Source organism: Melospiza georgiana, chromosome 2 (assembly GCF_028018845.1).
Source record: "Melospiza georgiana isolate bMelGeo1 chromosome 2, bMelGeo1.pri, whole genome shotgun sequence".
NCBI classification, from domain to species: domain Eukaryota; kingdom Metazoa; phylum Chordata; class Aves; order Passeriformes; family Passerellidae; genus Melospiza; species Melospiza georgiana.
The window spans coordinates 78634328-78703986 of record NC_080431.1 but is presented as its reverse complement, the minus strand read 5'-3'; the positions used below and the strand labels follow the sequence as shown (position 1 = coordinate 78703986).

The 69659-nt window shown below is 46.2% G+C and overlaps 4 protein-coding genes across 5 annotated transcripts; 1 reads left to right on the top strand and 3 right to left on the bottom strand.

Moving 5' to 3' along the window:
* Positions 1-2791: 2791 nt before the first annotated feature.
* LOC131080258 (C-type lectin domain family 4 member A-like) lies at positions 2792-10105 on the bottom strand. The gene is made up of 6 exons (XM_058018430.1): positions 10039-10105; positions 7128-7244; positions 4484-4576; positions 4008-4159; positions 3656-3777; positions 2792-2939 (listed from the first exon to the last, which is right to left on the bottom strand). Exons 1-6 carry the CDS (start codon positions 10103-10105, stop codon positions 2792-2794), a joined length of 699 nt encoding a protein of 232 aa, XP_057874413.1.
* Positions 10106-20349: 10244 nt separating this feature from the next.
* Positions 20350-27137, bottom strand: NECAP1 (NECAP endocytosis associated 1). The gene is made up of 8 exons (XM_058018428.1): positions 26946-27137; positions 25452-25552; positions 25214-25318; positions 24757-24838; positions 24254-24362; positions 23979-24165; positions 22711-22804; positions 20350-22596 (listed from the first exon to the last, which is right to left on the bottom strand). The coding sequence occupies exons 1-8, from the start codon at positions 27041-27043 to the stop codon at positions 22548-22550; spliced, it is 825 nt and encodes a 274-aa protein (XP_057874411.1). The 5' UTR covers positions 27044-27137; the 3' UTR covers positions 20350-22547.
* A 7362-nt stretch (positions 27138-34499) lies between these two features.
* On the top strand, positions 34500-35943 carry C3AR1 (complement C3a receptor 1). The gene has a single exon (XM_058018259.1). The coding sequence runs from the start codon at positions 34535-34537 to the stop codon at positions 35648-35650; it is 1116 nt and encodes a 371-aa protein (XP_057874242.1). The 5' UTR covers positions 34500-34534; the 3' UTR covers positions 35651-35943.
* A 1096-nt stretch (positions 35944-37039) lies between these two features.
* On the bottom strand, positions 37040-64250 carry FOXJ2 (forkhead box J2). 2 transcript variants are annotated; one of them, XM_058018597.1, is made up of 11 exons: positions 62954-64250; positions 48061-48413; positions 47480-47554; positions 45486-45554; positions 45000-45140; positions 44388-44583; positions 42212-42532; positions 41717-41818; positions 41051-41251; positions 40225-40323; positions 37040-39646 (listed from the first exon to the last, which is right to left on the bottom strand). In XM_058018597.1, exons 2-11 carry the CDS (start codon positions 48391-48393, stop codon positions 39558-39560), a joined length of 1626 nt encoding a protein of 541 aa, XP_057874580.1. In that variant the 5' UTR covers positions 48394-48413; positions 62954-64250; the 3' UTR covers positions 37040-39557. The 2 variants fall into 2 exon arrangements, with proteins under 2 accessions (XP_057874580.1, XP_057874579.1); XM_058018596.1 differs by having other exon boundaries at positions 44388-44586; positions 62954-64249.
* Positions 64251-69659: the final 5409 nt, after the last annotated feature.

Here is a 69659-nt window from a genome sequence, read left to right as displayed (position 1 = left end):
AGCAGCAGAGACAATACAGGAAGAGAGAATCAATCCCAGAGAAAGTTGCTCCCACTGTGCCTGGTTGCTTTGCCCTCTCACAGCCTGAAATCCAGCTCCATGGCCCTGAGCCCCAGCAGTGGGTGAGGGCGGCTCACAGAGGCAGCTGTCAGGCTCTGCAACTTGTGCTAGAGTTTCTGAGCTTTGTTTTCAGCAGGAAAGATGAATTCAATCCAGGCAGAAACTGGAGGATCATTACCATGGATCTTTCTGAGACAGGAGACAGGTTATGGAGGACCCAAAAACAAGATGGACTCTGTTGGACCTCTCTCTCACCAATGAGGCTGAACTGATGGGCAAGTAGAGGCTGAGGTCCACTTTGTCTGCAGTGATTCTGACACATTGGGATTCAGGATGTTGTCAGTCCTTTCATGGAAGGATGAGCTCCAGGACCTGGGCTCTCAGGGCTCAGAGGAACATGGAGACAGACTCTTCCAGATCCTGATTCATCCCAAATTCCCAGGATGAATCACCCTTGTTCTCCTCCTGCCCTGTTTGTAGGGGAAGCAGTCCTGCATGGAATCCTGCCTTCTTCCTACAGCCAAGGGGAGGGGGCCGTGTCCAGACCCAGCAGGGGCTGCTGCTCACCACAGGCTGAGCCCAGGAGCTGACAGCCAGCAGAGGAACCTGCTGGTCAGCTCTGTCCTTCAGGGACTGTGCACCCTCACTGGCTGCGCCACAGCAGGCCTAAGCCTCCTGTGCAGGGCTGGCTCTTGTGTGGAGGAGGGCAGGCAGGAAATGTGCTCCTTGTCCTGCTTGTGTGCCAAGAGTTATGGCAGAGGGGAGGCCTAAAGGGGATCCTGCACGGCAAAAGCCAGAAACGTGTGGGAATGGTGCTCAAGGCCCCAGACAAAGCAGCCCTTTCCAGCCAGTGGCAGGCCCAGCAGCCCAGGCTGGTGCTGGGAGAAGCTGTGCCACTGCAGGCTGTGCTTTCCAGGTGTAGAAGAGAGGCCCTCACCTGCAGGGCCACATTGTACAGCTGTAAACAGGCATTTTCTCTGATGGATTTCATCCTGCTGCAGCCAGTGAGAGGAACAGGAACAGGCAGCTCTTTGAGTTGGGATCAGTGCCTACTGCCTGTGCTGATTTGTGTGGTATTTTGCATGTATATGTCCTCTTTCTTCCATATGTCCCTAGATATGTAGGACCTACTGTCCCTCCACGCTGTGTCTCACTGCTGCCTCGAGCTGTGCATGTGACCTGCAGCCACCTGCAGCATCTGCACTGCTGTTCATGCAGCTGCTCCCACTGGATTAGGAAGCCAAATCTCCTGGGCACCTTGTCTCCAGAACAAATTCCCCTCTCTCCCGGGGACACAGAGAGAGGATTCACTTCCATAGGTAGGACAGAGGCGCACAGACAGGAGCTGAACACCCAATTGCATTCCCTGTTCCCTCAGGGCAGCTTGGGCCCTTGGTGCTTCCTGAGGAAAGAGAAGCGAGGACACAGGAGGCGGGAAGTGGGAAGAGATGGAGCAAAGGAGGATCCATGGTGTCCAAAGGCCTACAGCAGGACATGAAGGCAATGCAACAGGCACTGACGTTCTGGATGGGATGTCATGTGCAGCAGGAACCCTGTCCCATCAGCCTCCTCTGCAGCATGGTCTGGCCTGGGCAGGCATGCCATTCCTGGCACCACTGAGGATTTGGCTTCCAGGAGTCCTGCTGCCTCAGGTGAGCCTGGGATCAGCCCTGAGTCAGGCAGAGGACTTTTCCCTCCAGGTGGATCTGAATGGCCAGTGTGGATTGTTTCTCCCATGGCAACAAGTCCAAAGGGAGGACCACAAAGATGAAGGCAATGAGGATAGAGACAGAGGGTTGGAGCACAAGCTAAAAGAATTGGGATTGTTCAGCATGGGAATGAGGAGATTCCAAGTAGATTTTATAGCAGCTTTCCAGGAGGATTCCAAGAAGTCTGGAGACGCACTATTTACAAGGGCATATAGTGCATAAGGGCATGTTGTGCATATGGCAAAGGGGTTTAAACTGAAAGAGGGCAGGTATTGGAAGAAGGTATTAGGAAGAAATTCTTTTCTGTAAGGGTTGTGCGGCAGTGGCACACGTTTCCCAGAGAAGCTGTGCATAGCCCAGCCCTGGAAGTGTTCAAGGCCAGGCTGCATGGGGCTTTGAGCAGACTGCTGTAGTGGAAGGGGTCCCTGCTCAAGACCTAGAGGTTGAAAACTTGATCCTTAAAGTTTCCATAAAACCCAAACCATTCCGTGATTCTAGGACTTTACCTCTCCAGCTTAGATATGGAGGAAAAAAAGAGATACAGAGGCAGGGTACAGAGAATTTGTTCATTGGTGTGATACTGTATTTTCTCTTGTCAAAGATTTCACAATTTGTTCAGCAAAACCAGTACAGCTAGAGGATATTTTGTGTGGGACTCAACAAAAAGCAAACAGCTCTGCTGAAGGAGACAGAGGACATTGAATATCGGGATATCTCTCTTCCATTCCTCTGTCTTCCTCCTGGAGAAGTCCATCTCTTATCAGCCAGAGGCTGCTGGAACCACATAGAGAGAAGAGCACACAAGAACACAGGAGCTGCTGCAAAGAGCCTGAGCCACCCTGTGTTCCCTGAGCCACCACATGCACTGGGGATGCTGGACAAAGCTCATTTCATTTCCACACACATGGTCCCACCCCAAATAGTGAAGATGTGTCAGAGCTCCCCACCCTTCCCAGCACAGCCAGAGCTGTTCCCAGCTCCCTGCTGAGCTCCCAGCTTTACTCAGGACAGGGGCATTTCCATCACACAGTTACTGCTGCAGCTTCACAAATTCGATGATGCGTCGTAGTTGGTCTGACATCATTCCAGTTGTTGTGGGTCCCTTCAGGCAAATACATTACTGTGCAGTTCTCAGTATGGTCTGGACTTGGTTCTCCTTCTCGCCAGTACCTGGGACACAGACAGGCTTGTTACTCCCCAGTGCCCACTGTAAAGCACTGCAGGAAAAGGCCACAATGGGATACCAGACTTGAAGGGAACAGACACAAATTCCCAATGCTGATCCATGGACCGAAGCATTGCCCTTCCTCCCACTCCATACCCCACTGGCACCAGTGGCACATGGAAACCTGCCTCCTTCCTACAGCCTTCCAGCACAACAGAGCCCCCCTGCTCCATCCTGCTGGGGGCAACTGCTCACCACCACTCACCCCATGCACCTCACTCCCAGCAGAGGCCCGTGCTGGACTCCAGGGCAAGTTTGTTCTCCAGAAGAAGGCACAGCAAGGACAGTCCTGGTGCTCTCTCCCTGTGCCCCATCTCTTTCCCTGAATTTCAGCACAGCCATTTTGCTCACATAAGTGCTGTGTAGGCCAGGCAAGGCCTGTCAAGTCTTAAGGGTTCTTGCTGATGGCAAAATGCAGCTTTTTCTAGGCTGACAGCAATGATTTCCATGTCACAAGTAGTTAATTCATAACCAAAACCCAGCATAGATGGGACCATATGAACTGAGTGTACTATAAGTTCTCTCCTTCTGCATCTTTACTCTCTGCCAAGACAGTGGGGTCAAAACTCTCTCTCATGCAGCACCTGAAGCTCTCAGATCTCTCCTACTTTCTTTCCCTACCAGGAGTCACACCAAACACTCTTCATCCAGAGATACTCACGCTGCTGTCACATTGTAGGGAGTCTTGTCCACCCACTGCCACTGGTTGGCAACAGCCTCAAACAGACCAATGTAGAAAAGATCTCTTTTCGAACGCTGAGTTCCCTGCTCAATGAGGAATTCCTGGCAATCAGAGAGAGAGAGCACAATGTCCATGAGTTGCAGGACTGAGCACACGGAGGCATCAGGAATCCCCATGATGTGGGGCTGGTGGCAGAGGGGCTGGTGCTGCAGAGGTGCAGACAGGACCTTCCCCCTCCCCTGCAGGACAAGGAGGGCTCTGAGTCCCCTCCAGGGCCCAGCACTGTGGCTCTGCCTGCCGGGTCCCTCTCTCTGGGGCCCTGTGCACTCACCTGCTCTGCCTTGCTGGTGATCACCACCAGCTGGGAGCCCATCCCAGTGCAGTTCCGTGCACTCTCAGCACAGTTCATGGTGTCAGTGGACAGGAAATAGCAGCTTCCTTGAAACCTTCTCCAGCCCTTTGGGCAGCACATCCAGCCTCGGTCTGTGCAGGGAGAGGACAGACAGATGCAGGCTACTAACAAGAGATGGTGATTGCAGACATCCAGGTTTTCCAGGGACAGTGCCCATGTCCTCCTCAGTGACTTTTCCTGACAGAAAGTCACTTGAAGAAACAGGGATAGTTCAGACATTCCTTCCCATTGCTTTGGGGTATGACCAGTGAGCCTTGTGGACCCAAAGCCAGGGTAATCCTTGTAAGGGCATCTCAGGGCTCTGCAAAGTTCCTTTGGGGATGTGCTTTGACCTGCCCTGGCACAGCCCCTTGAGGCCCTTGGCCCCAAGGAAGAGGGGACATTGGGCTACTGACCTGTGCCTTGTGGCACCGCTGAGCCGCACTCCCACTCCGAGAACTGCTGCTGCAGGGCTGAGGGCTGGTCACTGCTGTGGCAGAAGGGAACCACTGCAAAGGGACAGGAAAGGCAGCAGGATTAGCCCTTGCTCCCAGCTCCTCACACAGCATCTCTGGCCCCTGCACTCTGCTTCCACCATTTCCCCAGCAAGCACGCTCCCAGCTGTCACCTCTCCTGGCCCACCCCAGGGGCACAGCTCCTGCCCAGCCAGAAAGAGCCCTGTGCCTTCCAAGTGAGACAGCAGAGGGACCCCCGGGAGCACATCCCACTGGGGACATGCCACACACACGGCAGCAGGGAGCCCTCCCAGCCACAGCCACTGTGCCATGCACACACCCCCAGCCCAGCTGCCAGTCTACAAAGCAGCCTCTCCTTGTCACCCTCTGTCTCTTCCTCAGCTACACAGCAACAGGCCCCTGGGGGAGCCACCCTCAGCTGGGCCTGTCCCATCAGCAACAGCCAGTGCAGGTGAAGGGAATCACTTACAGCTGCAGCTCCTGAAACCAGGGTGCAGCACCATAAACCCCTAGGACTTACTGGCTCCACTCTGTGGGGAATAATGCACTCTTGGTGACAGGCCACAGCCACAATCCCAAGGACTTCCTAGGAACCCAGACACTCATCAGGAGTATGGATTAGGAGCTGATCAGGGTGTGCTCAACAATCCAGATGTCTATTTTAATTGATCTTTCAATTTAGAACTATTGTCACTGATGAGCAGAAGAATCCCAGTGGCTCCAGTGCCTCATGAGTGAATGGCTGTAATGGAGGAAGGCTCAGAGGAGATGGGCAATGCCTGGCTGAGCACCCCATTGCCAGTAAGGGTGACCTTATCCCTACCCAAATATAAAGGATAATAAGAAATTTGGCTTTTAGTTTTGTTCAGCTATGGGAATTTAGCAGCTGTGAAAGTATTCATTTCCTCAGAGATCAAAAGAGGGCAGTGTCTTCCTCAGTTAGCCAAACCAGCACAGGACAAGTGGGTACCTTAGTCCAAATGGCATAAGAAACTGAATGACTAACAAAAACATACTTGAAGAAAGTAATGGGCCTGAGCTGGCTTTAACTCCCCTATTTTGTCTTGGCATGTGGGGCCATTCAATGTCTTGATGTGGAACATACTGCAGAACTATATCCTGTTTGGGTCCCTCATAACAAGAAATATATTCAAGTGTTGGAGAATCTCTAGAGAAGAGCAATGGAGCTCAGGATGAGTCTGAAGCACAAGTCCTATGAAGAGCAGCTAAAGGAGGTGGTGGTGTTTTTCCTGAAGAAAAGGATGCTCACAGGTGACCTTATCACTCTCAACAATTCCCTGAAAGGAGTTTGTAGCCACGTGGGGGTCAGCCTCTTCTCCCAGGTAACAACCAACAGGACAATAGGAAATGGTCTGAAGTTGTGCCAGGAAAGATTTAGATTGGATATTAGTAAAAGCTTCTTCACCGAAAGGTGGCCAAGCATTGGAGCAGGCTGCCCAGAGAAACGTTGGAGTCACCATTCCCAGTAGTGCTCAAAAGACAAGTAGATGTGACCCTTGGAGACATGGATTAGTGGTGGGCTTGGAAGGGGTTGGTTAGCAGTTTAACTACATGACCTGAGCTGTCTTTTCCAACATTAATGATTCTATGATTCCATGCTTGTATGACCAGCAATTAAAATCCTGTTTGTATTGTGATCCACCTGTGCATTGCAGTGGCCACTCTCTGCTACATGCAATTTGTACTGGTTTTTCATTTAAATGCTGTATCACTATGCTAAACCAAAATCCTGTGTAGCATCAATTAACTTGCATAAGTAAAATTTCACTAAAAATTAAACCTTCCATGTGTATCAGAAGGTATCAGATGCTAACATCCCAGGCTAAAACTCCCCAGCCTTTTGGCTGAGTACCATGAAAGGTTATACATTTGGGAACAAAGCAATACAAACACCTGGGACTCAGATGCTAAGGGCAGCACAAGGAAAGGCAGTGATTTATCATAATAAGATGCCTCTTCCAGAATCCATCGCAGTTATTAAGAACTTGTGCAAGCATGCCATGGATTATCTTTAATAGAAAGTGAGAATGAAACAGTGATGACAATCTTTACAAACAGCATGTCCAGGAATAACCTCTAATGAACTACTCTGCAATCAACCCTTAAAAGTAGTGAAAGTTAATTAACTGCACTATGCAGTTAATCCTGGAAATGCCAGGACTGTGAGAAGCCATTTTTTCCACTAGGACACAAAGCATATCCAAATATGTTAGAGAGCCTAAGTACAGATTCAGCTGCCCGTATAGACACGTGTGCTTCTGTCTCCACTTTTTCCCATCTGTCAAATGTAACTGAGTTATTTTTGGGGGGAATGAAGGTAGAGAATTGTTCCACAGTTCCAAAAAGGCCATGCAAGATTGGAATGTGCAATCTGGGCACATTGATGAGGCCTTGGGGTAAACAGTGGAGGATTTGGATGATGTATGCAGACATATACAAAGTGAGGGCAGGAAAACTTGAGACCTTACACAAAGCCCAGACAACCATGAAGCATAGTTTCTCCAACTTTTCTCCCAGCACTCCCTCCAGACTTCTCCCTTGTAATCTCCTTGCACATACTTACCAAGGAGGACAACAATAAGGGCAATGCACACCAAGAGAAGCAGCAGTGAGATCAACCATGGCAGCCAGAGTGGGTATTTCTGGGGATGTTGCTCAGGCTTCTTTGTCTCAGGAGGTCCTAAAAGTGACAGAATTACACCAAACAAAACACTACAGTCAACTATGGGTCTGTCAGTCCACAGTCCACATACCAAGGATGTACTACTTAAGGGAGAGCTCCTCAAAAGAAAAAAAGATTTCTGATGTGGAAAATACAAGGTTTAGACAGACTGGGACAGAGCAGGGAATGTCTGTGGTTTTTGGAGAAAAGTCCAATTCAGTGAGTGTGTTCCCAGCCCAGCCAGTCAGCCAACAATGATAATTGTTGGTGTTTGGGGGTGAGCCCTTCAAAACTACCAGCCAAAACTACCAACAATGATAATTGTTGGTGTTTGGGGGTGAGGGCCTCAAAAATTACAGTGAAACAATGTATTTCTAGATTGAGTCCAAAGCTGCTAAATGCAATATTGCTCAAACCATGACACTTAAGACATAAGGGAAGATTTCATGTTGACTTCTTCCCAGAAAACTTTTTCTGCCTCCTTCAGTTCCATTAGCTTTTTGAACTTTCTGTGCAGAAGTAATCTGAAAGAGGATGGGAGACAAAAAATGTGCAAGACTATGATGGCACATCATCATTGGAAGATTGAAAGATGTATTTTTCCTTCCATCCCTGCTTTCCAAGTCAGGATTCAAAGATTTGCTGTAATAAAACTAGGTTGTGCTAGGCTGGATATTTGGGGAGAACAGAGGGCTGTGCCCAGCAGCCTGAGTAAAGTACTCAATTAAGATTTGCCAGGACCTCAGTTTAATCTAGGAGGATATTGCCAGTACTGAGGAGGTTTGGGAGCAGGCAGGAGAGTGGGTCACAGGGAAGGAGAAGCAAACACGCAGTAGGGGATTGTTCTAGCTTGTGGCAGGTACACAAGCCAGGGCAAATAGGAGGGGAAAGAGACAGCAGCACTCACTGCAGGACAGGAGTAAAGAAGCTTTGGGAGAGACTACTATTAAAGAGAAGATTTAGAGAGCCTTCATTCATTGTTGTCGTGGTTTGAGCATGAAGCTCCCAGGTCTGTCAGCAGCCAAGTGTGCCTGCCAGACATGCCTAGTAAGCAAGACTGTAAGAAACCTGCTCTTTGTGGATGCCTTCAGACTACTTCCCAAAGGCTTGGGAGAGACTGCTACAGCAGGGAAAAAGGCATCATTTTTCATTATCTGGAGAGAAAACATGTGGACAGACCAGGTCCAGGTTTCCCTGGTCAAATAATGTTTTTCTAATAACGTTTTTCTTTCTTTTGCCTTAGTGAAAACAAGGAGCCCCCTCAAGATCTGGAGTCAAAGCACTTACTTCAGAAATAGCTCTAACCAGTCCAACTGGTTTTTTTGATATGCATCACATCCAGACATTGTTCAACCTGTGCCCAGTCAGACCTGAGCATCCCACACTCACACCCAGGTGGCACAGGCAGCACTGCATGCTGCGCACCTCAGCAACACGAGTGAAGTGCAGTAATCTTGTGCACACTCGGGGGGATGAACTCCCTGCAAAATGCTTTCCACAGCTGGTCTGTGCTCTGTAACATGTCTATCATGATCACATACAACAGACTTGATGTTCTTTGGAATAATAATTTGGAACACCATGGGGAACTTCCACCACCCCCACCTCACCACAGTGGAAATGCTAACTACATCCAGAACCAACTAATCTTGGTGCACTGAAAACAGTGAGCTTTCAAGGCAGACAGGACTATGTACACTATTTATTTCCATGACTCATGTCTCAGAGCAAGCAAAGAATAACCTGGAGCTGATGCCTGCTCTGTCTGGGATTGTAAAACTGAGATAAAGCTGTAAATAGGCAAGCTATTATATATCCTTAGGCAGCAGTAATTATTTATTTAATTTTTAAAAAATATTGTTCATTGATTTATGCACACATACATTTCCTGCCCTAGGACCTGCTGTTGTGTAAGGTCCTACATGTCAAGCAGAAGCGGTGAGCCTTATACAGAACATCTCTATGGGTTTCTACTTGTGGAACAATGACTACAGAGTAGATATTAACCAGAATATGCCTTAAATTTGCATGAAGTCTAATAAAAGAACAATTTTACCACTGGAATTTTTAATAGGAAAAAAAAATTTGTTTGGTGTGTGAAATGTTTTTCAGGAGTGGCAGACATCAATAACAGATTTGGATCTCCCTCCAGATTTTAAATAATTCTTCTTCTGTATATTTCAGAGTGTTTAAGTTTTGGGTGTCTTCTCCAAGGACCATTTCTCAATCAGCCATGGACAATGAGGCTATGTTTCTGCAGCAGTACCACTTCTCATGAAGCTGCAGAGTACAACTGACTGCTCTACTATAAGCAGGCATGTTGATTCTCCTACCCTCTCCACAAGCAGCAATCTGTAGTTTCACTCAGAGGCAAGAGCAGCCAGGACATGGGCTTATTTGCTGCTTTGGGAGCCCCTCCACCTTTGTGACAGATCTGATTGTTTGTAATAAACCACAGTCTCTACTGTTGGTACTCAGCATGGTCCAAATTTGACTCTTTCAAGACTACATAACATGTAGGGAGGGTACTGAGGGAGCACAAACAGGTTCCTTAATGAATGTTCATTTGAAACCTACTGTTTGTGCTCCCAGTAGTCATTTTTGTTCATGTTGCAACTCCCATTTGCCTTTTCTCTTAGAGACGTTCCTCAAGACTCTTATTTCAAAACTCCTCCGGTCTCCTGATCATTTAGCTCCTTTTTCTCACGAATCCATCAAGATCAGCTAGGAACCAAAGTCACAGAAGGAAAAATCTTCCTTCCCTCTTCCTCACCCTGCTCCCTTTCTCCCAAATAACCCATTCATTCCTTACCTTTGACCACTGGAGCTGGCGATTCATTTTTGAACTTCACCTCAGCATAGGTGATTTCTGATGCCATTTAATCACAGTGTGACCCTGTCCTTAGTTTTGCCACGTAAAAGGTGGGTCTTTTAGCTCCTTTTTTCCAGAGGGTGACAGGAATAGGTTACTGAGCCTTTCCCATACATTCATTCACTCTCTACCCATCAAAGAAGGCTGTGCTGAACACTGGAAGCACTGGTGATAACCCAAGAATTCCTGGGAGCTCAGAAATGCTCCAAAGAGATCTTCAGTTTCTTAGCCCAGGAAATCAGCCCTGGCACCATGGAAGATTCTGAGACATAAAAGAAAAATGAGAACCTAACAACTGAAAGGGAAGTTGCACTCCTTCCCCATATCAGATTCTCAGCTGATTGGCTTCCTTTTCAAGACATTTATAGGGTTTTTTTCCTCTTTTTAACTTTCTTACTTAACTATTACCCCATATTTTCAAGTGTTTCTTTGTCTGTTAGTAATTCTAACATTGCTCTCACATTTGCAGCTATCACAGCTCCTAGCCCAGTTTAACCTGCAGTCCAGAACAAAATGCATTCTGCCCAACTTGCCCCTTGTGGTTAAGCTGCATTTGCTACATCAAATGTCACAGCTATGTCTCACTCTTCAAAGTCAGACCCAGCTGGAAGTTAGCACTAGAACAAATCTCAGACTAGGAAATGTTCCTGTAGAAGTGAGACTGGGGAGTTGCAGCCTTAGACAGAGCAATAAAAATAATCAGAAGGTTGATATATCCATGAAGAAACAGAAGGATCAGGATGGAGTCAGAGAGGAGAACAAGCAAAGTGGAATTTTAAAAAGCATATGTTGATGGTGTGAGAGATTATTGGGAAGAGTACACACAAAAACTTTTCTATTAAAACCTGATTCATACTCTGTGGAAGTTCAGAGCAGTGCTTGCTTCAGGCTCCATTTCAGAGGCTGAAAAGGGATGGTTTACATTTTTCTGCCACTTTTCCAACACTGTCATTTATCTCCTTTAACTGTTTTCTGGTAAAAAAGTCTGATACTATCTTGAGCAAAATGTCAGTGTTTAGTCTGATTTGAAGCTGGAGCAGATCTTGAAAGGAGACAAGAGAAATGGCTGCTGAGATACATTCTAAATCAGAAAGACTTCTGGGAACAGATGCCAATAAGTCAGGCAGGGTGAGGAGGGTTCAGTCAGCAGACAGGACTAAGGTCTGTGTTGTAAGGGACCTTCAAAGACTATCTATCTTCTGCAGCTCACCTGCCATGGGCAAGGACATCTGTCACTACATCAGGCTGCTCAAAGCCCCTTCCAACCTGGCCCTAAACATTGTCAGTTAAGGGGAATCTGCAATTTCTCTGGGCAATCTGTTCCAGCATCTCAGCACCCTCATTGTAAAGAATTTCTTCCTTATATCTAATCTAGATCTGGCTTTTTCAGTTTAAACCTATGACCCCTTATCCTACCACTACCAGTTCCATTAAAAGGTTTCTCTCCATCTTTCCTATAAGCCTCCTGTAACAGCCTGAAAAAAGCCACAACAAGGTCTCCAAAACAACCAGAAGGAAGAAGCTGGTTAGTTTGGCTAGCCTTAAGGCAGAGCAGAATGAGATGCTCACAGCACATCCAGAGAGCACAGAGGGTAACCAGAGCAGAGCTGGAGATGAGATAGGGCAGTAGAAGAAAGAACATGCACCAGACAACAGAGAAGAACAATGTGACAGAAGGTAAAGGGAATCTGAACACAGTTTAGGGAGAACTGCCCCTAAGCAGAGTGAGGCAGTAACTGGATGTCTTCACCAAGGATTCCTTTTGTGTCTTGTGTCCTGAGCTAACTTTATTTCACCTTTAGGTATTGTGTGCAAAGAGGGTGACTTTCACACAAGAATGAGAACAGCTACAGGAGAGAAATCTGATCCCTCAAGCAAGCATGCTGCCTGCTTCTCTTTCCAACATCCTTCCAGCACTATCCTCTGTCTTCAGTCTTGGCCCTCTCACTGGAATTAAGCCTCCCTAAGTCTCTGCTGAAATTTACTTCAGCCCTCAAAATTCTTGTTGAGAATTCAGAGCAATCCTCTGCATACTTCCCCCTGTCCCCACCCAAGCAAGCCTCAGCAGACTCAGTCTCATGGGAAAAAGGCTTACTTCCTTGCAGGGTCTGTGAAGAAACAGGAAACCCAACCAGCAGACAGAGAAGGAAGTTACAGAGCAGCTTCATGCACTTTTTCCACTGAAACACGTCTCCAAACACAGCCGACACATTTCAAATGCAAATTCAGGCTCTAGCTGCTCTTTTTATTAGATTACATTAGACTGCACTTAAACATCAGTAGACAGCTCAATTCTTCTTTGTCAGCCATCAGAGTTGTTGCTTGTTATCAAAATTCAACCCTGAATCATACATACTTCCACGGGACACAGTGCTGAGCCAAGGTGTAACAACAATCACATGATATTCCTGAAAAATTTGTCCTTTGAATTTCATACACACTGATGGCATGTAAATGAGTGGGAGATAGAAACAACTGGACCCTGCAGATAGTTGTGGTGCTGAAAAAATAATTTAAAAAAAAAATCTTGCTTAAAACCCCCCCAAACTCATGCTTTTCTTCCTTGCATTCTCACTGCTCTTCCTCAGTAATTCCATTCCCCCTCTTCCTGTGCTCTGCTCACTCCCTTGTCCTCCCACAATACCCGTGTTTCCCTACAGATCTTTCAGCTCAGCCCTACCCCACACTGCCAAGTGTCTCCCATGCTCTCAGCCCCCAAGTGCCTCACAAGCCCCAGCTCCTTTCTGGGACTCTCCCAGTTCGCTTTCCCTCCTCACTCGTGCTCCAGCTCCTGGTTGCTCTGCAAGCTCCATGGCCACCCTTTGTCCCTGACCCAAAGAGAAGGCAGCAGAGGCACTAATGCTCTTTCTCCCCAGCCTGTCAGTGAAGTTGAACAAGGTGGTACCTGCAAGCCTTCCACCCCACAGGCAGCATCATCCATTTTAGCAAGCAGGTCCATGTGAGCAGAGGAAACTGTGCCATTGCACATGCCTTACACTTCTTTTGAAAATCCAGCTGAACCTGAGGAGTTAAATTCAAATTTATAGGCAAAGAGTAGGACCGGAATCCTAAAGCTGTGACCCCACAGATCCAAAAGAAATCCCATTTTTTAATTGGCCACAGTTGTGGTGGAAGCTGCAGGGAAGTGACACACTTCTTACAAGCCAGTTTGAACACAGAGGGGCAGCTGAGAGAATTGAGCTGAAGGCTGTGAATCATCACAAATGACATGAAGGTTACACAGGGACATCACATTGGCCACCCAAATACCTAGACCCTCTTCAGAAGATTTGACAAAAGGCAAAATGAAGCTGACATGACTAAAATGATTTCCCAAAGGGATTATCAATATGCATTTTTCAACAAGCTGACCTTGCAGGCAAATGAGGAAAATTTAAATGAGTGTGACCTCCAGTAAGTGCAAAACCATAACAAAGCAAAAGTGTCAGAACTTCTTCAAACCCTTTATATTTGATATACTGCCTTGAGGGCAGGTGAAGGAGCAGTGTATAAAATAAGCAATCAGAGAGAATAAGCACATCAAAACAAAGCTAAAATAATTATTTGTCACAGTGGAATAAATTGGTGACATTCACACTCCAGAACCCTGCTTTGTAGAGGACTAAATCAAAGGATCTGTCCAAAATAAAATATTGATTGTGCAAAATGTATGGAATTAGCAGGCCTGGGCAAGATGGTCCCATGGATTCTCAGGAAATTCAAAAGTGAAACAGTTGCTAATATCAGTGGGTCACCTTTTGCCTTAAACTATCTTTTTATCAGCAAATCTCAGACTGGGGGGGAACATATCAAAGAAGAAGAAGTGGAGAAGTCTCAGGGAGATTTAGAAAGTTAAAGGTTTGACATCTCTGGTGGTCAGGTTAATATAAAAAAAGAATTAATGGATAGACATGTGCGTAAGTATGATGGACTTTGGGGAGAGTCAATATAACTCTTGTAAAGAAACCCTGCCTGTTGTGGGTCTTTGCCTACAGTCTTGGCATCACCTACTCTTATGGCACTTGTAGCTAGCACAGACTTCCAAGTCACTTAGACAAAAGCCTAAACCAAATGCAGGCTTTATATCCCTGCACCTGGGTGAGAAGAGCACCAGAAGTGAATATATGCCACCTTTTTGATCCTCCCTCTCCACATCACCGTGCTCCTTTTCAGGGATTAAGGCTATAGAGCAGAGCAGCCAAGGGAAGAGCATAAAAATGCACTGGAACATGAAGAATGAGGACCCAAGGCCTGACACTGAGCAGTAATAAGGGATGTCAAATAACAAATCAAAGAGATTCAAGCAGCCAGAGCTCCTGGAGAGCTCCTGAGGGATTTGGCTGGTTAGAGAGAGTCTAGCAAAAGGTGATCTCATTGTGTACCCTGCTGCATGGAACTGGCTGGGGAGGGGTAGGATGCTGCAGTTCATACTGCTCCAGGGGACAGTGTGGGAGCACAGCAGACTCCTGGGATCTGAGAGAAAGGTACCCTAGGCCCTTCTCAGCCAAGGCTGACACAGGCCAGAGCTGCAGGGAGAAGAGACCTCTTCTGGAAGACAGTCAAACCTTCTAATGATAGAAGGTTCATCAGGTTTCCATAAAGGTTGCTAAGAGACCAAGGGAAAAAATGGCTTCTGTGGAGCTGTGAAAGCACAGGAAAAAGACATTGGAGCATCCAGGCATGAAGAGGAAAGAGGGAAGTACTGAATGGACAGTGGGAAAGGGGAGTGAGAGCAATGAGTGGGATGGGTGAAACAGAAGGTAGCACTGTAAAGCCACACAAGTTTCTGGCAGGTGGCAGCACCTCACCGCAGGCAGGCCTGAGTTGGCAGAAAGACAACGCTACGGTTACAGTACCATGCACAACACAAGGGAACAAAAGAAAAGTAGGAGTGATAAAAAGAAATGTTCCTCCCCAGAACAGCTTGTGCATTTCTCCCCTGGCCATATCTCTGCCAAATTTTAGTAAATGCTGAGGATTTCAAGCAGAAGAGATCATGTCCCAAAGTTACCTGAGCTGAGGGAGCTCAAACTCAGTGCGAATTGCAAAGGGAAACCCATGTGCCCACTCTAGTGTGATGATAGGTTACCAAAATCCCTCAGGTGTAAGGGAAGGAATAAGAGAAGGAAGAACATGATCCAGAGAATCTTCAAAGAGACAAGAAGCCCCAGTATGCCCCTTTACATGTAGCATTAACAGAGGATTTTCTTCAGAAGAGCAAAACTATGTTTTATTTCTTTATTTCCCCCAATTTACAGATTACCAAGTCAAAGCCAACAGAGGGCAAATTCAGATGCAGTTACCTCAGAGCTTTGTTTTATGCCGTTACTGGAACATTGCACTTTTGTCTCCTTCCTCTTTTGGATCTGAGTCATAAGTCTCAAGGCTATGTTGGTGAACAGAACCAGATACTACAATTGCTTGCCACAGCACCATATCTGACTTCAAACCTGGGCCAGATCCAAGTCCTGCTCAGACCCCAGTAGGGCTGTTTTCAGAGGTGGGACTGTGGAGTTTATCTTCTTAGAGTGGGCATATGGAATTCACATGCACAAGTTGTGGCCACATAACACCTCTCCACAGAAGCAATTCTACATGCTTCATTTCCAGTTCTCAGGATTGCACAGATCTCCACAGCCTTGAATTCTGTTTGGCTACTCTCTTCCCAGTGAGGTGAATGCATGTGATCTCCCTCTCTTGAAGGGAGAATGGGGGGAGTGGAAAGAAAAGCAAAAAACTGGAAATCAACCACAGTCACCAAGCAGGTATGGAGCTGTCACGTAAGTTCACCCAGACTCATGCTATGAGTTCCACCTTAGGGTCACTCTTATTGGAACTTAAACTTCTTCCCTCCACCTCCTCTGCATGCATGTAAGTGGAAGGCAGTAAAAAACATTCTCATAGGGAGGTTCTGGGGTGAGCTGTACTGGTTAGGCTGTCCCAGCAGGTGCTACTGGAATAGCAGCACAAACCTCCCTGGCCCTGCAGAACTCCCTCACCCCCTCCTATCCTCAAGGGTGGATTTATCAGGAAGATTGCAAGTGGCCTGTGCTGGCCCTTACCCTGTAGCCAAAGTGGCCCTGCAGGCCATTTGCAGCCTCCCAGCCCAACTTGTGACAGCCAGCAGCAAGGTGATGGGACATCACCTGCCTGCAGGTGTCCAGTCAGGATGGGACAAAGCAAAAGCCATCTGGTAACAGCCATAGAAAGCTGAACTAAATCCAGGGAGTACAGTCAGCTCAACCAAACACTCCTGGGCACCTCATCAGTGAAACATGATGGGAAAGTTTTAATGCCAGGCAGGAAGGCCCCAAGCTTTGGGGCTCAACCATATGCAGGAACCTCCTCATGACACAGATGTCAACACTGTCAGAGGCGGGAAGGCAAATTTTTTTTTTTTTGGAAGAGCACACGCTTCAGGTGCCTGTGTCAGCCACTTTTACTATGCCAGGACACTGAAGTCAGCACAGGGAAGCAAAGGGTGGGCAAATGGCACTCTAGGGTGCCAGCCTCCAGCACAGAGCTGGCACTGACCCAGAGGCCAAAGGGCCCCTGCTGCTGACTCCCTGCTGGCTGGGACTGACAAAGAGGGCAAAGTGCTCCTCGAGGCGTCTTAGACTCTGCCTCCAGATCACAGTTATTTGCCTATTTAGCATTTTAAGACTGGGCAGGACAGGCTCAGCACACCATCCTGCTCTTCACAGAGCCTCTGAGGTGAAGGATGACTGTCAGATCTCAGTGTTCCTTTTCACTGACCAACAGCCCATGTCAGACATCTCACCACACTGCTGGCCTAGCTTGGGCCCCACCACAGCAAGCTGAGCACAGAAGTTGTGCTAGGAAATACTTCAGACTGGAGGTATCTTGTTCAAACCCTGCTCAAATCAGGACTATTTTGGCGCTAGACCAGGGTACCCAGGACAGGTTATCTGCCTAAAGTAACCCTGTTTCTGTATGGGATATATCACTTAAGGGCTTTTCCTGCTTTTCTACCCAAAAAAGAGTGATTTTCAAGCACATTTTGTACATGTACCCATGGTATTGACTTCAGCTTTAGATACTGGTCACAGCAGCCCCTAAGTCTGGGCCAGACATACAGCTGTATCTATACTCTCTTAGCATATATTCTCCAAAGAAAATGCTCTCCTATCCCTTCCCTCTCACTTGAATCCAGCTTCTTGTCTCTGCCAGCTAATCAAAAGGATGATTTGTGTAGCACTACCAGCATAGCATCTCACACATCTTTGAACAGTTTGCTTAACACCATAAACAGGGACTCATGAACAAGTGCTTAGCCACCCCTTTAGAGTTAGCCCCAAAAGAATGGAACTTCTCCTAGTTTTTAAGACAACCGACATCCATACCTGTATGCACACTGACCACAAGAGGGGATGCGTGCCCGCCCTGGCACAGCTCAGCTCCAAGCCCTACATCACCGTGTTTGTGCAGGAGGGCACCGAAACACAGAGGGCAGTAGAACAGCAGGACACAGCTACATTTGGAAGCACCAGCTCCATCACTAAACTATCAAACTACAAATCACCAGCTGCGATTTCTTTTCAGAGAGCACCCCACCAATGCTAGCCAGATCTCAGGTGATGTCTGCTTGCATCCCACCTGCCACCCTCTCGACTGCCGGGCGCCCAGCCAGCCCCTGGAGCGGGAGCCCAGGGATTGCGGGAAAGCCCGCAACAAAGGGATCGGGCAGCAGATGGCAGCACACGGCCACGGCTGAGACTGAACTCGGCGCCTGCTCGCGGCTGGCACCAGCCCAGCCTCGGCAGGGCAGGGAGCGCCGCGCCTCTGTGCATGCTGACACACAAGGCTCCACACAAAGGCTGCAAGTTACAGGCGGCTCCCTCCTTCAGGGAATGTCTCTCCAAACTGCTTCAAGGCTTGAAAGCTGCCTCTCTCTCTACCTCAGCATGCAGGAGCTGCCATCCTACAATGCCTGGGAAAGAAAAGGGACAGCAGGCCATTCGTTGCAAGTCACCTGCCTGGCCTGCCCCAAACACAAGTGATGCAAGAAGTGCACCCCAGGATCCCAGCAGTGACTGGAAATCATAGCTCTGGTCAGGAATCACTACACAACCCAGCTGCTGCTGGCTGATCTTCCTAGGCTCAGCTTCAAGCAATGTCCATCATAGCCCCAGCTCTGGATGGGGACATACAGCTATAGGAAATGGCAGGTGACAAAATTAAGCTGTCATCCTGCAATGTGCTTTCCCTGACTGTTAGCATGGACAGAACTATTGTCAGTAACAGTCTGCAGAGTGAGAGTCTATTGTTCACATAATGTAATGAGCACTCATCAGACTACCTAGACCTGGAGGCATTACCATGTGTGTTAACCACTTGTGTTCAGAGTGCTCTGCTTATTGTATACATTAACAGCCCTGTTATTCTTCCTCCTAGAGCCTTGTAGGTTTATGCTGATTTAGCAGGATGAGGTCAGATTCAGATCCTTTTACCTCATTATCAAAGCTCAGGAAGACTTTGGGGGTTTTGGTTTCCCGTTTGGTTTTTGTTTGATTTCCTCCGATGTACAGCCCTTCTCCATTTCTTCAGGAGTCCAAACACAGCATGAAGGCTTTGTGAAATCTGGCGGGTTTGTGTCTGCAATCCATATTGTGTGGCTGTGGTAAGAACAGTTGCTGCATGGCTCCGAGACACAAAGTCACAGAACATAATTAATGGGAGAAGGGGCAGGGAAATACACACATCACACCTCAACTATTGCTCCCTCAGAAGCATTGACAACCAAAAACCAGAGAAAACTGGGATCTTCCCTTTGACACTTGTTTGCTGTTTCTTTCTATGTGCTACAGTCTGTCTCCCAACTGGAAGAAAGGGAAAACTTGCAGAGGACTCAGCAAGCTGTGCATTCTAGCAGGTCTTGCTGTGAGGAAAGGCATGGGGCCTGGGAAGATCTCCAAACATGACTAAGCTCTCCTCCATGAACTGTTTCCCAGTCTTCTGTGCTTCTTGATGCACAAAAAGGAGTATATCCCAGCACTTCCCTTAGGTGAATTTCATCTGAAAATTCTCCTGCTCTGCAGAAAGACCCTTTTAGGCTTCTCAACTCTTTCTGCTGCAAGTACCTACTGAAAGGTCTGAGAAGCTCTACCATAGCTTATGGGTAAAATGCTACATCTTGTCCCTGCCAGGACCTATACAACATACTCATCCTATTTAGCAAAATAAGGTAAAAGTTTTGGTCGTAGAGCCGAAAAAATGTCTTTTTCCCCAGTCACTACAGATACTAGAATGCTTGACAATTCCAACAGCTGACTTAATAGGTTAAGATTTCTTATCTTTACCCAGGCCACAAGACTTGTGTTGTACTTCCAACACAGCCATATACACAGCTTTGCTGTCTGCCAGAGGAACATGGAGCAAGCATGCTGTGCAAGATGGCTGCAAGCAGGCTTGACAGAACAATGTCAGGGCCCTGAACATATTCACCTCCTGGGGGATTGGCTGGACTCAGGTCCAGCTTAAGTAATAGAGGTGTTTGGCTTTGAGAAACCTCAGCAACATGGGCCTTATCACAGCTAAGTGGACCCTTGGACCCTGCCTGAGCTAGCACAGCCATGCCAGGCCATGTCCCCTGCTATCTAAATCCTCATTCTGACCTGCTCTGATCTTTGTGCTTAGGTACTTCAGGACTGCTCCTCTGCTGGTGAGGCCACTGTCCCTTCCTGCCCTGCTGTGACCCATCTTCCTGCTTCCTCTCTTTCCAGACAGCCTGTCCTTGCTGCCCCTAACAAAGGGCCCACCTGGCTCACCTTGACCATCTCTAATAGGCACAGACCATTTTCCATCTACCAGCACAGAAAGAATAATTTCTGAAAATACCTGCAGGCTGTAGAAGCCTTTAATGTCTGAGATGCTAAATATCAGGGCCACTAAGTCTTCTCACTTACATGCTTTATCCACACTCTTACCAAGTCCCACAGGAGCCTACACTCAGGCCTGTTTCCACGTTGTTGATTTGTGTTTGGTATTGTGTGAGCTTTGTGCCATATGTGCAACAGCTGTACCATTTTTGTGTCCTTTTTCCACACTCCTACCTCTTTGCCCAGACAGAGCCTGAACCCATCACTCCTGAAGTTGCTCTTTATTCAGTCTGCAGGCCACAACAGATATGCAGAAGGATAAGTAGGCTGTGAGGATCTTGCTGGAGACATGAAGACCTTCAACCTAGAGGCTTCCAATGGAAAAACAATTTGACAACTTAGAAGACTCATGACATGTTTCACCCCAGTATTACTTGTTTAATTACCATTTGCACCAGTACATCGTATGCTTTATATACATATATCTTTAATTTTTGCTTCTTCAGCTTTTCAAATACATAATATATTATCTCCAGAATACTAAGACAATACAGAAGAGGCTCCTAGTTAGTTGTTAATTGGTGCCACCAACTTCCTTGGTTGGGGAACTGATACATAGTTGAAATGACAGGACCTCACAAGGATGTGAGCAAACAAAGAGGAGACAAAGAAAACAAAATGCCAACCCAGGAGTCTTTGATGTTGCTTGTAGACTACAGCCATCCACAAGTTCAGGAGGCAAGGAGCTGAAGTACAGTGAGACTGCAGGAGTGACTATGAAGGCAGGGGAGGGCTGGCAGGGGGAAACACCAAGAGAACCAGGGAATCAGGGTTAAATGACTACTTAAAATACATCCAAGAGCAGTCTGGTCCCCACTTCCACAAGTGGAACTGCAGCAGCTTTAGAGATATTTCAAGAATGTTGCTTCCCAGAGGGATGGTCTAAGTGGAACTGTCTCCAAAATGCCCTCACTGTAGCCAGACAAAAATGACAAAAGACCTTTGCCAATACAAGGTGCAAAACTACTTTTAAAAGCCTCACCAGAAAATTTTTGCCCAAAGGGAAACATTTCCTTGTGAAGGTGTGCTAGAGACACAAAAGTGTTGCTGTGTTGAGTGTTCAAAACAGGAAGAAGCCTTCCAGCAAAGCACCAATGCCCTAGTGTTCCAGGAACTGGGTACAGCCAAGAGTTACTGAGACCAACTTCCCAGCCAGTTGGGAGGTTTTGGCTTCTGTGCCAGCATGAAGGGTAGCAATTCAGCAGTGTGAGGTTTCCAGCCTGCCCTGTGAGTTTGCCCACAGTAATCAACAGACTTACAGCCCAGATCACATCCACAGCTGCTGAAGACAAAGTAGTGTCCACACTGCCTCAGGAAACTCTCCCAAAGAAAAAAGTAGGAAGCTGTGGCTTTTTACCTCTTCCTAACTCCCTTAACCACACAGGAAATAGAGGGGGCCTGGACACACTAAAAATAAAAATGTAAGTTCCAATAATGAGCTCACATCCCTTTTCTTCTGGATTCAGAAGTAAAATCATAATAAGGAACAGAGGTGGGAGAATTTTGCTCCCACAGATCTCAGGACCAATGAGTGAGTTAAAAAGGGGAAGGGGACTGTCCCTTCATCAGAGAATAATCTATTGTCCCACCATAATTCTTATTATAGATATGCAATACTTGAAACACAGTGCCAAGTCACAACACAAGGCCAGGGCTCAGGATAGTGATGCAGGAACATGAAATGCTGAGTAGTGGGAATCACCTGGTTGTCATCTAGTGCAAGTAACCACCAAATTGTAAAAACAGGCTTTTTTTTTTCCTTAAAGCTATTTCCAGTTAAAACATCTCAGTGACAGTGAGGCCTTTGCCAGGGGAGAAAGGAGTTAAAACGAGAGAAGTTCCTCCAGTGAACCTTCAATCCAAAGCAGGAGCCTCAAGGGGACAGGGTGCCCACCTGGAACTACAGGGCAACAGCAGCAGCCTACTCAAGGACTTGCATGGCTCCTCTCACAGGAGCAAAGGGACATGCAGCACTACCAAGAATTGTACCAAAGATGGAAGAGCAGTGTGTCCATGGGGAGAGTCACTCCTCACCACAGATGTCATTCATCCAAGAGGGTTTTGTGTTGAGAAAAGACCTATCTCCTCAGAGGTTCCATTTAGCAAGTGTAGCCAAATGCAGCTGTCCTCAGCACCGCATGCTGCAGTCACTACTGAAAGCAGCCACAAAAAGCAACAGCCTAGCCAGAGAAAATGTGAAGGACAAGGAATCCAGAGGCACCTACCCAGCCTCCCCCTGTATGCACTTTCTTCAAGATTCTTGCTTTCCCTGTATGGAAAGACAGGGAAAAAGAGCTAGGATGTACCATGTAATGGCCAAGCAGATGGAGGCGATAAGGCTACCTCTCTTCTCCTTGCCCATCTTGGGAGGAGTCTGTATGTTCTCTTTAGGTTCAGTGGGATCAAAAATACTAAGTTTAAGTGAAGGTCTGATCTAAAAATGAAGGATTGTCCCAATTTGATTGAAGACTAGAGAGGTTTGTGCCCTCTCTGATCCCATTTGGTGCCTCTAGGTCATCAATTTGTCCCATTCCACTGCTTTGAGATCATTCAGAACTGGACCCAGTTGGACTGCTGAGGAGCCTGATTGGGAACAGCACTGAAACAAAAAAAGGAAAATCAAATGAGCAGATGCAGTAAGATTTCTTAATTCTGGTTCTTCCCACACCCATCAGGACACTACCCTTCTTGTGTTCCATTCATCACAGTTTACCTGGATGCAGTGCTGAAGTCTCCCCAGAGGTCTGTGGTAGCTGATACTGGTGCCTTGGATGCAGCTGCAGGAGCATCTAAATCTAAAAGAATATCTAAGGCAAAAGAGAAAGATAGAGAGAGAAAAAATACATCAGCTTATCCAGAAAATCCTACAGGCATTTCAACTGTCACCTCAAACAAACTCCCGGATGCAGGGCAGAAAACCTTTGAAGGGACTCCAGCTTTCCCTGCAAAAGTCAGACTTTTTGAGGGGCTTGTTATAACAGCATCTCCTTTTGCTGAATGTGCACAGCTCCAGCTGACACTGTACCTCCAGCAGGGGAACATTGTCTTCAGGAACTATTCAGTCTCCACTCTGCACACCACCTGACACATTTGTCACTTATTACCTCTCCCAGCAGACATAAGGCTCACTCAACCCAAGCTCAGCAATCACAACAGCTGCCAAACAGGCACCACCTTAACAGCACAAACCACACACTGGGACCACATGAGCCCTACTCAGAAGTTAATGTTTATTCTCACTCGAACCCATGGACAGCACTGCTGAAGTCTCTGCCTTCACAAAGGGATCATCAGCTCTCAGACACCTCTGCATAGTCACAGTTTTAACACAGCCTCCAGAAGACTGCAGCAACCTCTTTGTTACAGTAACACAGAATGATTTAAATTGGAAGGGACCTCCAAAGATCATCTCATCTAGTCCCACTGCCATGCCATGAGCAGGGACATCTTGCACTAAATCAGGTTACTCAAAGTCCTGTTCAATCTGGTCTTGAACACTTCAAATGAAGGAGTATCCATTCCTTCTCTGGGCAACCTGTTCCAGGGCTTCACCACTCTCATGGTAAAAATTTCTTCTTTATATCCAATCTAAATCTACCCTCTTTCAGTTTAAACCTCTACCCTTTGCCCTGTCACTCCAAGCCATGGTAAGAAGTCTTTCTCCATCTTTCTTACAAGCTCTCTTTACACAGTGAAACATCTCCCCAGAGCCGTGTCCTCTCCAGGCTAAACAACCCCAACCCTCTCAGTCTTTCTTCACAGGAGAGTTGGTCCAGCCTTCTGACCATTCCCATGGCCTTCCTCTGGACCCAGTACAGGTCCACATCCTTCTTGCACTGGGGACACTGGAGCTGCCAGGGAGACCACAATCCTTGTGACACACCATGTGTCAGAGGGCACAGCTGGCACTAGGTTGAACACAGTTTACTGAGGCAGCACCTGCTGGTGTGTTACACCAGCAGGCTCAGTGCTAAGGTTTACCTGCACTGCTTGCATTACTGGATTTCTGCACAGGTGGTGGTGTGACGTGGTTGGCAATGGCTGTGGAGGAAGGGGGAGGTATAGGAGGGACTGCAATTTTGCCTCCTGGTGGGGGTGGCAGCAGGCTTAGGCCCCCTGATCCAGACACACGGGGCTTGGCTGCTCCTCCTTTCTTTGATGTCATGTTCTGCATTAAAAAAAAAAAAAAAGGAAGTGTAAGGAAGAGTCTCCACTGTCACATCCAGACAAAGAAGCAGGGGTAACTGGTTGCTTACCCCAATATTTAGTTTGATGGTCTGCCCTTCCTTAAACCCTAAGTCTAATTTGGGACGTGTGTCAGCTTCCTGGGACTCCTTGGAGATTTCAGTCTCCTGCTTCACCCACCTAAAAAGAAGAGGTTAAAACATGAGACCCTGTGGCAAAAAGGTTTTAGAAAAATATGTGGTTTCTCTCTCCATCCCACCTAACTACTTTGCCTTGTCAAACCACCTATCTCCCTACTGCTGGTGTCACACAGCACAAAGCTGGGACCACCACAAACCCATGAAGCTGTTTAACACTGCACCTGGAGCATCACAGGACCTAAGCTTAAGACTTACAGATCTGACCTGCAGGGGCTGTCAGCTTGCATGACCGCCTGCAGCACACACAAGTGTCCCTTGCCAGAGCAGGGCTTCAGGGCCACCCCAAGGAAACCTGTGCTAAATGAACATGCACCACCACCCACCATGTTCTACAGGCCAAAGGAAAAATAGCATTCCAGAAAAGCAAAACTCACTTGAAGTGATCCTGCAAAGAGACGTTGAAGTCAAAAGCATCACCCCGATCTGTGAAGCCAATGCCTATAAAAGCACTTCGTCCTAGCAAGGAGACAGGAGGAGTCACTGGAGGTGCCCTGCAACTGGGCCACAAATCCCTCTGCTTGTCCTAAACCCCTCTGTGCTACCTCTCTCTGACACAGCAGCTCACAGCAGTTCATTGTCCCCAGCCTTCAGGATGCACCCTTCCTCCTACAGGCCATGCTTGGAAACCAAATGTTCCTTCCCAGCCCAGCCCCTGGGCTCTGTGCAATGTAGAGAACCTCCTCTGCTTACCCTGTCCTCAGACCCCTCCAGGAACACCACCTGGCCTTTTCAGCATTCCCAACACCATTTTCATCCTCCTGGCACACTCCCAGCTCCACCTGGGTCTCCTCCACCCCTAGCACTTGGCACTTACATTGGCCCCCAACTCACCAGTGCCATCCTGAATTCGAATGACAAAATAGCGGCTGGAATCTGCCACAGTCTCCACTGCAATGCCAGGGTATTGATCTATAGGAGCCTGGGCAAAAAGTTCTCCTGCAGACAATGAATCAGGTGTTAAGAAAAGCAACCCCTTCCTAAAGTGTGGCCAGGGCTCATGCACAGCTCTGGGCAGGCTTAGGGGCAACAATCATAGTCACAGCCTTGGAGGGCACAGCTTTTCCCTTACCTGAAACCTTATCCTCCAGTTTTATGTAGGCGGTTTTGCCTTTGGAGGTGACACGAAGCCGCCCTGTCCAGTCTGGATGGTCCAGTTTCCAGTCAGACGCCCTGAAAAAAAGAGCAGCTGAACACTGACCACAGTCAACCTCCCCAGTTCTGCCCAGCCACCTCAGCAGAAGTCTCTGCCCCCAATCCCTCAAGCCCTGCAGCTGCCTCATGCCACTTCCCTCCCTAAAAAACACACGGGGTCTCAGCACTTCCCTCCCCAAAAAACACACGGGGTCTCGGCTCCTCTCTTGCTGCTGCCAGCTGACACATGGCTCTGACTGGCACCTCTGGGCAAAGGGAAAGAGTCACAGTCCAGAGAGCATCAACTCCTCACCCTTATAAGTCTGCAAAAAAGGGGAGACAGAAGCACAGAAACTCACTTGAACAGGAAATCCACAAAAGCGACTTGTGAGCATTGGGAAGACCCCAAAAATTAATTCGTAACATGCTGAAAAGACACTCCATTATTCTACCCTGTGGTTGTAAAATAACACTGAGTACTTCATAGCCTAGAGGCAGCTGACTTACACTAGGCAAAACACACACACAGACATTTTGACTGACCCATCATACTCTGCCACAGGCTCTTGTGAAGGAAAAAAAAAAAAAAAAAAAAAGGAAAGTGAGAAAGGAAAGTGAGAAAAAACCCAACCTACAGCATCACAGAATATTGTGAGTTGGAAGGGACCCATGAGGATCACTGAATCCAGCTCCTGGCTCTGCACAGGACACCCGAAAAATGACATCACGTGCCTGAGAGCATTGTCCAAACGCTTCCTGAACTCTATCAGGCTTGGTGCTGTAAAATCTACCGGATTTTATAACTGGAAACAAACATCCTTGGCTAGGCACAACATCCGCCTACAGTCTGTCAGGTTCAGGGAGTTCACAAACCCGCTCCTCCAGCAGGCCTGTGGGCATATCTTACAAACTCACACTCTGCTGCTTCTGCCTGACCAGAGAAGGCATTTCCAACTGCTGGTTCTGCAGCCTCTTCTTAAAAATCACCCCGAATTCCTCCTGTTTTCCTAACAGCCACTGCTAGAGCCACCAGGCCAAATCCAACGTGCCGTTACAGCACATCGGTCCCATCCCAGGATCCCGGGAGCACCGGGATCAGCCGTGAGCTCTGCCGGGAACAGCGGGCTGCCCCTCGCCTCCTGCCGCTGATGAACAGAGCAGCCCCTGCTCCCGCACAGCGCGGTGCGGAGGCTCCCCTGCCTTCAGGCGCTCACCACCTGCCACAAGAGGCAATTCCAGCCGGCGGCTCCTCCGGAGCTCGGCAGGAGGGGGCTCAGGGGACGGCCAGACCCGCTCGCGGCCACAGGACACGGCTTTCCCTAGGGACGAGGCCGGGCCACGGGCACAGTCCAGCCCCCGTCCGCCCTGCGGGCAGGGCCCGAGGCAAGCCGGGCCGCGCCGGGGCGATCGCGGGCGCCGCACGGTCCCTCACCTGTAGCCGCGGTTGGAGGTGCGCGGCGGGATGCGGTAGACGTTGACATCGGGCTTCACGCAGAGAACGGACTCGTACTCCAGCTCGGCCGCCGCCATGTTGGCCGCGGAGCCCGGCGAGGAGCGAGCGGCGGGAGCCTAGTGACCAGCGGCGCTGCCCACCGCCATCTTTGATGAGGGCAGACACCGCCTGGGGGCGCCGGCGCGGCCGCGCCAGACGCGGGCCACGTCGGTGAAGCGGATGGAGCCATCTTGGGTGCTGGCAGCGGGGGCGAGAGGGCGCCATCTTGGAGCCGCCCCTGACACAGCAGCGGCGGCCGGCGCCATCTTGGGGCCTGGCAGGTGCCGCGGCGGGGCTGGCGCGGCCATGTTTGTTAGGGGCGCCATGCCCTGGAGTGCCGGGCAGCGGGAAGGAAGGGCCGGGTGGGATGGCGGGGGCAGCGCGGCTGGTTGTGCCGCCACACGGTATCGACCTGCCCGTCTGCATCCCCCGGGGCTGCTCCCTGCCGCCCTGGCGGGTTCAGTGCCAGTGTTCTTTCTGTGCTGCGGGGATTAGGTGGCTTTTTGGTGAAAGAGCAAGCCAAAATGGAAATGCGGCGCAGAGCACGACAGGGTTTGCTGCTGGAAGTGATGGAAATGGCAGCTGTGCAAAGCTTAGTTTCAGGAGTGGGTCTTCCCCCAAACAGGGTGTAGATAGTAGTTTATTTGTCAATACTGGCAGCATTTAAACCACTCTTTTAATGGTGGCTTCTCAGAGGAGACTGGTGTTGAAATTTAGCGCTGTGCAGCATCCTGTGACTGAATCTCAGAAAGTACCAGTGTTTACTCTGAAAAGTGGAAGAAAAGGCATAAGAGAAGTTTAAAAATTACATGGAGCCATGTCTGAGCATTCCATGTCAAGCATTGGAACGGGCTGCCTAGGGGGATGGTGGAGTCATCATCCCTGGAGGTGTTGAGGCAAAAATAACCACTGAAACACCACTAGGTTTTAGGTTTTGGTTTGATTTTTTTGTTTGTTTTGGTTCGCTTTTTTGTTTTTGTTTGGGTTTTTGTGCTTTTGGAGGCTTTTTGTTGGTTTTGTTGGTTTTTTGTTTTGGGTTTTTTGTTTGGGGTTTTGGGGTTTTTGTTTGGTTTTTGGGGTGTGTGTTTGTTTTTGTTTTGGGGGGGTTGTTTTGTTTGTTTATTTGCTTGTTTTCCCAGTAGGGAAATAGCATTAGTTAATGCAGACAGAGCCATTCCCAGTCATGGCTGTCTAGTCACCATTCTTTATGTTTTTTCTTGTTCTAGAACTTCTTAAGATCAAGGACCAGTACAGCATTCAGAATTCAAGAAGAAACTTACATTTACCTTTTGGATAGAGTTGCTCATTGACTTAATTTTTCATCAGAACTTCCTGCAGTGACTGCTAAATTTTTTCATTGAGCACTAATAACTTACTGGGAGTACACATCTCTGTGTGCATAGTTAGGGCTGCTTTTCCAAGATCAGTGATTCACAATTAGCAGCATTAAGTTTCACCTCCCTCTTCACAGTGCTGTCATTCAGCGTGCCACAGCCCTCCTACGGTCCCTCCAGGAGGAGAGCATCTCGGATGAGGGAGTGGCAAAGGGCCAACTATTATAAGGCATGTGAGCAAAGACTCACAAGCAGCACCAGAACGCCAGGAATACATCTCCCATTCAATTCCATTGAGCAGAGAACATAACACTCTTCAGCTCGGTTCAAACAAGCATCTCTGGACCAAAAAAATACAAAGCATTGCCAATAACCACCAAAGTTTAATTTTTTTATTTATTTATTACTTTTTTTTTAAGGATTCATCAGAGAGGTTGAAATCTTGAAACAGAACATTTAACTTGGAGGATAGAACTGGTTAAGGACCTTCCAGCAAGGCAGGGCTTGATGGGCAGGTCCCGTGGTGGTGACCCAGCTCTGTGTCCCTCAGCCAAGAGGAGCCCATAGCAGTAAGCTCCCATCAGCACTGCCTGTCTGCGCCCGAGGAGTCCCCCTGGCAGGATGGCAGCTGAGAATGAGATGAAGCTACAGGAATTTTCCTGGCAGGCTGCTGACAGCCTGTCTGTCTATCTTTGTGGGTACAGCTCAGCCTTGGCCTGTCTTCCTTTCTCTGATTTTGTGTTGGAGGCAGCATCTGTGTCTTTCACAGACACGCTCAGGAGCAGAAGTCTACTCTATCACAGTTCATTTTCCAGACCAAAACCAAAATACTGAGGCTGATTCTTGTATGTCTGGGCTTTTTCATTTCTGTTGAGGAGTCTTGATTTCCCAAATTGTGAAGGGCGAGGGGGAACCCCATTGTTAAACATTAGAAATGCCTTGCCCTGGAAGTCTTCCATGTTTATTGTCTTGCCACATTTTGTGCAAATCACCATTTCAGTTAACCGCTTCTAACTTTTTGTCAGTCAAGTTCCTTTTTAAAAAATAGACTTTTAATACCCTAAAAAGTAAAATCCTTTTGTCATGACTAGTCATGGTTTGATGAGTGCAGTGCTCTGTATTTGATGAAGCAAACTGTCTCAAGCTGGGACAGAGGCTGATCTGGATTGGTAAGAATCCTAGAAATGAGATTAGCTAGGTGAACATGCTGACTGGTAAGATATAGATGTGGCTACAAGACAATAACAGATCAGACATTTCACAGCAACATGACAGGGTTTGGACTTAGAATTACTTCCAGCAAAGGTCACACTGTGTCAACAGGCAAGATGTCATTCACTTGTCTTACTGAATATAGTAAAGTATGTGTTTGTGATTATAAATCTATTAATATTTATTTTGAGCACTATTTATTTTGACAGTTTTGAGAAACTTCCTGTGGTTTGACTGTTTATTTTATGAGCAGATGATATCCAGATCTCGAAATTACATTCAAATGAGTCATTTTATCAGGGTGAAAGAACACACTTGGCACATACAGGATGCATGCAGGAAAAAAAATGTAGTTCCTAAAATGTCATGTGAGAGTTTTTTCAGTCACTTCAGAGACAGGACTGATGGTACTTGCTCCAACACACTGAAATAACTGCTTCACTCAGGTAGGTATCATAAACTTTTAGCTTTCCTCATCTATTTGACATTTATTATTCTTTATTCCTGAAAACCGCTCTCCCTCCTCCAGCTCCCTTTCCATTTTCAAACCACATTGCAGCCCTTTTAGCACTCTGCAAAATATAGTGTGGGCAGTATCTTCTAATTGATTCATCAGTTTACTTTGGAGTAGGACTTGCATTACTATTTTCAGCATTCCTTGTTTCCTTGTCTTCTTCATACCATTTTCTGTAGCTGTCTGGGGAGGCAGCAGGGTTCAACTCTTGCGGCACTGTTCGCCAGTTGTCCCTCTAAAAGTTGTCCCTCTACATGGACCAGCAAGACCACAGGAAATGAAACAAACTTGGGAGAATATTAAATTAAGCCTCCAGCTTTAAGTTAAGCCTTCAGTAATGTTTTTCATAGCTTTCCTTGCAGATCACCCTCACTTACAAGTCTCTTGGCCGATATTACCAAAACCTGATAAATGACGATGTTTGTTACAATTGTTTATCTCATTTTCTTCTTAGTGAAGCAGTTTGAACACTGATGCATCACTCCACTTTCAGACTGCATGTTGTGCAAGAGTGAGATTGATGATTTGAATTTTTTTAAAATAAAATTCATATTTAGTCCTGCATACAACAATCTCTGGCTGGTATTTAAGTACTGGCATAATAGGTTAAAAAAGGGCCAGTTGTCTTATTTATGTCTTCTCAGTTGCTTCTGCAGGCTGTATTTACCTCTTCCCTATTCAGTTTCCTTGCATTTTGGTAACACTTTTTGGAACCTTTCAGTAATACAACTGCCTTCATCAATTCAGCAAGGGTTTAGTTAACAGGAATTTTATAGACAATTCTATTAATGCCTAAAGGATGTAGATCGAGGTGGTTTTGTTTCCTCAATTCTATCTTAGCTTTGCTGGTTTTCTTCTCCTCTCTAAATTTACTAAGTCCAGGATAACTGAGCAATTAACATTTTTCCTCTACTATGGTCATAGTTTAAAATGTCACTTAAGTATGCTGTAGGTCAGCCTCATTGTCTTGCAGTAAGACAGCTCATATCTAAAATGGCTGAAGAACAGTACTCTGTATTTTTATTTCTACAAGTAAATATCTGTCCTTCTTAAAGATTCATTTCTTGTCTTTCACAGAATCTTAAACCATTAATGTCTTGCCTTTCTCCTGGTCAAGATAAGCTTTCCAAGGAACCAGCAGACAGCTCGGAACACATGTGTAAGAAAAGGAAGTGGTCACTGGCACTTCCCTAAAATACCACTTAGCCAACAGAATTTATGTCATGTCTGTTCTGTTTGTAATGTTCAGAAAGTGAAGCAGGGTTATTTCAGAAACATAGACATTGTTTTCTTAACTGAAATGTACTTCACCAGTTATGCCAGAAGAAATTGCTCATTTTAAAGGAAAGAGGAACTAAAAATGCTGATTTGCCTTTCTGAAGCAGGAAGTCAACCAGGAAACATACCTGGGGACAGCATGGCCATCTGAATAGAGAGCTCCCCTTTGGAGACTAAGGAGAACCAGATGGAAATCAAAGGGATGATAGAGACAGGAGAACATAACTGTATAGAGCCCCCTGTTTAAATAGCAAGCTTACTTACAGGTTTAGCCACTATGAAAATGATGACAGTGTACAAAAGGTACACTAGTAACAAATTTGTGTAGGCCAATGCATTTGTATCCTGACAGCTCTGTACTGTCACCTGACTCAGGGATGCTTCAGTAAAGGTTAGGAGAAGAATCTGGGGAGGAGGATCACAGAATCACTAGGCTGGAAGAGATCTTTAAGATCAAGTCCAACCCATGCTCTAACACCTCAACTCAACCATGGCATCAAGTGCCATATACAGTCTTTTTTAAACACATCCAGGGATGGTGACTCCACCACCTCCCCAGGCAGACCATTCCAGAACTTTATCACTCTTTCCATAAAAAAAAAACTTTTCCTAATATCCAACGTATATTTCCCTTGACACTGCTTAAGCCTGTGTCCTCTCGTTCTGTCAGTCACTGCCTGGTGAAAGAGACCAACCCCCACCTGACTACAGCCACCTTTCAGAAGTTGTAGGGAGTGATAAGGTCACCCCTGAGTCTCCTTTTCTCCCGGCTAAACATCCCCAGCTCCCTCAGTTGTTCCTGACAGGACTTGTATTCCAAGCCCCTCACCAGCCTTGTTGCCCTCCTCTGGACACACTCAAGCGTCTCAACGTCCTTCCCAAACTGAGAGGCCCAGAACTGGACACAGCACTCAAGGTGTGGCCTCACCAGTGCCAAGTACAGGGGAAGAATGACATTCCTTTTTATTCCTAAGTTCCTTTAAAACCTCATTGCCCATCCAGGCTGGACATTTGCCTTGTTGACTCATCTTTCGCCACACAGGGGCAAAAAATGTCTGTTCCTGTGCCCTCAAGATCTCTGTTTTGAAGCAGGCCCACCTTTCCTGAACTCCTTTGTTTTTAAGGGCTGCTTCCCAAGGAACTCTCTTAATAAGTCTCCTGAATAGGCCAAAGTCTGCCCTCTGGAAGTCCAATGTAAGAGTCTTATTGATGTTCCTCCTCATTTCACCAAATATGGAGAGCTCTATAATTTCATGATCACTATCCCCCAAGCAGCCTCCAACCACCATGTCTCCCACCAGCCCATCTCTATTTGCAAACAACAGGTCTAACATAGCCCCTCTCCTGGTGGGCTCACTCAGCAGCTGCCACACAAAGTTTTCCTCCACACACTCTAAGAATTTCCTGAACTGCCTCTTTTCTGCTGTATTAAGTTCCCAGCAGATGTCTGGTAGGTTAAAGTCACCTTACAAGAACAAGGGCCAATGATCCTGAAACATTCTCCAGCCGCTTATAGAATAAGTTGTCCACTTCTTCTTCCTGGCTGGATGGACAATAACAGACTCCCAGTAGGATGCCAGCCTTGTTGGTCTTCCCCCTAATTCTCACCCATAGGGACTCAACTTCATTGTCACTAGTTTCAATACCCATGGCATCAAAAGCCTCCCTAAGATAAAGGGCTGGCCCTCCACCTCTTCTCCCTTTCCCATCTCTCCTGAAGAGCTTGTAGCCATCCAGTGCAGTGCCCTAGCCATGTGAGTCATCCCACCATGTTTCTATGATGGCAATTACATCACAGCTTTGCTGCTGCACCATGGCCTCCAGCTCTCTTGGTTTGTTACCCATGCTTGTGTGCACCTCAGCTGGGCTGCTGATTTTGCTCCTAACTCAGGCTTACCACCCTTGGGCCTGCTTCCAGAGAGCCCAGCTGCATCCCCTTCCCCCTTCAAACCTAGTTTAAAGCCCTTGCAATGAGTTCTAGCAGTTCATGAGCTAAAATCCTTCTGCCCATAACAGAGAGATGGAGCCCATCCAGTTCCAGCAGGCCAGGTGCCATAAAAGTTGCCCCATGATCAAAGAACCCAAAATTCTGCTGATGACACCAACCCTTGAACCACTTCTTGATAGCGTGAGCTCTCCTATTCATTCCTTTCATCGTTTTTCTCTGCCACCAAAAGGACTTGTGCTCCTGCCCTATCAACCACTTGACCCAGTGCCCTAAAGTCTCTTTTAATTGCTCTGACATTTGTCTTTTCAATCTCATCACTGTCAGCTTGGAGTATCAGCAGTGGGTAATAATGAGAGGGCCAAATCAGCCCAGGAAGTCTCTCAGTAATATGCCATACCCGTGCCCTAGGAAGGCAGATCTCCCTGAGGGATGGGTCTGGCCAGCATAGGGGGCCCTCTGTTCCCATCAGAAGGGAGTCACCCACTACAACTACCCTTCTTTTCTTTTTGATGTCAGAGGTGGTGATCACTCACAGATGACGTGCAATTGGAAGGCCCACTAGGCAGATCATTTTCTTCTACATCCTCTGGCTGACTCTCTAGATCCAGGGCCTCATATGTATTCTGAAGTGGGACCTGGCTAAGGGATAGGGGTTGGGAGGAATTATTACCTCTCCGAGTAGGAACCCATTTCCACTCCCCTTCATCCACCAGGTGTCCTCCTATCACCTGACAGTGGGAGGCATGGGAGTCCTCTGACTCCCGGTGGGCCTCCCTCAAGGATGGAACGCCGGAACTCCTCCAATCCATTTCCCTTTCACTTTCCCTAATACTCCTTATCCTTTCTACTTCCTCCCTAAGCTCGGCCACCAGCGAAAGGAGGTCGTTCACCTATTCACACTGCAGGCAGGCTTCTTTTACAGCGGCCTCTGGACCCACTGACAGGCTCAAACACTCCACAAAACAAACAAAACCAAACCAAACCAACCAACAAAAACACAACAAGCAACCAAAATACAACAGACTAAAAACCGCACTAGCAGGAGGAAGCCTGCGACCCTGTCTGCACGAACGGCCGTGCCATGCCCCCGCTGGCCCGCTCCCGTTCTCCGCGCTCCCTAGAGCCCTCTTTTGATCTCCCCGCCGCTCGCCGGAGCAAAGCCCCGCCCTGCTGCGCTTGCGTGGCTAACGAGAACCAAGGATGTGAATTGCTACTGATTTCCCTTCTGTTTTACAGCTGCAGAATGCCTCAAGCCCTGGGCAATAGCAGTTCACAGGAACAGGCTGCTGTGTATTATGCATCAGAATCAATTGTCTCCATTGCTGTCTTCACCATCGTTTTCATCATAGGTATCCCAGGCAATGGGTTGGTGATCTGGGTAGCTGGTCTGAAAATGAAGAGGTCTGTGAACACTGTCTGGTTCCTAAACCTTGCTGTGGCTGACATCATGTGCTGCTTGTCCTTGCCATTTTTCATTGTTCACCTGGCCCTTCATGAACACTGGCCCTATGGCTGGTTCCTCTGCAAAGTCATTCCATCAGTCATAATCTTCACCATGTTTGCTAGTGTCTTCCTACTCGTGGCCATCAGCATTGATCGGTGCCTCCTGGTGATGAAACCTGTCTGGTGTCAGAACCACCGAACAGTGAAATTTATATCGCTCATATGCAGTGGCATTTGGATGCTGGCCTTCATTTTCTGCTGCCCTGTCTTCTACTACCGTGAGACAAGCACTTACGAAGGCAAAACAGAGTGTGGGTACAATTCTGGAGTTGATGATTACATAGATGATCCTGTAAATGTATCTGTAAATGTGTCTGTAAATGAGTTATGGGATTACTCAACCTACAATGGTAGTGACTTGTGGGGAGACATCAATGAAGGTAATGATTCTGTACCCCTTGCCTCAGCAGTAATAAACATCACTAGGGCTGTCTTTGGCTTTTTGCTGCCCTTTGGCATAATGGCACTTTGCTACGCCCTCATTGTTTTCAGAACACATGCAAACCAGTTTCACAAGTCACGCAACAGGACACTGCGAACAATTGTGTGTGTGGTAGTGGCATTCTTCATCTGCTGGGCTCCATACCATGTAGTTGGGATGCTCTCCGTTGTACCTAGCCTTCGAACAAGGCTGATGGAGTCACTGATCCTGTGGGACCACCTCTCTACAGCACTTGCATATGCCAACAGCTGCATCAACCCCCTGCTTTATGTTTTTGTGGGACGGGACTTCAGGGCAAAGGTGCGGCAATCGGTGCAAAGAATCTTGGAAAGTGCCTTTAGTGAGGAACTCACATCTTCAACCCTTCACAGAAGCCAGACTTCAGCAGACAAGAACCTGAGCAGCACCTTGTAATGCAGGACTTCCTATCACCACTGTAGGAGGAACTAGCTATAGCGCTGCACATCAATCACTCTCCGCTTAGCAGGTGGTTTTACTCCAATATGTTTGATTAATCTGCGGCTCCAACCCAGGACACTGCAAGCATTTAGCTCATGACAGATATATCCTACACTATGGGAAGTTGAAAGCACCAAGAGCAATAATCTGAGAGATGACTGGTGAAGCAGAAGACACAGTATTTTAACCTACACAGACTATTTTAAGAAAGCAGGGCTGGCTACATATTTGTGGTGGGAATAATGTAGTTGAACCTCTCAGTTGAGATAAGAATGTTATTTTATTTGCATGTATTTGTCTGTGTTCTACATCTCCTGTGTCTGATAAAAGTGCAGATAAAACCAACTGGGATATTGGTCCTCAGAAGGTCATCACATCATTCCTCTGATTCTACTAGGGGTCTGAGGTGTGTAGGAATATCTGGAGATTCCCTAGAGTACTACTACATTTCCTTAGAGCCAGGCACTACAACAGCACTTGCCCCAGTCAGCTGCATTGAACTGACTTTTGTGCCCTGGCAGATACCCAATCTATCTACCCAATCATACATCACTGTATGGCAGTAACTGGTCAATGCACATGCTGTACCTATGTTCAGTAGCATGTGCACACTCACTGTCTCCCCAAGACTCCCTCCACCACCAGTGTCCCAAATCTTCCTTTTAGGAAGCAGTTTGAGATTATCCAAATGTACCTACTGTATTTTGAGATGATACATTAATAGAATTTGAGCAGATGCAGTCACTGATGACCCAGATTAGGTGACTGCTGGACTATCAGCCATTTGGCAAAACCCTGAAACTGAGAAGTGATAACTTCCAATCTGACCCCAAGAAGGTAGAGAATGACCATGTTGTGGCTCAGTCATGTCAAGCTCTCCTTACAAGAGAAATGTGTTTCTTATGTCCTTCCAGTGGAGAGAAAGTTTCATCCAGTCAGGCTATTTGGGGTGTTCCCAAGGTTCAATGTTCCCTGCTCCTAAAAAGCAGAAACAGATTTACTAGATACTCTACAGAAGCAGTTTAAAAATCGGCTTTTCTGTGTTAGTTCTTCCTTAAAAGAGAAAGGCCAACAAACAGTAAGACAAATAGACACTAAGCATTGGTAGAGTTTTCACTCTGCGATTCTGGTGAGCATGAATGGAAAGATTTCCAGATCTCACCGCCCTGAGAACAGCCAGCTGGAAGAACCTTCAGCTCTTAAAATCCTAAAAAGTCTCCATCTCAAGAACATCCATTTAGCCACGTCCACACCCAAATTCTAAGGTGGGAACCAAGCCATCCTGACAGGCGCCGCTGAAAGAAAAAAATCAATACTGGCACCAAAACAGTTAAACCATAAACATTCACTTTTTCTTTTTATTAAGAAAGCATGCACAAAAATAAACTCGTGAGACCACGCCCCTCTCTCCCTGACCACTGACACAAAGCACTGGGGGCCACATTGGGCTGGAGGGGCCTGCAGGACCCCTCTGTGGGCCAGGCTGGCCCCCCTGCCCTGCCTGCAGGCCGGTGCCAGCGCACCCGCAGAGCTCCACACCCACCCATCGATGTCTTACCACGCACTAACAACACACACTGATTTCAGGGGCAGAGGAACGAGGCTAATTTGCACACTGACCGGCATGTATTTACATATGCAAATGAGGCACAACTTAATACGCAAATGAGGCAAATATGCAAATGAGGAGCACTTGGATACGCAGAAGGAGCCATCTTGGTTTGGTTTGCTTCCGGTGGTGTTTTCAGACTTCCACAGGGCCGGCTCTCAGTAATGTCCACTGCAAAACACTTAACTGGCACCTGCCGTAAGTTGTCTCTTGTTGTTGCCGGTGCCACTTTCCACAGAAACCTATCACACTTGCTTCCAAAGCTGTATCATTCCCATCCTGAGGCAGCAGAGATAACAGCTGACTCCATGTTGAAGCTGTCTGGGATTCCTCATTTCTCTTGGAAATGCTCAATGACGAACTTCCCCCCCCCAAACTCACACTTAAACAAAACAAAAAAAATCCAAAAAAAAAAAAAAAAAAAATTCTCAAAAAAAAGGAAAAAAAAAAAAGAAAAAAATAAAAGTGCTGTTCCCCCTTTCCAATGTAATGAGACCCTGCTTCCCTGACAACAATCCAATTTCCAATTGGTTTATCCCTACAGCAAATTTAAAAAGCAGTGCTAGTTCCCCACCTTCCTGCAGTCAGAAGAGAGGTTATTACTTTACTCCTGTGCTCCAGGTCTGTCAAGAAGCCATGATAGTCTATTTCCACATTTGTTCCCTTCACTGGTAAATAGGGAATAAGGGCTGGGGGGAGGCTTTATAAAATATTAAGAAGAAACAAGAAGTTTGACAGAACGGAGCCATACGAGAAAAGAAGGGGAACACAGGACACAACTTTGGGGAGGAAGCACCTAAATGCTCACTCCCATTCCTGCATCTTTCCCACCTTCCTGATTTGCACATGCTGACAAAGCTCATCCTTCAGGATTTACACTAGGTTACATCATCTCCCCAGCTGAACTGCAAGGGGTCCAAGACACCTTCCTCCCTTTCATACTACACTCTTTGGTTGGTCAGTTCAAAACCCTGCCCTGATTCACCCTCTCTCCCCTAATGCCTCTCTTACAAAAACTGCTTGCAGGGGCTTCTCAGTCCCTGACCAGAGGGTTCAGCCCTTGGCCAGCAGCCCCCCAGTTCAGCCCCACTCTGCCCACCACAAGCCCATTCACCAAGTGGGAACCACTGACGGAGGATGTGCACCTACACAGCCAGACTCCTGTTGCTGGCACTCTCAGCCACAGGCAAGGACAGACTCCAAAGAAATATGAGGGGTGGAGGATCAAATAACAATTGGACAAATACTGATGAGAGTAAACTTCCAAATTTGCATATAAAAGGGAGAGCCTCACTACATATTTTGAAAAAGGGCTTGAAAGGGTGTGGGGTGAAATGAAAAGCTCTGGGGAACAGAATTTGCTGAATCACATGTGACACCCCTGACTGCTTCTTTTACCTGATGGGTATGTAGGCTTCACCTAGAGACTGCAAAAGGCAGTGTAGGAAATGGGTCAGGATTCCCTCAAAACCTCTCAGTCTTCACAGATGGGACCACATTCTGAAACCCAACTTCTCTGCTGAAACACCGTATCTGCTACATTCTCCTTTCTCCAAACTCAGGTCTGCCCTCCCAGCTCAGCTCAGCTCAGCTCTCCCTACCTCAGGGATTACCCTCTCTTTGTACTTGGGAACACCACTTATTTTCTTGCTGTTCCTGCTGGTGCAACAAGTTCACAGAGCTAAGATCACCCCTCCAGTGTCCCTTCAGCCCCCTGACCTTTACAACATTTATGAAACAACATAACTACAGGCTCCCAGGGTCCACTAGGCTCTCTCACTCCAGTAGCCAATACAACAGATTCACCGGCCACCTTGAAGGGAAAGAGGGATTGTTAAACGCAAAATAACGGAGGCAGAGAAAGATGCACTCGAGGATTCAGCCTTCCAAGGTCTTTTCATGGCACCAAGGACCCATCTTCCCGCCCTCCACAGGGCACTGCGCAACACGAAAGAGCCGATCCGATGCGTCTGAGGCCACCAGAGGAGGGGGAGGGCTGTGCTCAATTATTGGTAATAATAATAATAACAATAATAATAATAAACAAAAGAAGAAAAGAAGATAAAACAGGACGCAAGGAAGGATTATCTTCGGCAGCATCTTGCGGTGGCTTCTCTGGCGGAGATAGAGAATATATATCTATATACAGGCAAGGCAGGGAGGCTGGGGAGGGAGGTGCTGACACCATTGACCCCATGTCCCCCTCCCCTCCCACGTCCTTCAAAAAGGACGGGCTATCAAGTCTGTAACTTGCTAGGTGATTAAGTCCCAGTCGAAATCATCGGGGATTTCCTCATTGGCGCCTGGAGGAGGCCCTGGAGGCCGAGGGACCAGATGATGAGCTGAGCCAAAAACAAGAAAAAAGAAGAAAAAGGAAAGAGGATAGTTAGATTCTAAAACTACATGTTTCTTCACAGTGGGTCCTTGGGCAAAAGAAATCAAAAGTGATTTGGGCCTTCTCCTTTCCAACAGTCTAACAAGCAAGAACACTACAGGCATTAATCTCTGTCAGCATCTACCAGTGTGTGGGAATGTTCTGCTGTGAAATTCTCCAGCAGCTTCTACAGAAGTTACCTTTCAGCCTCCTTTACTTACCTCATAGCTGACTGCTGATAGAGCACCAATGACTTCATCAACAGAAGCTTCTCATGAAAAGCTAACTGTCTTTGAACAACTAACTGAGAGTAAGGCTAAGCTAGAAGACTGCTTATGTGAAGTGAAAGAAATCAGGCCTTTGAAATCCTAAACCTTCCCAGAGCTATAACACAGCCGTGAATGGAGGGTCCCTTGCAGTCCATGCTCCCTCTCTACCCATAGTGCTCCATTTGATTACTAAGTGCTTTGGGAGAAATGCACCAAGGGGTTGGGAATCAGTTCTTCAATATTCATTGGTGTAATATGCCTTAACATCACCCCTTACCTGGGCGATTATATCCTGGAGAGTCCTGGGTAGAAATCTGGTACATAGGAGATGGCCCGGAGAAGAGATGGGGAGGCTGGGGCTGACCATAGGAATTCACTGTGAAAGGAAATGAATTAAGAAAACAAAAAAAACAAGTGTTAATGTTCAGGTCAGAAGTCTTGGCCCTGACTGGAGGGCAGCTCAGCCACAGAGCAACTCACTCAGACCCACAGGATACTGAGGAGATGTTCAGCTGTTGAGTCCTAACTCCAAGCTATAGCTTGGTCAGGGATCTTGTTCTTGAAACCAGCAGGAGTTTCTATATTATTGTAAGAGAAGAAAATTTTCATCCAGAAACACCACAAGCTGGCTCAATATCATCCACTTAGTTCAGTATTAGATTACACACACCATTACAGTTCTATCAGGACCACCATATCCCCTCCTCAGAATGTATCCCCTTCTCCTCTGTACAGTATTTCTCCAACAAGGGTGCAAGAGCTTTTTCTTTTACTGTTCCTGCCATCTGGAATAGCAAACTCTCTATCTTGCCATTCCTCTCTGTTTGTCACCTAAAAAAAACACCTCTTCTCCTCTTCCAGGTTTGCCTTTTAAATATATTCCTGCCTGGAGATTGCCTGTCAATAGCATGCATCACATAACAGCAGTCTGTCCAGACCAGGGGTATCAGACATCTCAGTTCTTTAAAGCCAGAGAAGGCTGAGTTCCTATGAACAGCTCTGAGCTGCTCAGTGCTGCATTGCCTGGTAAGGCTGCAAGTCATTTAGGATACTCACAGAATTGGGCCTTCATTTGCTTGTCATTTTAGTCTCCTCCTAATTACCTTGGTTCATGGATTGCTCCTGTTTGCCACTGTTCAGGGCACAAGAATCAGAGATTCGAGGGGGCTGCTGTGGGCCAACCAGATGAGGGAGCTGACCAGTCTGGGTAAGGAAGTGATTAAGGGAGTCACAGAGGTTGGCAATATGGTGTTGATCCAGCGTCCAGTTCTTCCGCTCAGCCTGGCGCAAACTCTCCATGAGCTCTGCAGGGGACAGAGGAGAGTGTCAAAGACAGCAGTCACACTATGATCTTCCCTGCAAAGAATTTGTCTTCTGTCCCTAAATCCTACCTCCTCCTCACAAACCAAACTTGATTGTTTCAAATCTGTCGCCACACTCCTGAAAAGCTCCACATCTAAGATACTGTCACACTGACTCGGGTAGGGCAAAGAAAAGTTGGAAGGAAAAAGCTCAGTAAGCTTTCTGACATCCTTTCATGACTTAATTCTCCCTGCTCCAAATCCTGCAGTGTTCATTCAAGCACTTCAGGATCTTTAACAGAACCCATGAAGAAGGACACCTCTTTTTAAAAATGAGGTGAATCGCTGAGAAATCCAGGCACTTGCCACAGTTACACTGAAAAATAGATCCCTGCACAGCACTTGCATGTTCTAGACTACAGCCCTAGTCACTGAGTCACTAGCCTTAGTCACTAGGCCAACACTGACCTGAGAATTGGGAGTGCTCAATGCTAGACCAGTTCAGCCGGTTTACCATCTTGAAGCTTTCCTTCAGGGAATCAATGTTGGAGCACCAATCAGGGGGAAACGCTGGAATGAAACAGGGACAAGATTAATACAACACAGGTCACCCTTCCTCTCCACCCCTATAAAGACTGGCCCCTCTTCACCAATGAGCCGGATGCTACAGCAGCTAGAAATCCTCTCCCCCTTGAAAACCAGGGGCGGTATCTCCTTTTTCACTAAGGCCCTGATTTTATGCTGCATCCCTTAACAGAATCCCAAACCCAGGGTGATATATCCTCCATTCTCCAGGTAAGAAAGCAATTTCCTTCTCAGATTTCAAGCCTATCTGACTTTCCCCCATTTTCTACACACAAGTAGGCACTACTTAGGGAACGCTCACTTGTGGGATTTCTGTTTGGGGGCTGCTCCTCACTGCTCCCTTTTCCCCATCCGTGCTTTCCATCACCCCTGACTCACCAAAGCCAGCGTTGTTGATTGAAGCCTGTGACTGCTGCTGCTGCTGGTGTGGCTGCTGCTGTGGGTGGGAGTGTGGGTGATGCTGTTGATGCTGGTGGTAACCTCCATGCTGCATCGGGGGCGGGTGCATGGACATCACTGGCGGAGGGCCATAACCTTCACCACCCTGCTGCTTCCCTCCTTGGGATGGGCAACCCTCTGGGGTTGGAGTGTGGAGTGGGGGAGCAGCACCCACTGAGGAGGGGCCTTGCTGCTGCTGCTGCTGGTACATGTAGTAATTGTGGTTGGAGGGCTGCATGTCACCAAGGAGTGAAGAGAAACCTGCCGAGTAAATGAAAGAGGAAGGAGCTTTAAGAGACCCTGCATCAGACCTCTGCTTACATTATCCAGCTCTAATTTCACACTGCTCATCCTGCTATTCATGAAGCTTTAGGAGCGCCCTCTACAGGCTGCCAGCAACCATCACCTGTGCAGTTACGCCCTTGCTGTGCTCCAGACACAAAACAAAACGCTCTACAACAAAGACCCACAAGGATTTTAGTACAGCGTTAGGCACTTAAGTTCCTCCCTGGATTTTTTCCTAGACTTACCAAAGTAACCCAACCTCTCCTGAAATGTCAAGCACATGTTGTTTTCCTATAAATGACCATTAAGCATACTTAAACAGTACAACATTTAGGAAATTGGTAATTTAATGCATCTGACTTGCTTGTTTCCAAAGACTCCCTTCAGTTCCCTTCTTACAAGCAGCTTGGTCAGGAATCTTCACAATTTTTCTCACATTGATCATAAGAGGTCATAAAAGACTGCTTTTGTACAAAGAGCACACTGCACACACCAGGGCTCCTTTATTACTTTCATTCCTCCTGACTCACTGGGTGCGTCATTTCTATCCTGTATTCCAGACAACCCCTACACGTGAGAGCATCAGGTATTTTCCATCTTTCCCCAACACCAGGAGCTCAGCATATCTCTTACACCTGCTTCCCCTGTCCATTCTCCCCATACACTGGGGAACCTCTGTGGAAAACCAGTCAGGGGCACTGCATGCCATTAACCTGAGCTACTCGCTTCTTCCTTTGAGTACCTTTACTTGACCATCTGCAAGCAAGCCTCACATTTTCACTAGGTTGAACATCAACCCTTCGAGTATCCTACTACTGTCCTAGGGGAAAAGGATGAATACTGCCATTCTGACTCAAAAGTTGCCAACAAAATTTTTTCAAAAACTGCAAGTTTTCCTACACTGTCATGCAGCCTACAGCTTGGAGGGGAAAAGCCAGCAGCTGCTAACTTTGTAAAATCAGAGGAACACACCAAGCCAAGGTTCTTCTCTACATTTTTCTAGCTTGCTCATACTACAACACCTCACACAACAGTCTCCTACTAGGAGTGCCAGCATCATGAAAGCAGTGGAAGTATATACATTTTTATTTCACTGAAGCTTCAAGTTCAGGAGGCCCTTTCTGGAGTGACAAACTTTGCCTGCACTGTGTGATGGCTGATAGCACAGGCAAAAAGCTCATGTAACAACATAATCCTTTTTACATCAGATGAATATTTAGAATAGTGTTTAAAGGCAGAAAGAGCTTTAAGTTTTTCTGAAGTATTTTCCATGGACATCTCATCCCTGAAGTGATTCTGCCCTCTTCTGGCTGCTTATTCACTCCCAGAAATGCAAGATATGAATGGAGTTGGAGGCCCTCTCTTCTCTGCTCTAAATCCACAAAGCTCAATTCTCCAAGGCCTTGTACAATCCTACTTTTAACAGATCTGAGCAATGATGATTTTCCACTCTCCTTCTGAGAAACTCCAGATGCAACAATCCCCTCCCTCTTACGGTTTCTAGCCTGACAGACTGTGAATGTTTCTCTGACATGCTTTTCTTCAGGACTTCATTTTTCCCAGCTTCTGCCATTTTAGTATTTGCATTTGTATCAACACACGGCATTTTTAAATCATTGTGCTTTTTTATTCTGAGAGAACTAGGGGGAGCAATGCATAAAAGGACGTGCAGATTTCTTATCAGCTCCTGGCAGAAGTAATTACAGCATGCCAAAGAAGGAAAGTCTGTTTGCACAGGCTCCTAAACGAGGAAAGATCTGAGAGATGCCAAATGGACAAGACTGTGTGGGCAGATACCTGCCCACCCCACATGACGCATGTAGTTACTCACCGTGCTGAGAGGAAGATGATTTCTCCAGCATGGATTTGTAGAGATTTCGGAAGGACCAGCTAAGGTCCTGGAAGTTGATCTCAGAGTAGGAGAACTTGAAGTCATGGTTGGCACTGTACAGCGGAGGTGGCACATCGGCCCCTTCACGGCCCTGCCCCCCTGCTACAGTGGAGGCAACATCCACAGGCCCTGCACCCTGCTAAGGGAGGCAGAAAAAAGGCCTTCAGTCTGTACTAGGATTGTCAGCTTGAGACAGAGATCAGACTAGATACACATAGAACATGCACTGATATCCCATATCACTTAGCTCATCTTCCAACAAATCTTCCCAAGCGCCATTTTCTTGAGGAACACCAACCACAGAACAATGGCTCCAGCCTTTTCTTCAGTTAATACCATTATGCCTTTATCCTTATCCCCATCCAACCCTTTGCTAAAATTCACTTCCTCCTTATTTTCTATCTCTGCAATTTCAGCTCCTTCCCTTCTTTTTATTTTTGCCTCCATATCACAATTTTCACAATTCCCTCTCCTCACCACTTCGCTTTTCCATTCATGCACCCCTCCTACTCTCCTTTTCCTCCCACTTCTATCCTTTTCCCCACAGCTCACCTGACTGTAGTTAGCAATGGGGGTGGTGCTCTGGATCGACATCTGAGGGGTGGCCTCAGGTGGCAAAGAGGCTTCTGTGCTGACTGGAACAGCCCCTCGGGGGCTTTTACTTGCCTCTTGCTCTGGGGAGTCTTGGGGTATCTGTGGATGGGGAAGAGAGAGAGAAGGAAAGGAGCAGAAATCAAAAACAGATGGAGAAGTGAAACTGCAGATGGGAAGCCAGCTCCCCCGCTGTAGAAGTTCATGGCTTAAAAAAGAGGAGGACTGGGCCTTAGTCACTGAAAAGTCAGGATAAAGGCCTTCAGACAAGATTAACTTTGCTACTGAATAGCTGCAACAACAGGCAATCAACAGGACATACATACTAGTTCAGTCCTGGCCTTTGTCTGCCCATCTATACACCCTGACCCCAAAACATTATCATGGTCTGGTGCTGGAAGGGAATTCCCAGCCCACTCCACGCTGTGGGGAAAGAAAAACACTCACGTCATCATCTGGAGGATGCCGCCTCTTGCGAGATATATCTGGACATGTATCTATTGTCCAGTAAGAGCCCTGGAAAGAAAACCCATGGGTGAATGAATGATGAAATCACAGAGCTTCCTGAAGTAGGGGGCTGCTGACTCAAGACATGCAGCACCAACTAAACATTAGGACCACAAGGACCATCCTCTAGAACCTCACACAACTGAGACTCAGGTGTTGCCAAGAGATTCCTTTCTTGCACTGGGTTGCTTTGAACTATGAGGAATAATGCTACTGGTGGAAGGCAGAATCTTCTACTTTCCATCACTCTTGAGACAGGACACAAAAGGATGGTTTGATCCAAGCTGAGTGAACTCTTTTAGGCCTGCACACTCCTTTCAGTGGCTTCCTCACAATCTGAATTTATGATTAACTCATGAGAACCAACTCAACGCTGGTATTTGGCAGAGACAGCCAGAAGGATTGCTCTTTTTTCATGATTGTGAGACTACACTTCAAGCATCCACAGAAGACCCGTGATGGCTAAGAAAAAAACCACTGTTAAGAACTTAAACAAATTATGTACAGAGAGGTCTGTTTTAGCTTGGACAAGAAAAAGCTAAGGGGATCAAACCACTGCCTTCAACTGTGTAAGCATATTATAAAAGACAGAATCAAGTTCTTCTCAAAAATGTACAGCACAAGAAGAGGCAAAAAATACAAGTTGCAGCAAGGGAAAGTACAGTCAGATATAAACAAAACTTTCTTCACAATCATGGTGGTGCAGAACTAGAACAAATGCCCAGTTTTGCTATCTCTATCCCTGGAGATATTAAAAATTTGACAGATCTCATCAGCTTAATGTTATTGTTCCTGTCTGGGAGAGGATAGGGGTACATGTCAACCCCTAGACCTCCCTTTCAATGTAAAACAGCGTATAATTATGAGTGTTGTCTTCTGACTAAGTATTAAAAGAACTCTAAAGTGGATTTAGCTTGTTTTAACCTCCCATCAAGATCTGAATAATCTGAATAAGCATCAAGCACAAGTTTTCATTATAAACCCAGCCCAACATGCCAATGAACACCAGCAAACATATACACTTAAGTCAGTCAGGATTTCCTGGAATAAGCTACATAATTAATGGTATTTTTGAGCTGTGATCCTCAAAGATCTACTATTTCCACTTATAGGTGCCAACTGAGCACCACACAGTCCTTTAAATATAACCTGAAACAAAGGCCTGAGCAAATTGTCCTTTCTTGCAACTTTAGGATGAGGGGGAAGAGACAATCTTTGTGTCTAAATACACAGCTTCGTACCCCTACCATCTCCTCCTGCTTGTTTGGTTGTAGGTTTTTTCAGAAGATAATATCTGCATGCCAAGATGCCAAGTCTTGGTTTTGCTAGCAATTCCCCTTTACAATCTATGTGTACTATCACAGCTTTCCTTAGTTAGCCAACATATTCCTGAATTCTTGAGTTTTACTCGTAAATAATTTCTACAGATTTAAACTATGTGATGATGACACATTTTTCCAATACCAAATACTTTGCAATCTATATAGGCAGCAATTCTGCTCTCATTTCCATGGATCCTGCCTCCATGAAATCCATGATGTCACATCACAGTCCTACTGTTCACCAGCAGCCGCTATGCTCTCTCATAGCAGAACAAGTTGGACTATACTCACATTTTGCACACAAAGATAAAGAAGAAAAAGAAACAAAATTAATAAAGTACATTCAATCACACTTTTGACTTCTGCCTGTATCTTTAAAGTCAACTGAAGATCACAGATAAGAAAAATAATTACTAAAACCCTTACAGTTCCTTTAGAGGTTCCCTTTAAGTAAATGCTTCTGTAGCCAAAGGACTGCAGTAAATCTTACTACTGCTTCCATTTTTGCCTACACTTTAGGTTTCAAATTCCAACCATGAGTTAGAAAGGGCAACCCCAGCTTATTTCCCTGCAGTTTTAAATTGCTTGCCCAGGAGCATGCAGATTTCTTACCTTCCCAGGATCATCTCTTGGTCGAGGCACCTTTCGAAAACATTTATTCAGAGAGAGGTTATGACGAATAGAGTTCTGATAAGAGAGTAAGAGATACAGGTAAGTGCTACAACAAAAACACACAGTCTTCTGAGTATGTGCTGGAGCAGAGAAAATAGGATGGTACCAAAAAGCCAAAGCTCACTACATATTGCTGGAATGGGGCAGAACAGAAGCTGTGGAAAGGGACTGATTAAAATGGTTAATATGGGGCTGAACCACCTCTACACCTATAGAAGGTGCAACGAAAATAGCATCAGTGTGATGCAGAGGATGGTAGTGATGTGTGCTTTGTGGGGGATTTTTTTGTTTTCCTTGGTTGGTGGTGGTGGGTTTTGTGGGCACTCCTTTTTAGTGGACCATCACATATGTTCAACAAAATTCTCAGAGAAAATGGAACTGCTGGCTCTGCATTTTCTCCAGTTGGTCAACTTAGTTCTCCATCAGTCTTATTTTAATCAGTGAAGCTATTCTGCATAGAATCAACAAAGTAAGCCTTATAATTAGGCAAAAAAGGGTACTTCAGTGATGCAAGCCCTCACCTTCCAACCAATACCAGCATTTTTGTAGTAGGGAAAGTTGTCGCAGATCCAACGGTAGATCTCACTAAGCGTCATCTTCTTGGCAGGTGATGAGTTGATGGCATACGTGATCAAAGTGGCATAGCTGTAACGTGGCTTCCCATCTTGGTGCACTGCTGCCTCATCCTTACTCAGTGTGGCATTGGGATCTGTTGGGGAGCCTGGGGGACACTTTCGGGCAGACCCTGGAGGTCCTGCTTGTGAGGAACCCCCTAATTTTTCAATAGTAGCCCTTAAAGTAAGCTGTGGGAGCCAGTCTATGGAAGTGAGGCTGCTTTCCAGATCAGAGGCCATGCTGCTGGAAGCAGGAATATCTGTGAGGAGAAAGGAGAGGAAAGGAAACCCTTGAGACACAAACAAGGGGAAGCCTAAGAACAGAAACATCCATTTGCCTTCTTCTCCTGCTATCACAAATACCTGTATGAAGATCATCCTACTTTATTTATCTTACTCACAGCTAGCCAGCACCACTCCAAGAGGCCCATGACTGTGCCTCAGGGAGGACCATCCGTACTGAGGGCAGCTGGGACAGTGCTTTTCCACACTGATGGTAACATTGCTAGGGCAGGCTTACCCCAGGGCACTGCTCCCAGGTAAAAAGCCAAGCTCTGTTTAAGGGAAGCAGAGCCCTTTCAGCAGGTATATCACATTCACTCCTTTACTACATAATCCATATAACCTTGGTACTCTTCACCAAGATTATGTGTGATCCAGTAAGTTTACGGTGTCAGGTAAGAGGAAAATCATAGCTAAAAGGGAATATTCATTCATGCCACACACAAACCACAATTTAATTAGATCATCTGCAAAGTCAGGACTATCTTAATTTGAGGGGAAATTAATTTCTCTCTGAGGCCTAGCCTCTCTTTTTGCATTAGGTGACATTATAATGAATCCTATTCCTTAGAGCTAGGATTACATATCTCATTTTAAAACACCAAGATCATGCATAATACTATATATAGATAATTACATCTACCATGTCAAGTTGGAACAGACTATATTAAGCTCATAATAGTTAAAGCTTTGCCTGCCATAACCAGTTTTTCCTAAAAAAATATATAGATATATATTTAAATCCTGCTTAATTCACACTATAGCAGGCAAGTATTTTCTCCAATTCTGAGACACAGAAAAAACTTACTTGTCTGAAATCACACAAGTTTGCTGCAGGAAAAGACTCAGAATGTTTTCTCTCATAAACATTATATACTTCCCCTCAGAAAAATAAACCACACCTGGCTAGCAGTTGTATACAAAGTATTTTATAAGAAGAAAACATTTTGCAGCATGAACTTGTATGAACTTGCACCCTTAGCACACTAAGTTTTCTGTAGTCTGTTGCAGTAGACAGGCAGCAGAAAGTCTGTCATTCCTACTCACAACTGGCTGCATTACTATACTGGGAGCAATCCCTTGAAGTCTGGACTGAGGGAGCTAAGTTTCCAAGGCCATAACTTGCACTGCTCTTTGCATAAAGAGAAGAAACGTGTCTTGAAGGCATGCAAATTCTATACCTTTAATTTCTGAAATTAGTCATTCCAGAAGATTAAATAGTACTTTCTTTGAGCATGCTGGAGCATAGACAAGGCAAACACACAAACACACTTATGTCTGTATAGCAAATTAAACACTTGCATACATGTAAGAGAGAAGAGACTGACACGAACACACTCTGCTTAGGAAAGATTCGTCAGCAGACACCTCCCACTGAGTGCATCACTCAGATGAGTGGATCAGATGAGACAGGGAGACACCCATCTGCATGAATACCAATTAGATACTCGTTCTAAAAATAGGCATTTGACAATAACACAGTGTGGATGCACAGATCCAGAGACAGATGCACCCAGCATTTTGACACTGAAGCTACCCATTCTTCCCCCACACCCATATGCATTCTACCTTTCACTTCTGCACTCCAGAGCTCTCACAGCACCAAAGCAATGAAGTCCACACTCCAACGCATTCATATGCGCTAAACCTTTCATTTCCATGCATGTGCTCACCACACCTCTTAGGGCTCAAACACCTACACAATACCCCAGCAAAATCCATCCCTCAGCCCCCACAGGCAGTGGCTTCACAGCCCTGGCCTCAGGAAACACGTCCTAATTGCACAGCTAACACCATCACTCACTCTTAGGCACCCAGACTGAGAAGCACAATTGCAGCACCACAGTGTCTATGGTGAGTGGAAACATTTTTATGTCTGGGGAGGAAAGGAAAAGCCCATCAGCTACCAACTTACCCATCCACTCATCTGCCACACTCTCACTTGGGACAGGCATTACTACCTGCTGCACAGCTAATTGATCCAAGCTGCAAAAGGCTTTCCACTATCCAGCCCCTCAAGTTGAGCGTTATTGAATAACTCGTTTTGACTGATTTAATCTAGTATCAAACATTTGAAATTTACACAAATTTAAAAAAAAAATAGCAGGACTATTCTTTTGTGAATAATACAAGGGAAAAGCAAAAATATATTTTTATCCAGTTGGGACGGACAGACCAATCAAAACACAGCTACATTTACATGGTAACTTCACAGGTAAAGCCCTCATTAAAAGTAGTACCCCACCTGGAAGAAAACAAACATGAACTAAATGTTAAGTTGAATGTTTCATTTTGTAAGTGTCTCATATAAATTTTAAGTTCTATGGTGCAAGCAGAAAAAAAACCACTGCTTCTTGTTAAACCATTATGAAATATCAGTTGCATTAACAATACAACTCCAAAGTAAAATAAACACAAATTTATCTGTCCCACCCCCTCCCCCCTTTTTGCTTTTTAAAGACAAGCAGAGAAATCAAGAAAATTAGGTTATAAAAGCATATGGCAGATTAAGATACCAATCTGAAACACCAGAAATTCAAGAAACAGAAGAAAGCACTGTTGTTTTCACAGAGCTTCAGGTTTGCCCAGGTTATGTCAGTAGAGCATCTGGGATGATTGGCTATGCAGTAAAATGTAAGGCTGATATGCAACATCCCCATCATCAAATACACAAGCTTTTGTGCATTTATATAAAATACACTCGTCAGGGAGACAAGCAAAATTAGAATTGGGTCAAATTACACCCACACTAAGAAATTTAGTATTTTCATTCCTTGGTTTATAAAAATCTTTGACAAGAAAACAAAATCCAAAAATCTTAAAAAAAAACCACAAAAAAAAAAAAAAAAAAAAAAAAAAAAACAAAAAAAAAACACCACAAAAAAACCCCCAAAACCCCAAACTAACACACTTTTCAGTAAAACACAGCAGCTTTTTAAGAAGATAAGAAGATATACACTAGACAGTAATTTAGGACAGAAAGCAAAGAGTCAGACCAAACAGCAATCACATGGGAAATTTCAAAGCCGTGGAATAAGACCTTTTTTTCCAAGTTTGCACTTGATCATGTTACTGGATTTGCTGGCAATATGGGATCTGTAATAATTGAGCATAGTCAAACACTACGTAAGGTGGCAATTCCAGAACACTTTATCAGGGCAACAATAATTTAGTGTAATTGGCTACTAAATGATTTAAAAGAATATTTGCTATGCAGTAAGTATTACTGTTAATTTATGTTGCATTTCTCATTCACCTGACCCAAGTATTTGGTGCATCAGCTTGACACTACTAAATGGCATGATAAAACAAGACTGCAGCCAAACCAGAGCAGCTGATCATTCTTCCAACTTTCCTTTCCCAGCTTATTGCCTGGCAAATCTTTTGAACTCTTCTCTTATGATCCCACTCAAACAAAGAAAAAACCAGTAATAAGCAAGAAGCACATGGAACTGAAATCAAGGGTGCTTTAAAAATCCTACCACATTAGCAAGTCAGAATTAATTTTCAAGAAGTAAAAAGAAAGTTGAAGACCAGAATTCACAATGTCCCACTTTACAAGGTAAATGCTATCTGTTTATGTATTTGGCTGAATTTAAAAAGCAAGGTTAGAGTAGCCAAGGTCATAACCACCATCAAGAGCTGGAAGGCGACAGCAGAGTCTTCATTTCTCAAGCACTAAACAGTTACAGTACAATCCCAAGTCAGGTCAGAGAGATGCAAAAAGTCGAGCCAAGCATGGATCCTGAACTACAGTTAAACAGACAAGAATCTATCCAATGCATAAGAAAAATGTATTAAAGAAAACTCCTGCATTGAATACCTTTTAGTAACCACTAATTCACTTCAGACTAGACCTACAGCTTGCTGGGAAAACTGCTGCCTTACTTTGAATCTTTGCAAGTAGCAAGTGGAAGCTCCTGCTGCAAATGCAAGCCAGGCTCCTGTTGATAGGACAGTAAGGGCCATCCCTTAGCAGTGCTGAAGAAATCTGTACTTTGCTACTCTGCAAATGCTCACTCTAAGTCAGTCAGATGTTACCCAGGATCACTGCTACTTGCCCATCAGGACAGAAAAACACATGAAATGTGGGGAACAACACACTAAGGGTCCCACTGAGCACAGAGTTAATAGACATTTATAGCTTGAAGCATTCTCTAAGGCTGGATTCAAGGGCTGGTCAGGCAGAATCAGTTGGGACTCAAATGGGGAGCCATACAATGCAGCGCACTGCCTACAGAAGATGCCTATTCTAGAATAAATCTGTACATTTACATTTTGATGTGTTTACTTTCACTGTTGCTTTATTTGCTAGTATTTTGATCCAACAAAACACTATGACAAAAAGATTTAAAGGAGACTCAAGTTTCTCAACATGAACTTTGAGAGAACAAACTCAGACAGACCACCAAGCAATGACAGACATTGCTGCAGAGCACCTATGAATAGGTGACCACTTGAATTTCAGTGCCTGAAACACAGATCCAGTGATCTAACTAACAATATCCATCTAATATACTCAGAGATACCCCTAGTCACTAAGGTATTTAGCAGATTTAAAAACTGTCCAAAAAAAAGACTATTTGACTACAACCTTTCTGAAATAATGTCACATTGTGAGGAGTAAAAGTAAAACATGCATGAAGAAATGAGGAGCCTCTACTTTGGTGAAGAAAAGGCAGTTCTAATGGACTTGTGTAAATTACACACTCAAAAAACTCTGTGTCCTCATCCAGTACAAGAAGGGGGAAATAATCAATTTAGCTGAGTCTAGAAGGAAGAGAAATTTGCCATTTTAAGATATGTACTTTCCCTCATAAAGAAGGTGGTGTGAACTAAGATGGCGGGACTAAAACACTTCAAAATCCGATCTTCGCTAAACAAACATTCTCACAGAAATACTTGTTTCATGTAAGAAATAAGAAAAGAGGATACTGATTATCAGCCCAGACTGAAATTGCTATCCCTCGTTTTGGTAACTCCTTGTGAGAAGCCTTCAGGAAATGTTTACATTTCTGGAATCAAATGAAGGAAGAGAGGCTGGTGGGTATTTCATAAAACGAAACTTAACCTGGAAGGAATGATAGGTGTCATGTTACTGACAAAAGAAAGGCATTTCAGTTTGACAGCAGCCTTCTGCCTTCAGTGCCCTATGAAAGGAGGAAAACCCATCCCTGGGGGCAAGGAGGTAAGAGAAATTCTCATACCCTAGAACCACGCTTCCCTTTTAGGGGAACAGTAGAACAAGCCAAAAAATGTTTTCCCAATTACAGGCTTGCAGATATGGTAACAGGAGGCACATGGTTCTCACTAGTCATGAGCCACAAAGGGAAAAGGGATCCAACCAAAGGAAGCCGCTGTCACCTAGGAGCACACGGCGTGCTATTGCCTGTGAGCGTCACAGTGTGCACCTGTCCACGCGTCGGGTCCTGCCTGCACAGCCCCGCTCAGAACTGCTGTGGGTGCACGACTGCACAGCTCTGAATGCTCAGGGTGCTGCTTCATGGAACACAGGCAGTACTGGGACTGTGGTATCCTGAATGGAAAATCTGCTCCAAGTCACACAAAACACTGAGATGGTACTGAAAATTACCAGTTTGAGGAAGATGAAAACTTTTAGGCCATGTATAGCTTAATATAAATTACTCGACTAATTGTTTTGTTGTAATGAAACTGTTATACAGATATGATTTTCCTTTAATGAATAGAAATCTCAACAAAATAAGGTTCATATTAAGTCTCAAAGAAAAATAAAAAGAAAAATTTGTTTTCACTGTCATTACAGTTTAGATAAATATCATTATAGCACATTTATCATAGGACCTTTCAATTCCCTCCATTTTGTGAAAGGTACACAAGCAGGCTATAAATTTCTATTTTGAATTTAGTAAATGAACAGCACTGACTCTGCAGGCATTTTTGGTACTAATGAAACATGAAGTCTTGTGAGAACTATAAAGTCACCCAAACCCTCATGTTGGAAGTGCATCAGGATTCAATTCCAAAGGCAATTATGTCCTAGCTTTGTTTGAAACTGACAAATGGTATAGTTTACAAAACCTGACCTGCTTATTTAAACTTATCAACAGATGGCATTATAGCCAAAGCCTGAAATATGCTCATGTCAAGAGAAGCAGTATCTTTATGGGCATAACAGGCTAAGATTGAGCATAGCTAGGGCCTTGCCAGATTTTAATAAGACAAACTAATCAAATGTTTTGGTTGTCTGCTATATAAACATACAGGGAAAAAAAGCATTGAGAAATACTACACAAACATTGCAGACACTCCTAAGACAGTCTGAAAATATGTGCTCAAAGTTAGGACCAGTTTGTTTATTTATGATGCTGTGTAAGGTAAAGTGGGGAATATGTAACACCTGTCAAAAGAAACAGTAAATGGTACTGAGAATACTGGTATACATAAAATACTTTTGAGCTGGAAATTATTTCCTTTGTAATAAGACTACTAGAAAAGATTTATTCTAATAATAAGCCAAATGTCCCATGACAACCTTCCCAATAACAGATTTGAAGTAAAAAGTAAACCAAGCACTTTGAAGAAGTGCAATGAAAATACATCACCCCAGCAGAAGTGTCTCTGCAGCATCCCTCCACCCTCGGTACCATACGCAATATTTCACCAATGGAAGTAGCAGCTGTAATTCCAAGCATATGCCAAGGCAGGAGAGAAATCTCTGACATTTGCTTTAAGAATATTAACGGAACAATTACTCTTACACTGAGAAAGGTAGAGGGAACTGGTTTTGGAATAAGTCAAGTTTATGAGCACATATCTGAAATGAAATTTTCCCTGGGAAACGGGGAAGTCTCTGGTAGAGAAATGGTAGGTAAGAGCAGGTATTTCCCCCAGCCTTTTGAGAGGCCCCAAGCTGAAGGATTTCAATTTTACCTGCCTATCAGAATCACATCCAGTAACAAACCTGCAGCAGAGGATATGTAAACACTGATTTAATATCCAGATTGTTTCTGAAATTAGAGACAACATCAGAAGTAGATCAGCATGTGCACTATCTTGCTCAGAAGATCTGCACAGCATTGCAGACATATATAGAGACACAGGTTAAAAGAATGTAACATGCTTATAAATGAAAACTGTATTCTTATTCACATTAAAAAATGGGTCTCTCAGGGAAAAATTACTGTTAGCCTTGCATTTTAATGACAGCAATAGTGAAAGGCTCCTATGGTAGAGAAAGGAACATCAGCCACACACAGGGAAAATAAAAATCTGACTGCAAGTGGTCAGAACTTGTTCACCAAAGGCTGAACCACTGAAAACAAAATAGTCAATATGAACTCTGCAACAGTTGCTGAAACAAACCACAACCCACTCGTGGAAACGGGTATCAAGCAGTAGCAAGAACTCGGTACTGAATTCATAGGAAAAAAGGAAATCGGTATCAAGTGCAGATTAGTTGAATGCCACGTGCCCAAAATGTACACAGAGCACATGCTCCCAGGGTTGAGATTACCAAAGCACTGCAGAGAAGCCTGTTAAAAAGGAGTCTGAGAGCAAAGCACAGCTGAAATTGAAGTTGGAGAATGATCAGAAGAATCAAATAATACTGTGTGAGGCTCATAAATTAAGTCTCAACCACTGTTTTAACATAATTCCTTTTTACTATTCTGTTAGCTGTTATTCTCAAACTGACAGAACTCTCTTTCAGTAGACAAAACACCTGACAATCCCTGCCTGGCTCACAACTCAAAAAGATTTGTACCACTCTTGAAATTCAAGAGGATTCAGAACCACACTACCACAGAAGACACACAATTAATGGTTTCTTTTTACTTAAAACACTAGTACTGCTGCTTGGCATCCTACTCACTAAATGCTCCATTTTGTGTATCACCCAGAAACTAAATCTTCTGTTCGTCTCCTTACAGACACTGAAAGAAGTCCCTTTCTTCTACACAGATGCTTGCCACAGTTGTCACCTTGCAGCTGCAAGTAAATATTATTCTGATCTAACCTTGAACATTCCAGTCTTCAAGATGTTGTGTCTTTGTTTATAACAGTCTTTTTTTTTTTTTTGCTCTTTATTGCTTTTGCAATCATGCTTCTTCACAAAAGGAGCCAGGGAGAGTGGGGTACATACAGTAAGACGAGTACATTTGAGTATCAGTTAGACCTTTGAATAATTTTCAAAAATGCAAATAATGGCTATTTGCATATTTGAAAACTGCTAATTGCAAATATGCAATTAACAGTGGGACCCAATGATCTTAGAGGCCTTTTCCAACCTTAATGATTCTAGGGTTTTATGAAATAAGTACTTTCCAGTATGTTTGGCCTCTATTGGCTGGCAATATTCCCGTGTGTATCAAGGTATGAGTCAGCTGAGGAAGAATGCAAAGAGATGTTCACGCAAAAAATGGAAAAGCACAATGTCATGCTTGTGTTGCTGGGACAGCAAAGGACAATGCAGTAAGGGACAGCGACAGATAGGGGAGAAACAGAAATGTGAAGGCCCCTTAGAGTGAGCACAACAAGCTGGAACCTTATGTGGTGGATGATAGCCAAAGCACTGGCTTGTCAAGGAGGAGATGGCAACGTGTTGAGAAAACATGCCAGGAGGACAGCCTCAGCAATTGTGAAGCTAACAAGACGAAAAGGTAACACGGTTCTCAGAGGCCAACAAGAACAGCTCACACTGACAGAGATGGGAAATGAAGGAGGAAGCACAAGGGTTACCCAAAGAGACTCAAAGAAGCAGCAAAAAATTCAAGCCATGAACAGGAATATGAGTCCTACACTGTATGTTCAGAGCAAGAACATGTTATAGAGGCCCAGCTGTGGAAGCTTGCAGCAGAGGAAGGCAGGAAACAAAGGCAAATCTCAAAGGAGCTTTCTCAAGTTCCACACTGGCCTCAGGGGTCTTAAACTTGCAGCAATTAATTAAAAAATATGTTAAGGTAGTATGCACGGCTGCATCATTTAATATCCCTGGCATGAAGGAGGTAAAGAAAAGCAAAGAGAGGATACTAGAAGTGGGTCATTGTGTCTAAGTTGTGACAAAAAAAATATGGAGGGAAGTAAACAACTTAGTGCAGAGGCTACTGAATGAATGACTGGAATAGTCAGGAGGGAAACCAGGAAAATACTGTCACAAAAGTCAAGGGAGGACAAGATTTCAAGACTGGGCATGATCAAGTGTCAAAAACAGCAGGGAAGCCAAGAAGGATGAAGATGGAATAGAGACCCTGAGACTTGGCCAAGAAAAGGTCATTAGAGATCTCAGGAGAAGCTTCAAGGGAGTGAGAATATCTACACTGAAGTCACCTTATAAAACAGTTCTAGACTACACACAATCATACAGAATCTTTCAAATTTGGAGTGACTGGTCCTTCAATGAAACAAAAACGCACTGGGGCTTCTACTGTTTCCCAATGCCAAAAAAAAAGGGCATATAGAGGTTTTAAGTTCAATATCACATTGTAATTAAGGCAATCAGCAGCAAGAGCAGAAAGCCATTAGAAAGTGGTTTTCATCCTTATACTTTGGAACCCTTATAAAGGATCAATAACCTATTCCAGGATAAACGGGAAGTCATGCATGGAGAAGCATGCAGCCCAAGGTCAGCCAGCAAAGGAACAGCACAATTCAGCAGAGAACGTTGCTCTCCCAAAACCCAGACCAGTTCTCTACAGTCAAACCTTGTCTGCATTGTTCAGGTAGAGATAAAAAGAATTTCAGATATAACTATTTTACCAGCTTGTTTAATTTTCTCTGCAAGTTCCTGATGGGGAGGGAGAATTTGTCTTGGTTTTACTTAACAATAGTTTTTTTAGGGGAAACTGAGAATTCAGGAACTTTGCTCTTAATTTGTGACCACAAAGTGTTCAGATTCTTTCTCAATTATTCAGATTTGAACTTTTAACAGTAATTACAGATTTCTGCTATAATCAGCCACAGTCTTCACAGAGCAGAGAGCATAAACAAAATTTGAATTGCTAATGGTAAAAAACAAAAAAGCAAATATTTTTTTCCTCGAGGTATAAAAGCTCTCACTCATCATCGCACCCTGTCCCTCATTACTCAGTCTCTCTTATACATAAAAAAGGCCAAAAAAAGAACACACATTCCCTTGGTTCTTGATTTCACATCAAATAAACTGACCAGCTCAGAAAGATGAGGAATGAGGTACTGGGCCTTGCACAAAATGCTCAGCCCAGCTCTGAAAACCAAGATCCTCAACTGCTAGAGGGAACCAGAGAATGTAATAGAAGGGGGTTTTATTCCGACTAACCAAAATGCAGCAATTCCTGAGGAAGGAGAGGGGCCAGAAGAGAAGAGAGGGTGGGAGAATGAAATTGAGTTGGACTATGGAGACCAAGTGCCATTCCCCAGGCAAGCAGAACTGCTTATTTTCAGCGGTTAAAAAAAGAAGTTTCTTGAGATAACCTCAGACAAAAAGTCCTACATGTCCACAGGCATATAATCTAACAAAAGGCAACCAGGAACAAGTCAAAAGGCAGGTGTAGAAGTAAGACCAGAGCCTGTGAGATGCAGTAAGGCTCCTGCCACTGAAGAATCTTAGTGAGAAGATGAGGGATGCTTCCTTGATGAAGAGAAAAGCAGCATTTAGGCTTCTAGGACCATAGGACAGAATGCCAAAGGGACCAAAAGAGAGAAGAGATGCAAGGAGCAGGAACAACTGAGAGGAGGAGTGGGTGTAGGAGGAAATGAGAATCAAGAAGTAGGCAGGCTGGAAACATGCTGGGCCTTAAAGGTGCAGGAGAGGAACATGAGTGCCACATGATGCTATGGAGCCCAGATATTCAGGAAAGGTCAGGCACTACCAAAACCTCTGCTGGCTACCTTTAAATCTGTGCTGCCTACCTAAGGAAGTATCAGGTTCATAGTAGGAAGCCTGGTCAGGTCAAAACAGATGGATAAAACAACAATCTAGTCCAAATCTTGGCAAAGCATCACAGGATATAGCATTAAATTGGTCTTAAAGTTGGCTGTGAGATCTCCAAATTTTGAAACATTCACAGTATTTTGCATTTGCACTTCAAACTTAAGATGAAAATTTGCAATTAATTAATTGCGAAAACATACTGCTGCATGCTTGCTCTCTCTCAGTAATACACATACACAGACAGCCTTTAAAAAGTGAAAAACGTGAGTTCAGGGCAGAAATATGTTACAGATTTTGATGTTCATCATATATCCCTTAGAAGGAAGAAGGAAACAAAACCAGCAAAACAGATAGCAAGTAGCAATACTGCCTCCTACAAAGGCAATAAGCATTTGGAGGTTGAACACATCAACTGGATATTCTTGCTAAAATAACATGTGCAACTGCCAACAATACAGCAAATTAAAGGCTTTTCTTTAGGCCTCAGAGTTAACACAACTGGAGAGTTCAAACATGCCAGCTATCACATTAGGCTGCCCATCAATCAAGGGGCCACTCATCTTCTCTAATACACCTCCCAGACCAAAAACAGTATCCTTCAAAGTTTCAGTTCTGAAGCATCGCCTGGAAACAGATTCTGCAAATGGAGTGCTACAAAAACATAGAAGGTTCTGCATGAAAATCACTGGTTACTCTTCTACCCAAGGTTGGGAGAAGCAAATGGAAAAATGAGTCCAGAAGCATTTTTCATTTTTTCGTTGCTAATAACTGAGATTCAATTCCTGTCTGACAGCTGTGTAAAATGAGATAATCAGCTCAGTCCCGCTCTTGAGGGACAGCTGTCCATATCACAGTTGCCATTAACCACTCCTCCTTTCTGACATTTGAAGTAAATGGCCAAAGATCCAAACTGGGATGAAGATGGAATCTCCCACTACATGAAGGTCAGCCGAAGTTTAGGGAAAGAGGTGGTAACCTGTACCTCTGTGGTAAGAATAAATTTCTTCAGAGACACCAACATTCTGCTGTATTTTTAGAGGGGGGAAAAAAACTCAGCAAAAAAACCCAAACCAGAAGGACTACAGTAGTCACAACCCTCTCTTGGACTGAAAGCTTAGATACCAACTCCTCAAACTGCTTCCTTCTTTTATTCCAACTTTTTGGACTCCTTATTCTATCCTAGAAACTTGCCTACAAAGCCACACTTCAAGATAAAACCCAAAAAGTTATAGAACACAGACTAAAACAGTATTACAACCTCATGATCTTTCAGTAACATAATCCTTTTCCCATAACTCTTTAGACTGTCTCGTTTCATTTTGCTTAAGGGCTTGACCTGAGAAATGCCACTGTCAGTTCTCAGAGGGGAGCTGAGTGCCCACAGGACACTCTGACTGCTTCCACTTATAAAGTCAACTTTTGGAAGCATGAAAGTCCAGATTTAAATTTACAAACCCATATACACACAACTAAGTGTCCTTTTCCCCAAATGCAGAAGACTTCATTGCTTATGCTGAAGCCAACTCTACGTTCCTAGGCATCTACAAGAATTAGGTTGCTTATGAAGGTACATTAATGTGGTTTTTAAAGTCTAATTTTAGGTGGTCAGGTTTAACATTCTTAATGTAAACTCTTATAGACATAACACTTCCATTTAAGCGTGTCTGTGTAGTACCCTGCACTTTCATGAAGATAAATAATACTCTCCCTTTTTCTTGCATAGATACTTTTGTATAAAATAAATGGTGCAGAGCAGCTGCAGTATTCCATCTCAGAGGAAGCTGCATTTTCACCTGTGATAAACATTTGATGTGAATACCATGATCATTTTGAAAAGCTGTGCTCACGAAAAATTAGTCCCTAAAATTTATGAGTATGTCTCAGCTTTTGTATAGCTGTGTTTTAGATTATGAGATCTTTTGAGCAGAGATTGTCTTAATTTGGTGTCCAAGTCAGCACTGAATGCCTTGTCAGCAATTAACAAATAAATTACCATTAGTCTATAGCATACCACTTCCAGTCTTTTGTGTCTGTAAAGAACATTTAAAGCTCAGGCAGCAAATACAGAATCTTTATCATTAATGGAAGAAAAAAAATGTTTCATATGCAGAAAGGTAATTGTGGAAGAGCAGAATTTTGTTAAGTCTGGTGTATATATTCTGTAAAGTGCCCTGGCATCCATCAGAGGCAAAAGCACTTGAAAAATGTCAAGTCATGACTGTGAGGAAGGGGGCAGCGTGAGGTAAATTAACCTCACAAGCACGAAAAGTCAGTTTATCCCCTTGAATGTACAAAGGCCAAAATGCCTCAGTTATCTCTTCCCTTGTGCTAGATAACACAGCTCTACTCAAAACAGGCTGATTGCATAACTATAGGGCAACAGGTAGGAGGGCATCTAACAGTACCCCCAGAACATATGCAGGCTTGGTGGTTCAGCCCTCCCTTAGAAAGAGTCACCTTCTGAAGCTGACAAAATTCTCTGCCAAAATGGGGAATCACTTTGGCATCTTTTGTCTGATCTTGCGAGCACATTACACCAAGGAGTTCCTTCTTCAGGGACTCCCTGTTTAACCATTGCTCTCCAAAAGGGCTCTCTGTCCTGGCCATTTGATCTTGGATTTCCTCACTGCTATCTCACTAGAAACAGTAATACCTCATGTGAGACATCCAAGATTCTTCTGCTCCTGGATTCTGCTTTGGCTTTATTTGAGACGACATCTCCCTCAGACTTGATTCCTCAGGAAATCACTACGCTGGTGTCAGAATACTCATTTGCGGCTGGGAATTAACTGCCTCATTTACAAAAAGCAGCAGCTTGGTTCACGCAGCACTAGCACTAGGATTCACATTCCTAGCCCCTGAATGCAGCATAAAACACAGATGAAGACTGGTGGCAACCGAACGGCTTCTTTTGGCTTTCAGAGCAGGTTCCACCAGCACTGTCACAGCTTTCATTCCCAAGCCCCTGAGCACCACAGGACCCACTCCCAAGGGCACTCTTTCCAGAATTCACCCCACAGTCCCTCAGGTACATTAGGACATGCATCTCAGGGTATTTGCATGGGGATCTGTAGGTTCAGACCCCAAGCACAGTGAGGTCTGCACCGCACAATGATTTTATTCCCACAGTTACAAGCATAGTAGGACCCACATGGAGAACTGACACTCCACCCCATGGCTGCATCCTTGGACCCTGGCACTACAAATCACTGCTCCTTGTCTCCTCAAAGCTTTTTTTGGCCACTATTATCATTCTCAATGACCCCTAAATGACAGAAATTAATTCACACCAGTGATAATTAAGGCTGAGTCTAGGATGAATAAACCAGGGAAAGAAAGTAGAAGGGAAAGGGCAGAGAGGCTTCTTACAATTATATCGGGCTAAGGTCTCCCATAAGCTAAATAGTGAGGGAAAGAATCAGGTCAATTCATTTAGCTCCATAAGGCAGCAAAATGAATGAGACTGAGAAGACACACAGAAAAAGAAGGTGGGGAGAGGTCCAGAAACAGAAAGAGCTAAAAGATTAAAAGCATGCAGATACCGTGAGAGAAGAAAAGACACAGAAAACAAGGACAGAAGGCGAGAGAAGACAGCTAGGAATAGAGAGGTGATATAATGTGGTCACTCACTCTGTCTGGAAGATTTTCTGGAGGGAGGTGGATAATCTTCAGTGCTGGTTGTTGGGGTGCTGCCCTTCACACTCCTTCTCTGAGACCCATACTCAGACCGTTGCTGTCAGCTATTTCAAGGGCTTCTTCAAAAAATATTTCGAGGGCGAAAGGATTGTGGATGAAATCAGGATCTTGAGTATTAAAACAATCTGCTAGGGGATTGTCAGTCCCCTAAAACTGCTGGTTTTATCCCGGGATGGAGATCCTCTCTCCCTTTTGGCAGCTAACTACTAAAGGGGTGTTCCCCGGGAAACAGCCTTTACACTGATGGTCAGATTATTTCAGAAATCAATTTCCCCAATCTGCCTACCTAGAAATCTCTTTTCTCTAGGTACACCTTGCCCGTAAGGGAAAAAAAAATCTCTTTCTCTAAAACAATTCTTGCTATCTCGGTGGATATTATCAGTGAAATCTGCCTTTTCCTCTCCCTGTAACTAGGAGGTGTGTCCTCTCTCCTTGCACGGGGTATTTGAAGAAAACCCTCTTGGGATTAGGGGATGAGGGATCTTCCTTGGGATGAAGGAAGATGAAATCAGTATTGGAAATTACCTTTATCTCCAGTTAACAGCAACTGGAAAAGGAAAGACTAGCTAAATCTCTCTCTGCTTTCTCTCCCTTGTTTTGCTCTATCACCTGCCGAGCAGATGTAAATAATTAAAATTACTAGGTAAGTATCAGAAGCTCCTACTTATTTCTGTCTTGGGAACTGCCTCTCCTGGGCATACAGGATTTCCTCTGTAAAGACACTCACTACTACCTGATCTGGGGAAGGGCTATCTGCTCTGCTTGAGCAAAGACTTTCCTCAGCAGCAGGAGGGAGTCGGCAGTAAAGGTTATTCTCACAGTCCTCAGGAACTGGGGTCTGAGGACACCTCTCCCTGTAACAAGTATCGGAGGAGCTCCAGAAAGCTCTGTTCCACAGCGAGAAAGAGCAGACCTGCTTCTAGATAGTTACTAGGGCTGGCTGCCGGGGGCCTGCGCACACCCTTGGCTGGTTAGTGGGGAAGGGGGCAAGTGTTAAGCTCCCTCACCAGCTGCGGGGAAGGGGCCTGGCAGGGGGGGGCGCCGGGGTGTCCCCACACCGGGCGCGGGGCTGCCTAACGGGGCTGCGGACGGGGCGGGGGGCGGCGGCCTGGCTCTCTCCCCCACCCCGGCAGGCTACGGGGGTGTCCCCCCACCCCGGCCGCTGTCCCTGGCTTCCCCCCAGGCCCCAGCTCCTCCTGCCCGGGCTCGGCTACCACGGGAGGCCGCGGCGGCTCACGGGCCTGCGCGGGGCTGCGCGGCGCCTCCGCCGCCTTCCGCCGGGCCGCGGCTTCGTCCCCGGGGTCTCCCGGGCTCCGGTGCGGGGGGCCCGGCCCGGGCGGCGCTGACTCTCTCCAGGCCCCACCGCTCCCGCGGCTGCTGCTCCGGGCTGCGGCTCCACTGCAGGCCCCGGCTCCTCCCCGGCCGCCGCTCCGCCTCCCCCGGCTCCCCCGGCCGCGGCCGCCCCCGCCTCCCCGGGTTAAGGAGGCGCCGGGCCGGGGGAGCAGGGGCTGCCCGCCCGCTCTGCCAGGCAGAGGGGAGGAGCTGCCCGCCTGCCGGGACCGGCCGAGGCCGTCCCCCGCACGGGGCTCGATTCACCGCGGAGATGGCCGCGGGGCCCTCGCCCCCAGGCCGCGGCCAGCAGCCGCCTTTCGCCGCTGTAAGAAGGGGCAGCGGCTGCGGGGGCACCCCTGCGACAGCCGGTCACAGCCCAGGCACGGGGGCTCGCAAATGGCCACCCCGGGCCGGGGTCTGCCCACCCGCGCTGCTCACACCGCCCGTGCAGCGGTGGTGCCCTGCTTCAGCCCTGAGTGCTCCGAGTCAACTCCCACCCGAAACAATGCAGCCCTCCGTCTCTGGTAGTCTTCCCTCAAACATTGTGTGTGTACACAAGCTATTGCAGAGACATCACTAGATCTTAAAAGGTGTTTCTACCACAATCCTGTTAAAAGTCTCATTGCTATCTCTCCTGTGTGTTAACGCCAACTAGAACCATATAGGAAACCCCATTAATTGACCTCATTAGTGTGTATAAATATGTAAAGTGGGAGTCCAAGAAGATGCAAGAAGGCTTTTCTCAGTGGTGCCAACCACTAGGATGAAGAGGCAGAAGCTGATGTACGGGAAGTTCCACCTGAAGATGGGGAAGAACTTCTTCACTGTGCAGGTAAACTGCACTGTACAGACTGTCCAATGGAAAAAGCTGCCCAGAGAGGCTGTGGAGTCTCCCTCATAGGAGAGACTCAAGAACCATCTGAATGCAATCACACACAATGGGCTCTGGGAAGACCCTGTTAAAACGAGGAGGATGGACCAGATGACCCACTGCAGTCACTTCCAACCTAACTCATTCTGTGACTCTGTGAATTACACTCAGTGCTGTCCCACTCTGACCCAGCAGGCCAAAAACTAGAAGTCGCCTGTCGATGTGTCTCATGGATGGAGATCAAGGCAGTAGTTCATTATAACATTAAAGGGGCCTGTGCAGTAAAGCAGCCAAATAAAGCCAATACTCTAAAATGTGTGTCTGAGGAGGAGCAGGTGCTGCCTGGTGTCCCATACACCTGCAGTGTCATAGGCAGATCATTTTGATGTGTCAATCTGAAAAGCATGACTGAAACAGCCCCCCCTGGGGCCCCTATCCCAGTTATCTGAAAGTCACCCCGTATTTCATCATCTCATCTTTTTGTGTGTGGTTTCACATCTGAATGCTTCCAAATGATAGCACTGCTGTAAGGCTTGAAGTAGAGGACAGCACATATACTGGGAGGAAACGGCACTTTCTGAGAAAATAATTTTTTTTACTTCTGGAAACTGTAATATGGAAATTGAGATAGTAGAAGGGGTGTTTTAAGACTTGCTGGTTTTGCAGAGCTGAATTTACCATTGCACCTGCAATGACTCCTTGCATTCCTTCGACAGGTCAAAACCTGTGCCATAGTTCCACGCCTTCATTTCAGGAAGTCAAGTCATCATCCTCCATCCTCTCAGGATTCTCTGTGTTCTCCTTCTCCCATACTATCCCCTTCTTCTGCACCTATGCCAGCAGCTCTAGTCACAACTTCCCTCCCTATGCTACTACCTGTTCTGTCAAGAAGGGTTTCCTACCTTTTTCCCCATACTATTTGCCTTATCTCACTACAGATCCCAATTATGGTGTTCTTGATCATTACCAAGGGCCAACAACCTTCTCTTTCCCTCCCAGTGCCACAGCAGAGCTCTGTCCTATTGTCATTTCTCCCAGCCTCACTCAAGTCCTGCGAGAACAGCCTAGCTTCAGCTCCCCTCTTCTGCCTCTGACTTCTCTTTGGGCTAGGTGGTCTTTGGGTGTGTCTGCTACTCCTAGTCCGTGTTCCCCAGTTCCCCTCTAGCTAGGATTTGTGTCCACACAGTGCTCAGACTACTCTTTACTGAGAGACAAGGCAGGAGCATCCTTGTGCTGCGAGGCAGACGGGTGGTATCTGCAAGTTGTTTGATCTGTAGCCAAATGCAGAGGTGTTAAAAAGCTGTGGTTGGACTCGACGTGTGCCAGGCATCCGATGTGTGTTCCCTACTTATTTTTCCTTTTGGTTTTCAGGATCCTCTCCTCGAATGAATATGTGAAATACTGCCTGCTTTTTATAGACAATTAAAAGGTATGATGTAACTAACTTGTTCCACTGCTTGTAAGAATGTAAATGTAAAAATTACCATCCAACACAAAAAGTGCCCTAGGGAGGCAGGGCAAAGGATCAGTGTGGCAGAAATGCACAGAGATAAATGTATTGTGATCCATCATCATATTCAGCATTCAGAGAACAAAGACACATCCCAAAGCCTTTCACAGCTAAAGAGAAGGCAGAGGAGAGCAGATGGAGACACAGGGAAAAAGAGTAAACCAGTCACCACGTAGCTTATTTTTACATTACATTCACTGTATTTTATCCTTCTCCCAATTTTTTCAATATGCCACAGGCTTTGCGCATGACGGAATTGTTAATATTTGTCTAAGGAGATCTATAAATTTTGACAGATGGATAGCGGGCAGTTGGGGCTTCTCGCATCCAGGAAGGTGTAGGAGGTGGCTTTGGTTTTTGGCAGTTGGGACACTAAAAGTCTCAGTATTTGGGAAGGAATTCTCTTCTACATCCTGGCTGAAGGACTGTTCCTTCCATTTGCAACTAGTAATAAACAGACATCTCAGCAATTCTATGTAACGTGCAGGTATCCTAATATGTTTTTCTCCCTGGGCAGGGTTAGGTGTTTGGCTTGGGTTTTTTTAAAAAGCCCTTCTTAGCCAGCAAAACCTTTGTTTATGTACTTGCACACAAGTACAAGAATGACTGAGGGAATGGGGTTGTTTAGCCTGTAGAAGCTCAGAGGTAACCCTCTCACTCTACAACCACCTGAAAGGAGGGGGCAGCCAGGTGGGGGTCAGCCTCTTCTCCCAGCTATCAAGAGACAGGACAGGAGGACATAGCCACAGGCTGTATCAGGGGCGGTTTAGGTTGGACTTCACGAGGAATTTCTTCACAGAAAATGGTGATTAGACATTGGAATGGGCTGCCAGGGAGGTGGTGCAACCTATGTCCTTGGAAGTCTTTAAGTAAAGACTGGATGTGGCACTCAGTGCCATGGTCTAGTTGCTGTGGTGGTGTTCAGTCACAGGTTCGATTTGATTTTCTCAGAGGTCTTTTGCCACCTCACAGATTCTGTGATTCTGTAGATACATATGTAAAAATTTATTGGTTACTCACTTTGTGTATCTCGAATAATTTCTTGGTGTGCTCTATGTAAATGACATACCTATGCGTGTAATGATGCACCTTGCAAAATCAAGAAGCCAAAACTGGTGGTTTAAAACTCAGCCCTTCAATTACACGTTTAGGATTCTAACTACAATTCTAACTACAGCCAGTGTACCTGATATCTCCACCAGAGCCAACCGCACCTGCCAGGAGCTCCAAAGTTTCAAAGGTTGGACAATCGTCGAGGGACGTGTTTGCTGGCCCAGCCTCGGACACACAGGAAGGCACAGAGTGTCTCCAGCCGCCGCTCCCCGTCTCTGCAGCGGGAATCCTCATGTGACAGGCCCTTATCTCCCGGTACAAACCTCCACCCGCTTCCCTCACCCTGACGGCCGAGCGGGCATTCCCCAGCAGCCGCCCTCACACCAGGCAGCTCCCGCCTCCGCGCCCTCCTCCGCCCCACCGGGGACACCCCCGGCTATCCCCGTCCCGCTCCCACTGGGCTCTCGGGCCACCTTAAGAGCGCGCAGAGCCCCCGCACGCAGCGGCCGGGCGGCTCCTCCCCGCCCCGTGTCGCATCCAGCCAGGGAACGTGTGGCGGGCGGCGGGGCTGCCCGGGGCCGGGGGCGGCCGGAGCCTCTCACGGAGGCGGGGGGAGGGCGGGGCGGCTGTCCCCGGCGCAGGAGCGCGGCCGGCGGCGCCCGCGGCGACTCCGCGGGGCGGGGGCGTCCGGCCGGGCCCTCCCCGGCTGCCCCCGGCCCGCGAGCGCCGCATTGCGCGGCGCCCATTGGCGGGGGCGGGGGCGGGGCTAGCGATCTCATTGGGTTTCGCACCCATCCATCAGGGAGGAGATGGCGACGGAGGCGAACTCGCCCTCGCGATTGGCCGTGATACCCGAGGGGAGGCGGGGCCAGGTGCGCAAGGGAGGAGCCGCTGTCATTGGTCAGCGCCGCGCGCGTCAGTCACATGAGTCACAAAGGGCCGCGCGGGCGGCCGCAGCCGGGGGCCGCTGGTCGCGGCGTGCGCGCGGGGCCACTTCCTGCGCGGGGCTCGGCGGCTTCCGGCTGACCCGCCCCGCGGCCTCGGGCGGTGGCGCCCCCTCCCGCCTTTGCTCGGCGCATGCGCTTTGCGTGACGTCAGGGCGCGGGCGGGGCCGTCCCCCGTGTCCGGGGCACGTGGGGAGCGGCGCGCGCAAAATGGCAGCGGGGGGTCCATGTTGTGCGTGAGGGCCGCGCCCGTGTGCGCCCCTCCGGCTGCGGGTGGAGACACGGAGTCAGTCGTGTTGGGAAAGACCTCAGAGTCCATCCTGTGACTGAACACCGCCATGGCAATAGACCATGGCACTGTGTGCCACATCCAGTGTTCTTTAAACACTTCCAGGGATGGTGGCTCCACCACCTCCCTGTGCAGGCTATTCCAATGTCTAAACACCCTTTTGGTGAAGTAATTTATCCAACCTAAAGTCTCCCAACCTAAACTTCCCCTTGCACATCTTGAGACTATATCCTTTCATCTTGGAAGCCTTTAAAGTTAATTCATTTACTCGCACAGCGGGTAGGACGGAATTCTCAGGGTGAAGTATGTCCGCTTCCCACACACAGCACTGGGGCTCCCAGCAGTGGGGTGTGTTTTGTCTTTCAGCCATTCCCTGCCTAAGAAATGCCAGCCAAACCCAAACCAGTTGTGCTCCAGAGGTTTAGTCACTGGGAAAGGCAGTGGAATATTTTGGGTGGACAGAAGCCCCTCTGTCTCTCGCAACCCACAAAAACGGTTTCCACATGGGCTGTCCTGTCTCTTCCAGGCCCACCTCTGCTTTCAAATAGGACCCGAAACAGTACAGGCTCTCTCTGAAGTCCTCAGAAGTCCAAGACATGGCCACTGGCTGTACTTCCAATACAGGGAGGCTTTGTTGAAAC

Coding starts and splice junctions, on each gene's coding strand:
- LOC131080258 (XM_058018430.1), bottom strand. CDS start 10,105: ATGGCATCAGAAATCACCTATGCTGAGGTGAAGTTCAAAAATGAATCG. Junction 7,245..10,038: donor GCCAGCTCCAGTGGTCAAAG/GTAAGGAATGAA, acceptor TGTCACTTTTAG/GACCTCCTGAGACAAAGAAG. Junction 4,577..7,127: donor CCTTATTGTTGTCCTCCTTG/GTAAGTATGTGC, acceptor GTCCCTTTGCAG/TGGTTCCCTTCTGCCACAGC.
- NECAP1 (XM_058018428.1), bottom strand. CDS start 27,043: ATGGCGGCGGCCGAGCTGGAGTACGAGTCCGTTCTCTGCGTGAAGCCC. Junction 25,319..25,451: donor ACTGGAGGATAAGGTTTCAG/GTAAGGGAAAAG, acceptor CATTGTCTGCAG/GAGAACTTTTTGCCCAGGCT. Junction 22,805..23,978: donor CAGTAATGCAAGCAGTGCAG/GTAAACCTTAGC, acceptor CTTTTGCCTTAG/ATATTCTTTTAGATTTAGAT.
- C3AR1 (XM_058018259.1), top strand. CDS start 34,535: ATGCCTCAAGCCCTGGGCAATAGCAGTTCACAGGAACAGGCTGCTGTG.
- FOXJ2 (XM_058018596.1), bottom strand. CDS start 48,393: ATGGCCTCTGATCTGGAAAGCAGCCTCACTTCCATAGACTGGCTCCCA. Junction 45,555..47,479: donor CAAGAGATGATCCTGGGAAG/GTAAGAAATCTG, acceptor TTTTCTTTCCAG/GGCTCTTACTGGACAATAGA. Junction 40,324..41,050: donor GGAGCAATCCATGAACCAAG/GTAATTAGGAGG, acceptor TTCCTTTCACAG/TGAATTCCTATGGTCAGCCC.